The following is a 72,089-nucleotide window of genomic DNA, read 5'->3' as shown; positions in this document are numbered from 1 at the left end:
CTAGGTTATCTCCATGCATGGGCCTAGGTTGGAGTATCTCAGAAAAGACCCCTGTGCTCAGATTTTTTGGTTCTGTTGCTCTCCTTGTGGATCTCCTGTCCCCTCCAGGTCTTTCTCTCTCCCAATTCTCTCAAAAAATTCCCTGCACTCACCCCAAAGTTTGGCTATGATTCTCAGCATCTGCTTTGATACCTTGCTGAGTAGAATCTTTCAGAGGTCCTCTGTTGTAGGCTCCTGCCCTGTTCCCTGTTTTCTCCCTCATCTAATGTCCATCCTGTTTGCTTTTCTGAGTGAGGATTGATCATCTTACTCAGGATCCTCCTTCTTGCTTAGCTTCTTTAGGTGTACAGATTTTAGTATGTTTATCCTATATTATATGTCTAATATCCACTTATAAATAAAGATATATCATGTGTGTGTCTCTGCTTCTGGGATACCTCACTCAGGATGATCTTTTCTTGTTTGCCTGCAAATTTCATGATTTTCTTGTTTTTAATTGCTGAGTAGTATTCCAGAGGGTAAATGTTCCACAACTTCTGTATCCATTCCTCAACCATTCTGATGCGTGTAAGGTGAAACCTCAGCGATGTTTTGATTTGCATCTCCCTGATGACTAAGGATGTTGAGCATTTCTTTAAGTGTTTCTCTGCCATTTGATATTACTCTATTGTGAATCCTCTGTTTAGCTCTGTACCCCATTTGGATTGGTAGGATTAACATAGTGAAAATGGCCATCCTGCCAAAAGCAGTCTACAGATCCAGTGTAATTCCCATCAAAATACCAACACAATTCTTTACAGACCTTGAAAGAACAATCTCAATTTCATATGGATAAACAAAAAAAGCCAGAATTGCTTAAATAATCCTGTATAATAACAGATTATCTGGAGGTATCTTCATCCCTGATCTCAAGCTGTACTACAGAGCAATAGTAATAAAAACTTCATGGTACTGGCATAGAAACAGAATGATAGGTCAATGGAGTCTACTAGAAGATCCAGGAATAAACCCACACACCTATGGATATTTGAACGTTGACAAAGAAGCCAAAACCATACAATGGACAGCATCTTCAACAAATGGTTCTGGTCTAACTGGATGTCTACATGTAGAAAAATGCAAATAAATCCATACTTATCACCCTGCACAAAACTCAAATACAAGGACCACACAAGGAGAGGACCTAAAACCCCTGTTCAGATGTAACCCTTGACTCAATCTCCAAGTGGGTTCCCTAATAAGGGGAGCAAGAGCTTTTTCTGGCATGTACTCAGTGACAGGCTCTCTGATCATCTCCCCCTTGGGGGTGCAGACTGGCCAGGCCACAGAGGAAGACAATGCAACCAGTCCTGATGAGACCTGATAGGTTAGGGTCAAATGAAAGAGGGGGAAAACCTCACCTATCAGTGGACTAGGGGAGGGGCATGGAAGAAGAAGAGGAAGGGAGGGTGGTTTTGGGAAAGGATGAGGGAGGGGGCCACAGCCATGATTCAAAGTGAATAAATTGTAATAAATGATAATAATAAAAATAATTTTAAAAACCTATATGTTCTCATACATTTCATAGAATTTAGGGTTTTTTTATTGTGTGTGCATGAGTGCGTGAGTGAGTGAGTGTGTGTGTGTGTGTGTGTGTGTGTGTGTGTGTGTGTGTGTGCATTATGCTCTGGAAAACATTATGAGCTGGAGAAAAACTCTTACAAATGGAGTAAAGCCATCTAAGGTCCCATCTAAGCCCCCATCACAGCCAGCATCCACAGCTAGTCTTCTTAGTCACCCTTCTAGAGTATGGTAGCCCTAGTGAAGCCTCCACTTCAACACATCCCAGACAATATCGCATGACAAATAAGATTATGCAGATGCACCAAAGTCCCATATAAGCCTTAAGAAACCACAAAACAGTATCTTGGTTTTATACCTGTAAGCATTGGCTTGATTTGTCATACCAGAGTACACAACAAAGAAGTGTTGTATTTTCTGAGTTTGCGCTATCTCTTTAGTATAAGGCATCTCTTTAGTGATGCTTTGTCTTGTGCTCTTCGGGTTGCTGCTGTACTGTGATGACTGGATAGCATCTTTTCCCACTGGTTGATAGATGTGTGTATGCATATGTGCACATGTGCCTTCAGATTAATGTTTAATTCAGATAAATTATCCCTGGGAACTACATAATTTAGGGTACATTGTCTCTTTGGTAGGTTTAATGTCTGTGTTTTTATACTAATTTTTAACTCACAATATGTAATACAATTCAAGTGTTATATTGAGGAAATAGTGAGAAGAGAAGTGTCTACACTCAGTACTAATGCCACCCCTCACTTCTACATTTCCCCCCCAGCCTTCCTTTTCCTTTTGGTATCTCTCCTCCTTCCATTATCCCTTTGCCTTTTTCATGTCAGCTGTGTTCTGATGCCTTCTCTGTGCTTCCTCCCTTAAAGTCTTTCTTATTCTGTTTTATGGGGCTCTTTCTGGTCTCTTGGTCTCACCACACATTTTTTTCCATTTCACTACATACATTTAACCTTCACACACATTTACTATTGAATCTTACCAGATTTTCAAGGAAAATATAACCACAATACTCCTCAAAGCCACCTCAAATTATATTACAAATTAGGGGAAAAAAAAAACTAATAATACTGCCAAACTCATTCTTTAAAACAAGTGCAACACTGATACTAAAGAGCTTAAAGACACAACAAAACCCAGAACAACTACAGACATTTTCCCCTTATGAACATAGATGCATAAATCCTCAACTGAATACTTACCAAATTATAAAATGCATTAATAAGAAAATGGAATCACGAACAAGTTAGTTTCATGTCAGGAAAAAAAAGGTTGGTTTATCATACACAAATTAGCAACTATAATGCACCATTTAGCAGACTTAAAAAGAGAAATCATGTCTTCATTGCCATAAATTCAGAAAAGGCATTTGACAAAGTTTAATGTATCTTGTGATAATAATATTCAGAAACTGTGGATAGAAGAGCTATACCTGAACATGAAGACTATGCTTATCAAACTTAAATCCACTGTACTAAGTGGAGGAGAACTGCAACCATTTCTTCTAAAATCTGAAATGAAACAAGGGTGCCTACTCTCCAGGCCTATTCACTGTATCACTCAAAGTCTTAGAGTATTAAGATAAAAACTCTGTAAAAAATAATAAAAAACTGTAAAACAAGAAGAAATAAAATAATATCCCTATTTGCAAATGACATGAATCTAAATTTAAAGGAGCCTGCAGGTTTTATTGGAATACTTTTGTGTCTGGTAAGTAGCTTTAGTTAAATCCAAGAATTCAAAAGCACTCTACAAAGTTAATGGTTTTATATGCACCAATAACAAATTCACTTAGAAAGAAATTGAAAAAAAAAACATTTATAATTTTTTCAAAAGATAATAATAAAACTTATAAGAAGAAATTTAACCAAAGAGTTAAACAATCTGTTTATAGAAAATTGTAAAAAATTGCAAAAAGAAATGTTAGGTGCTAGAAAAATCTAGCATAGAAAAATCTAGCTAGAAAAATCTAGCATATGTACTTTGTGAAGATGGTCATACAACCAGAAATAACCAGCAAAGCCACTACAATCCAAATATGCATCTTCACAGAATTATGAAAAACAACCCCAACATTCACATTGAAGTCCAATAGACCATATATAGCCAAAGCAATTCTAAGCATGAAAACGCAGCAGCCAAAGACTTTAAATTATCCTCCAAAGCCACCATTCTAAGCACGGACCTGGAACTAAAACAGATATGCAGACTATGAGTAGAGTACATAGAGTGATACTGGCAAAACAGGATATCTACCTGCAGAAGAATGAAATTAGATCCATATCTCTTACCCTGCGTATACACATACACAGACACATACACACACACAATCAAGCTGTGTCAGACTCTAGCTTAAAAGTATAAATGATGAAAGTACTGAAAGAAAACGCAGGCAAAATTTTATGAATAGAATCTCTACTATTTCTAATGCTTGAAATTAAAATGTGTCTATAATGATGTCACTGTCTTGAAGATGTGGTTGATATAAAAGAGCCTATTTTTAAATTGCATGCTTTAAAATGTGGCCATAATTATATACCATTTTCAGAACATAAAGACAGAAATTGTGTTCTTATAGGTATTTTGGTGATAAGTTTATAAATATAGAGCATTTTTAAAGGTTATGGTTTACAACAAAAATTCTATAAATGCAGTCATTGTCAAAGATGATTCCCCTCCACTAGGTAAAAACTATTTAAGATTGCAATAAGCCCGTGTCTCCATCAGCAGATTCGCTGATAGTATTCATTCAGTGCTAACACTGATGCCAATACACGTTAAGCAGAACTAATAGAAATGCCAATATTCTTTTCACTGAATTGATACAGAATCATAAAAATAAAATAATTTGAGGCAACATTAATGACACGTAGTTAGGCGACCTTTTACAGCTACAGAAAAAATAACATCGTCAGTGCAGACATGTGTCAAACAAGTCTTAATGCTGCTGTTTGAGTAAAGGTTAATGAGCTTCATGATTTGAATATTACCCAGACATCTTCGGAATCTGAAGATGTAATACATGCACTTTAATTAGTTATATCATTCTTACACTGATTTTGCAAGTCACCTAGTATTTGCTTCTGTGCATGCTTATGAATATAATGAAATAAGTATGTAAAAGGCCAGCATACCATACGGAAACATTTAATAAATTTCACTATGGAAAAAAAAAAAGATGTGGTGCAGATCTTGCCTTTATAGTGACAGAATTTTATTTTCAAAATACTCTCAGATTTGTAATATATTACAACAGAAATTACAGAATTATAGATTATTTTCAGCTAATGGTTTTGCTAGAAATGTTTTTACTCAAAATTTTTCTCTACTAATCAACTGTTGAACTTCTCTAACTTAAACCTCTCTTAACAGGTTTAAATTTAGAGTTGAAGTGGACCATGTTGAAAGGTGCCAGAAAAGATTTTTCAAGGATCTAACACTCAGGTACCTGATCCTGTAACTGTTCTGTCTCTTATAGAAAGAGAAGATGCTCTCTTTCGACAGCATGAAACAGTTGCTGCACGGCCAATGGGGACTGAGTCCGTGCTATGGGTGCTCCTCCTGTTCTGTCTCCACTCCGTGTTTGGGGAATATCACCTCCCCCTGATACCATGTCAATTGTTGTTTTCTTATCAGAGGGTACCTAATGCACAGTTCAGCGTCTGTCATAGTTTGCTGTAACACTGGTGTGGAGGATCATTAAGAAACTTTATTCATTGAGCAGAGAGAAGGAATCTCAGCAGTTACACCCTGCACAGACCAGATGAGGCTATCTAAGTATTTACACCATTAACAGGCTTTTTTTTTTTCATTCCTAATTACTAACTTGAATTTTCCCTAGAATTTCTCACTACATTAACCTTTGTCTTCTTGTGTAAATACAGGTATGTTTATATATTAATCATGATTTATACATACCCAATAAAAGGAGTAATTTTACCCAATTATAGACATGTTTTAGAAAGATGCATTTGCCTATATTATCATAAAATTTACTCATGGTATAAACATATATATTACAGCATAGTATCCCTTAATGCAAAACACAGTAAGTAAAATTCCATGGATATTTATTCATACAATGAAGGAAGTATCTCTTAACAAATGTAATGAATAATTTGACCTTCATTGATCACATGTAGCCTTATTGGCTTTTCTGTCACTTGGCATGAAAAGTCATTGCAAGCTTGAATTGTGTCATCTACTTACTGGATTTATTCTTTACTCTGCATATTTTTACCTTGAAACTGTGTAAATGTTCTTTTTACTTCTACAGATGAGGGGCTGAGAATGAGAGCAATACCCATGCTTTATGAATGCATGCCATGGGCTGGGCTGAGAACGTTTCTATCTAAATATCCTAGGCCTTTGGCCTGGTAGCTTCTAGCCTCCATGCAATACAATCTCCTGAAACCCCAGACCTTGAAGGCTTCAGCTTCCAGACTATGTCTACTCACCTGGGGCTGGAATTGTTTTCAGCCTCCGAGACTTACTGCTGAATAGACTCACCCTTTTCCAGTTTTTTGTTTTGTTTTGTTTTTCTGAATTCTGGCTGACTGGTTCAATCCAGCTGTCTCTCCCAAAACTCCTCTTCAAGCTCACTGACTCAAACTTGCTTCTCTATGGTTCTCACCATAGAGAATTGCTCTGCTTAGAAAAACTGTCTCTGAACTGCACCAACTTAACCAAACTGTATCTGGCTGTGTGGCTCCATATCTCCTGTTGCCAGGCTGGGACACGGTGGCACCAAGCCAAAAGTGCACATTTCTTCTGAGGAAAGGTCTGAATACTGTTGACTTCTAGGCAGAAACTGATGAATCTCAGAATACCAGGTTCTGCTTCCCTCAGGAACAGCTGGCTTTCAAAGAATGAGATCCGTGTCCAGACCCAGAAAGATATACATGGTATGTACTCACTTTTAAGCAGATATTAGCCATATAGTTCCAGATAACCATACCACAATTCACAGGTCCAAAGAAGATAAATAACAAGGAGGAACAAAGGGAGGATGCTTAAATCTCACTTAGAAGGGGAAATAGAATGGACAGTAGTAGTGATTGAAGAGAGGTAGAAGAGGGAGCTAAATAACATAGAAGATTAATAAGAGGGAGATAAATAAGGGTTGAAACCAGACCTGGGGAGAGTGGGGACAAGAGGATAGAGGGTCTACAGAGAGAAGAGAAATTGTGATCAGGGGCAGGTCAGTGACAAGTTGGAGACCTAAGACAGGGCAGGCTTCTGGGAGGACAGGGGGATACCTCTTGCTGAAACACCTAGAAGCAGGGGACATATTTACTGAAGAGAACACCCTCTAACTAAACAAGACTAGTGGAGGAAGGGGAACGCCAATCCGACCACACAAAAACTTCAACTCAAAATTTACCCTGCCTACAAGAGGTGTATGGAGAAAGAGCAAAGATTGAGGAAATGTCCAAACAATGCCAGTTTCAACCTGAGACCCACCCCATGGAGATTGTTAGTCTCTGACACTGTTAAGGATACTCTTATGTGCTCGCAGACAGGAGCCTAGCATAGCTGTCCTCTGAGGGGCTCCACCTAGCAGCAGATTGAAACAGATGCTGAGACTCACAGCCAAACTTTGGGTGAAGCATAGGGAGTCTTATGGGAAAGTGGGGAGAGGGGTATGAAAGAACCTGGAGGTGACAGGAGTTCCAAAGAAAGAGCAACAGAGCCAACTAACCAGAGGCCAAAGGGGTTTGTGGAGACTGAAGCACCAACCAAGGACCATATATGGATTGGATCTAGGCTGCCTACACAGGTGTAGCCAATGGGCACCTCAGTCTTCATGTGGGTTCCTTAGTAAAGGGAGCAGGGTATGTCTCTGACATGGACTCTGTTCCCTGCTTTCTGATCGCTTCAGCCTCGTGGGGCTGCCTTGTTAGGCCACAGGGGAAAAGAACTCACTCAATCCTGATTTGATGTGATGAGCTTGGGTGAGTTGTTTGGGGAGGGAGGCTTCTTCTCTGAGGTATATGGGAGGGAAGAGGGGGAAGATGGAGGGAGGGTGGGACAGGGAGAAGAGGAGGGAGGAGCTATGATACGGATGTAAAGTGAATAAATAAATTAGTTAATTTTAGAAAAAGACTTCTGATATCACCAGGGATGTGGACTAGAGTTGTTCCTCCATATTACAGTAAGCTCATTTAATGAGATTGCTGGTACGCGATGGCAGTGGAAACTTGGAGACTCAAAGCACTGGTGATACCTCAATGTTACAGCCCTTCGGTTAAACTCCCATCTTTTTTTTTTTTTTTAAATCTTTATTTTTTTTATTAATTACACTTTATTCATTTTGTATTCCCCCATGAGCCCCTCCCTCCTCCCCTGCCGATCCCACCCTCCCTCCCCTTTCTGCATGCATGCCACTCCCCAAGTCCACTGATAGGGGAGGTCCTCCTCTCCTTCTTTCTGATCTTAGTCTATCAGTTCTCATCAAAAGTGGCTGCATTGTCCTCTACTGTGGCCTGGTAAGGCTGCTCCCCCCTCAGGGGGAAGTGATCAAGGAGCAGGCCAATCAGATTATGTCAGAGGCAGTCCCTCTTCCCATTACTATGGAACCCACTTGGGCACTGAACTCCCATCTTAACGGCAGCGGGTGCTGGTGAACATCTGTGCCTGATCTGGTCACAGCTAGCAGGTTCTGGGGCTGATCCAAGCAGCAGGAGCTCAGGGTTCTGAGAGGAAGGACCTGATTCAGGTGCATTCATCAGCTGTTTTGCAGCTGCCAGCATCTCACTCTTTCAGATGTGCACTGAGCTCACAGCTGCTGGGTGAGCTCCAGCAGCGACCAAGGTGGTTCCACTGTGGCTGCATGGCCGGAAGTCTAACTCAGAGGTCCAGCAACGAATTCTTCGGGGGAAAAGAAAGCCCTTCTTTTCCTACAATAACTGACGATCTTTAGACGATATTTGAGCAACTAGATGGTGTCCTTTCATGCACGAACAGGGGGGACATTATAAACCTTCAAGAGGGAGGGGATCAGGACTGAATGTGTTTGACTGGCGAGGCTAGCACGCTGGAAATGCTATGTTTCCATGGGGAAAGATAACTGGTGACAGATTACATGACTGAGCGCCTGTAACCACCTGAGAGCTGTGTCACGTGCTCCTGATGCAGGGGTGGAAACAAGGAGAAAGCTTTGGCTCACACCTTCCGTTCTCGGGATGAGATTTCAGTCTCAAATTTGAGATTGCTGGGATTTGAACATGCTCCATCTCTGTCTCATGCCAATTCCTCTGAAGGCACGATCCAGGAGCCCAACATTATTGAATGAATCCTACTATATTCCTGTATTTTACTCTCATCCACTCTCTTGCTCCCTTTGTGTGCTGCTCTTAAGTAGCTTCTCTTTCCTATCCTAGTGAGAATTGGGTGTATCCTATCGCTGACTCATTTTGTCACATCTTTCTTTGGTTGGTCACTTTGTCTGTCTCTCAATTAGACATCACCGTTTAAGATTAAAGGTGTGTATTAAACTCCAGCCCAAGGGATTAAAAGATATACTAAGGGTGTGTCTCTATTCCAGCTTTACCACAAGACCTAGGTCTTTGGTTGTGATCCCTTGCCAGAGCAGCCATGTTTCCGGATTAAAATTCCTTTACATTACTGTGGATATAGTTTATGATGTTACTTTGTGAATAATGTGCTGTCTCTTTGCCTAATAGTTTCTCAAGGAAAGTTCACAGCAGGCTTTCTCAGGATACAAGTAGAATATTGTTGCTAAAGGACTTTTGTTTTCTTGCTTTTTGTTTTTATTATTGTTTTACATTTTTGAAGACAGGTAATTTTTATTTTTCATTCAGCAACAAATAACTATAAATATTTTTGACATTAAGAATTGAATTACTTACTCTTAATTACAGGCTTGATTAATAGGCAAATTACTTCAGATAATCATCATAGCAATGCAGTTATTAGTAATTGAGTAGGAAAGGGTCTACTTTCTTTTTATAAACTTAATTTTAATTCCAAAATTTTACATAATTTATTTTAATCATATTCCTTTTCCTCCCCTATTTTCTCCCATATTATCTCCTCTCTGCTCACCTACTTTATGTTCTTTCCCCTTTTTAAAAAAACAAAAACCTGACAAATAAGCATACTCCACCACCAGCAAAAACATAAAGTCTATTTTGTATTGGCTAACTATCCTGGGGTATAGGACCTACAGCGGAGTATGGCTAATGTACCCCTGTGACATTCCTTTGAAGAAAATTGGATTTCCATTCCCCAGGTATCAATTGTGTAGTGGTTTGAATGAGAATATCCACCAACTGCTTGCAAAGTACTGAAAGGATTAGGAGTCTTAAGAGCATAGCACATGCCTTTAATCTCAGCACTTGGGAGGCAGAGGTAAGCAGATCTCTGTGAGTTTGAGGCCAGCCTGGCCTACAGAACAAGTCCAGAACAGCTAGGGCTACCCAGAGAAACCTGTCTCAAAAAATGAACCAAACATTCAAAAGTGTGATGAGCATTCTTCTGCAATGAAATGAGCCAATTCAAACTAAGCTATGATCCATAAAAGCAGGGTTTTTTTGGGAGCAGCTCTCAGTGGGTTATTAAGAAAAGGGAGGTTGAGAGAAGAAAAGTAGAGAGTGCAGGAACCAACATGTCTGGGTTCTATAGTGAAGATCTTCTGGGTTAGGGGAGGCTTCCACTCCTGGGCTGGGAAGTTCAGGGTAGAGGGCAGGGTGTCCAACCACGCCCTGTACAAGTAAGGACTGAGGGATGCTGGGAGGAGCTGGATGCCAGGTCTGCTTTGGTTAAAGAGACTCCTCAGCCACTTGTACCCTGTATGAAGCCCACCATCGAGGTGGAACTTTGTGTTGATTTTCTCTTCTCCACGCTGAGATTTTGTATGATGTGAATTTGTGCGAATCTTGTGCATACTGTGATAGCTTCTGGGAATTTATATGTACCTCAGCACTGTTGTGTTTGGATAACAGTTTCTGCAGTCGCCCACAGCCCCTTGCTCTTAAAATGTTTCCCACCTCCAATTCTGCATAAATCTCTGAGATGCGGAGGGAGGAGTGTGATGAAGACATGCTATTCAGGGCTGAAAGAAGTTTCTCACACTCTGCATATGTTGTCATATTTATGTCTTTATGTTCATTACTGTGTTCTATAAAAGGGAGCATAAAGATGTCTCTCTAATTTTTAAGCCTAGAAGATATCAAGACAGTCCCTCTAAGTTGATAACCAGTAGTACAGTTAGGAGTCACAGCACACAAAGCTAAGAGGACTTTCTTTACAAGTCAAACGAATACTACCCACTTAAAATTCTACTTTTACTTTGCCACGGATTATTTGAAATGTTTCTAAGTATAAATTAGGGTTAGGAGAACTTCCCTTTAACCTTCTGCGTTAAAAAAAAATAAAGGAGCTTTAGCAATAAGTAGGTCTGTTTGTTTGTTAGGTATAAATTGAAACAATATAAAAATACAACAGCATTGATATTTCTATTAGCCAAGAAAAATAGCCTTTCCTTTCTAAAACTATTTATCTGTAAGTTTCAGATATTTTCATTTTCAAAATAAAATACCCTGTAAACTTGTTGGAAAGTCTATATATTTTCTCTTTACCTCCATTTATGGAGGGCACCATGCCATCAGTTGCACTGCTTTCATTTTTTTTTATAATTTCACAATACAAAACTTTAAATATTTCCTCATATAGCACTCACGTCCAAAAAGTAGTCTTCTGCATTCATGCAAGAGATCAAAAAGAACAAAGGGGCAGAACAAATACAGCAATCTATGCTTTGTCAGTCAACCGCTAGAAGATCTGCCTGTAGTTGAGAGGCGAACACTGAGACGGTTAGTGATAAAAGTGGAGACAGATGGATATCAGTTATTTCTCTCAGTACTGCAACTGGATACAAGTCAGAAACAGCTGGAAGGAAAGAAGTATTTATGAAGCTCATAGGCTCGGGGAGTTCCGTACATGGTCACTAGGTCTCTCATGCCTTGAGAGGACATCACAATCTGCGGCAGAGGCCCTGTTGATGGACACTAATGAAGACAGAGGGCAAGGAAAGCTTTAAAGACAAGATACCACCAAGAGCCCACCAAGGAGATTTACTTTCTCCAGCTTTGTCCTACTCCCTCAAGTTTCCATAATCTCCCAATACAGCATAACTTAGATTTAAGATGTGTGCTTGTGCGATAGATTAAGTGAGTCACAAATACGAATAATTTAAAATTCAATAACATGAATCGCTGTAAGTGTAGTAGAAATTATGTACTACTATATAAAAACTGAACGATAATTAAATGAACATTGAAGGGTTCTTGGAATTTATTACTTCCTGTAGAAATCTCTTCGAAAGTTTTTTCAATAATGATTCCGTAGCCTCTGCTTGACAGTATTTTTTATTAAATACTTAAATATTTAAAGCCAATATTTTGTCATGTTTGACTCATACTAATGAGAATAGTCCAGTTCTTAAAATAGTATTTTTATAAAATATGGTAGTAACCAAACTCCAGTACAACTAAATTTACAGAGCAAATCAAGTATCACATCTAGTTTGCTTTACCTGATAAGTCACTCTCTTTCTTTATTCTGTGTGTGTGCTGTGCGATACATGTGTGTGTGAGCGTGTGTGTGCATATACTTACACACATGCACAGAGAGGAGCAGAGAAACGATGTCGTGCTAGACCACTGTCTACCTAGTCCCTTGAAATTATCCTTTAACTGAACCTGGACTAGGCTGGTGGCCAGAAAGTGCTCTCTCTCTCTCTCTCTTTCTCTCTCTCAGAGCTTAAGTTACAGGCACATGTGCAATCATGCCTGGATGTTTATGTGGGTTCTAGGGATTTGAACGCAGATCTCTTGCTTGTGTAGCAAGTGCTTTTAACCACTGAGTCATCTCTCCAGTCCTTATAAAGCAAATTTTCAAGACAGAGATACCTTTACTTGGTTTATTTTTTTTATCTTTTGTTAGCATAAAAAATGAGGCATTTTTTTAACTTTTATTAATTACACTTTATTCACTTTGTATCCCCCCATAAGCCCCCCCTCCTCCCCTCCCGATTCCACCCTCCCTCCCCTTTCTTCACGAATGCCCCTCCCCAAGTCCACTGATAGGGGAGGTCCTCCTCTCCTTCCTTCTGATCTTAGTCTATCAGATCTCATCAGGAGTGGCTGCATTGTCTTCTTCTGTGGCCTGGTAAGACTGCACCCCCCCCAGGGGGAGGTGATCAAAGAGCAGGGCAATCAGATTATGTCAGAGGCTATCCCTCTTCCCATTACTATGTAACCCACTTGGACACTAAACTGCCATGGGCTACATCTGTGCAGGGGTTCTAGTACCATCTCCATGCATGGTACTTGGTTTGAGTATGAGTCTTAAAAAGCCATTCCACCAACCTAAAATTGTTTTATTTATGTTCCTACATATTTCTTTGGTTTCCAAACATTTAACAGAAACAAAGGAAAGGAGAATATGCACTAACAGTTATTAAAGAATTCTAACATTTAAAAATATATTTATTTCTATGTGTATGGATGTTTGTGTGTCTGTGTGTGTGTGCACACTCGTGCATGTGGCGTGTGTGTTCCAGAAGAAGAGGTTAGATTCCTGAACTACAGTTAAAGACAGTTATGAACCACCATCTGGGTGCTGGAAATCGAACCCAAGTCCTCTGGAAGAATAGTAAATGCTTTTTACTTCCAAATGACTCTTGCCCCTCACATTCCAAAATGTTTATTCATTTTATCCTTAGTTATTTTGATGTAGACACAGACAATGCACATAACTCTAATTTTGTATGTATGAAGCTTTCAAGGATTGAAATAGAAATGATATTCCATGTTTGAACTTCCCATAGCACTTTGAAAAATTACATTGTTCAAATATGGCAGTAACAGAACCCTGCATCTTCCGTTTAATTTCTTCTCTGTGTGCTTTGGCTACTGACCAGTGAAAATATTACTCAGTATTTATTAATGTATTTCTTTTCTTTTTTGTTGCAGCTTGAATTTGCTTTCTGTTGTTGTTATCCTTCTGTGGTTGTCGTTGTAGTTTTTCTGCTAATTTTATGCAAGCTTAATCTAGACATATTCTAGTATCGATAGGGAAGGAAGTTCCAGCCCTAGCTGAATTGCTGTTGGCAACTAGAAGGTGTTGGGGGACAAAAAAATCAGTTTTCTTTAAGGATATGGTCATTTGTAGCTCAGGTAGACCATTTTCCAGTGAAATATCAGACATCAAAAATATATGGCTAACATGAATTCGATTTCATAGGTTTAAAACACACAAAAAGCAAAAGGACACAAATTTGAGTGGATTTGTATTTTTTTATTTTGATATTCAACCCTTCACTTCACTTAAGAATTCAGACGAGCATGGCTTATTTTCATGTTGACACTTATCAATCCATTTTCCATCTCTCTTTGATATAACAACCAGTTTGACATGTAGACTGAATTTCGGAGCTGTACATTTCTCACTCTTTTTTAAGATCATACCTTTGAGCCAACGTACTATGTAAATTTTTGTCACCCAACTCTAGCTAAAATTTCTAAATTTGTAACTTTATAATTTTAAGCATGTCATTCAAAATGTTAAATATTTTCTGAGATATAGTTAAGGCACATCAAAGAACAATGCTTGCTTTTATTGAATGGCCATAAACTGCATTAATGAAGAGAATTTTTATATGGTCCCTCATATATGCCAACATCAACTGACAGTCTAAATTGTACTTTGTGTAACACTCAGAAATATAATAAAAATAACAGAATTAAAAGCATTTGAATCATCATTCTCTAGATCAAATCTGTCAGTAATATTTACTATTTAAAAAGCACTTTAGAATATCCTGCAAATTAATGGATTTTAGGATCCAGAGCACTGATATACTGTCGTTCTAATGTCACTATTATAACATAGCTGAAATCACAGAGCACTTTCAGTTTCTTGCTCCCTCTCTTTTCCATCACTTTGCCCTTACAGTATTAGAAATCTGATAATTATTTGCATGTATTTTTTACATTCCACTTTAGAAATACAATAATTGCAAAATTATCTCACCTACCCTCAAAATTCTAGGAAACTATTTTTATTCATGTATAGCTTAGAAAAATTGAAATATATATATTTAAATATATAATAAATATATATATTTAATATTTGTATGACATGCTGTGTGAGAGTCAGACAGACAGGCAGAGGGTGGGGAGAAAGAATTTTTTAATTTTAATTTTATTTTATTTTTAATTACACTTTATTTACTTTCTATCCCCCCTCTAATTCCCTCCCTCTTCCCCTCCCAACCCCTCCTTTCTCCACCTTCTCCACGCATGCCCCTCCTCAAGTCCACTGGTAGGGGAGGGTTTCTTTTTCTTTCTTCTGATCCTATTCTGTTAGGTCTCATCAGGAGTGGCTGCATTGTCTTCCTCTGTGGCCTGGTAAGGCTGCCCCCCCCCCTCAGCGGGAGGTGATCAAAGAACAGGCCAATCAATTTATGTCAGAAGCAGTCCTTGTTCCCATTACTATGGAACCCACTTGGACACTGAACTGCCATGGGCTACATCTGTGCAGGGGTTCTAGTTTATCGCCACACATGGTACTTGGTTGGAGTATGAGACTCAGGAAGGACCCTGTGCTCAAATTTTTTGGTTCTGTAATAGTCGGAAGCTGGAAACAACCCAGATGCCCCTCAACTGAAGAATGGATATAGAAATTGTGGTACATCTATCCAATGGAATATTACTCAGCAATGAAAAACAAGGAAATCATGAAATTTACAGGTAAATGGTGAGAACTGGAAAGGATCATCTTGAGTGAGCTGTCCCAAAAGCAGAAAGACACATGGTATATTCTCACTCATATAGACATATAATATAGGATAAACCTACTAAAATCTGTACACCCAAAGAAACTAACATAGAGGGAGGACTCTGGCTAAAATGCTCAATCCCCATCCCAAAAGGCAAAGAGGATGGACATCAGAAGAAGAAGAGAACAGGAAACAAGTTAGGAGCCTCCCATAGATGGCTTCTGAAAGGCTCTGCCCTGCAGTCTATCAAAGCAGATGTTGAGATTTATGGCCAAACTTTGGGCAGATTGCAGGGAATCTTATGAAAGAAGAGGGGAATAGTAAGATCTGGAAAGAAAGAATTTTGAGACCGGGTCTTATGGAGCTTAGGAGGCTATTATTCAATCACTATCAATAGAAAAGGAGTATTTTATACAAAGGTGGGCAATCATTCTACCAACTGAAGAACATTCCTAGCCCATAGATTCACTTTAAATGAAATTTTATAATTTATTCAGTATCTTAAAGCTTTCAACATACTTATAAATTTTATTTTAAAGCACTTTGAAGAAAAGCCATTCCTGTAAGCAATTGATTAAGTAATATTGGAGCATCAAACATTTATTTATTTGTACTTTGAGACTAAATTGATCAAATAATGTCATCTCCATATATCATGGTGTCTTTAGGAGAGAGTAAAAATTTCCATCATGCATTTTACCAATGAAGAAATGTTCTCGAGGAAGACTAAAGAAAGAACAAAACCCTCACAAATGCCATGTGGAAAATGCAAATCATTATTTACAACCCACTAAGAAAAAAAAAAAAAAAACAGAAGCAATGAGCAAAGCATGAAAACTGGGTGACCTATGCAGCACATGCTATTTGAGCGACTATGAGGAATTTTAAAAGAATATAGGTCCTCTAAAACAAATTTAATGTAGGTGGCGTTTTACAGAACATTGCAGGCAGCCATCGCTATGCAACATAGTACACACAAGGCTCGTTTATTAGGTAATGGAAACAATACATTTTTTTCAATGGGTATATGAAAAATAAATGAACAAAAAGAAAAGAGTAAAGAGAGTAAAAATTTTCAAAATAATAAAATCTAGTTCTTAAGGATTTTTTTGTTTTGTTTTGTTTTCTGCTTTTGTTGTTGTTTTGCCAGTACATTAAAGTTGTAAAATAATTTGGAGACTTAAAACTCCTCTAGAATTTCAACAAATTCTTATTGAACTCTACATCCTGGTTGACACATTTTTCCAGTTTGCTTAAAGTTTACTTATTCAGCATTAGAATCATTCATAATCTGTCTATCTAGTATTAAAGTAGAAAACTATATAATTCTGAGTTTCTTCATGTGAGTTCCTCATATCCAGATTAACAACTTTTCATTCAAAGGATAAAGCTCTGCTCCTGGAAAGAAGATAGCAAAGATACAACAAGCCAAAATGAAAACTAAAATGTAGAAATGTAGATCGCACAATCATTGAAAGCTGCTTGTATTGAAGGGTTTGGTTTTGTTTATTTGTTTTTGTACTCGGTAACCCCCTATAGTACAATGTCATTGCAGAGAAGCGTGTAACTGTTTACACCTAACATTAGTTCTAAAGCAATGGTATAAGTACATTGCCCAGAAAGACACTGATCATGATAATAAGACTGCTGACGGTCTCATCATGGAAACTGGCTTCATTTTGGATAGAATACACATTCAATCCATGACTATGTTTAAAAACAACAGAGATTTTGATACTGACAACAGAAAGAAGGCTGATATCTTCATGAAAACATCGAGAATAATAAAGTAGGGAAAATATATTTAAGGTCATCAACAAGGTAGTCTTGGGGTCTGAATAACCCTCAAAGTCCTGTTCAAGATCATCATTGTATTAAGTGTAGAATTTAATGGAATACAACTGTGTGTTGACTGATGTCCTGCTTCAGAATTAAAAACAAAATTATAATGATCAACTCCTTACCAGTGGAGGCTCATGACCACTGGGTATGACATTAATAGAAAGAGTTGGATAATTCATTAGAACCCTATCAAGAAAATACAACCGTCTTTCTAGAGTTTATTTCCAAGACAACAATCTATGCTGTATAGACTTTAAAGTTCAGAGGAAATAGACTTCACTTAAATACTGCAGCTAGGTCAACAAAAACCTTAAAGAAAAAAATCTGTCCTAATGGTTGCTATTATAAAATGTGTAAGCTGTCCAAATGTCCAATCAAAACTATAAGAAATGACAATACAAAGACTAGTGTGACAGATGGGGAAGGGCAGGAACTGCCTCTAAATACTTATTAAATAGCCAAAGGAAGACATGGTGTCAATTCTATCAAACAAATACTATAAAATGGCAGAAACTATGAACATTAATTAAATTTAAATTCAGTAAGTGGAAACTCTGCAATTCTCCAGAAAGATTGGAATGTAGATTTAAGGTTGTAGAAGAAAGAATTCATAAACATGAAAATGTGTTGAGAGATTGTATATGTAGAAAAAAAAAAAACGCTGAGAGAAAAATAATGAATGAAAACAATCAGAGCCAACACAACCTGTGGGAATGTGGAACACCATTATACACAGGCATGTGTGCTATCAAAACTAGGAAGATGAGAAAGTATTTAGTAAGACTACACGGACTGAAAGTAGTGTGTGTTTCCATGTAGAAAGAGCAGCAGCAAATGCCGATGCCACTTCTGCCAAGCATCCTGCCATGGTGATAATGGACTGGCACTCTGAAACTACGAGCCAGTACCAAATAAATGTTTTCCTTTATAAGAGTTGACATGGTCATGGTGTCTCTTTCCACAACGATACCCTAACTAGGAAAGACCATGAACAACCTTTAAAAAAAAAAACAAACTGTTCCAAAAGTTGCTACAATATAATGCCCCAAACTGCCCAAATTTCCAATCAAAGCTTTAAGAAACGATAATACAAAGAATAGTAGACAGAGAGAGAGGGAGAAGGAACTGCCTATAAACACTTCTTAAATAACCAAAGGAGACGTGGTGTCAATTTAACAAGCAAATAATATAAAATGCCAGAGACTACAGACAGAGAGATACTTTAGTTGATTACTGGGATTCTTGCATAAGTAATCCCACTTTATTATCCTCTTAGGATGGGTGATATTGACAAAGCTACATTTAAAAAATATAGAGAAACACGGTAAAGTAATTAATAAAAACTCAACAAGTGTAGGTTGTACATTTTTACATTTTTACTTTTTCTTCAGATAGAACTTGAAAGTACCTGAGTATTTTCATTTGTTAAAAAAAAAATCTTCCAAAATATGTAGTTGGTAGGTAGATGATTATTAGATTGGCATGCAATATAATGTGACATTGTTTTCCTTTGCACAGAAAAATTAAACTTTATTTCAAGAAGTGTTGTAAATCACATCTTATATAAAAATAATGCTTTGGGCGGATTAACATAGGTCTTCAATATATTAACCAGACAATTCCTTCCCTTCACAAGATATGTTTGCTGCATTTCTTATATATGTGATCTACAGACCAAAAGACTATGTATTCATTGCATGGCCTCACTGATACTTATGCTATGCTATATTTAATTACACATTTTATGGATGTCTCTTACTTCTGGCTTTTCTGTTTTATATTTATCTCCCTTACTCAACTATACAGTGATCTTGGTCCTTCTCTTGGGGTTTCATTGCTGTGAAGAGATACCATGACCATAACGACTCTTATAAAGAAAAAACAGTTAATCGGGACTAGCTTACAGTGTCAGAGGTTCAGTCCTTTGTCATCATGGCAGAAAACATGGTGGTGTGCTGGCAGACATGGTGCTGGAGGAGCTGTGAGTTCTATATCTTGAACGCCGGAAAGACAAACAAACTGTGTTTCACACTGGGCAGAGCTTGAGCATAGGAGACCTCAAAACTGGCCGCCACGGTGCAATGACACACTTCCTCCAACAAAACCACACCTATTCCCACAAGGCCATACCTCCTAATCCTAATAATGCAAATCCTTATGGGCCAATCATTAAAACCTATTTTAGTCTATGGGGGTCATATCTATTCAAACCTTCACATTCCTTTCCCTGCCCCACATAGGCTTGTGGCCATAACATAATGCAAAATGCACTTAGTACACCTTCAAAGTCCCCGCAGTCTATCACAATATCAACACTGTTTAAAAGTGCAGTCTTTTTCTGAGATTCAGACAACCTCTTAACAGTAATCCCGTATAAAATTAAAACAAAACAAAACAAAACCAAAAGAGAAAAAAAAAAAAGAGCATATATTTCCAACACATAATGGCACATTAGCATTACAAAACATAGTGAAGAAACACTGGACCAAAGCAAGAATGAAAGCCACCTGGTCAAAGTCCAGCCTCTGCATCTCTTCTGCATCTCCATGTCTGATGTCAAAGGGCTCTTCAGATCTCCATCTCCCTTCAGCTTTGTTGTTACAATGCATTTCTTTACAGTGGGCTCTTCCCATGCCCTGTTAGCAGCTCTCCTTGGCAAACATCCCAGGGCTCTGGCAACTCCAACATCTTGGGGGCTCCAAGGCAATCCAGGCTTCACCATCACAGCTTCACACAATGGCCTCTCTGGACATCCATGGAGGGACACCATACCACTTACCTTGTCCCAATAGCTTTCCCTCGTTGAGGAGAGATATCCCAAAACCACTTTTACACAATGGCTTCTCTGGGCTTTCATGCAGGATCACCCCAGCCACATGGCTGCTATAATCAGCTTGGCTTCCCTTACATTGGAGGGGCTGGGGAGATTCCATAACCCCTTTCTTATATCCTTGGTTCTAAAGCCTCAACCACATTGCTGAAGCTACCAAGTTCTGAGGTTTGCTAGGATTGGAACATGGCATTCTTGTTCAATTATGTTTTTACTGGCTTTTTGTTTTCATTGATTTCCTTCTCTGCTTATGCTTGGCTGTCCTAGAACTTGTTCTGTAGATTGACCTTGAACTCAGAGATCTGCCTGGCTCTGTTTCCTGGGTGCTGGGATTAAAGGCCTATATCTCTATGCTTAAATCTAAAATTTTCTTTAATTCCTTTTTACAAGATGGAAGCTTAGCTGGATGGAATCCTCCTCATAATTCCACTTAATATCTTCTTGAACACAAGATTTATCTCCATTCTACTTTCTGGTGCCCCATTAACCCTCGAACCATTCATTTTATATTTTTTCCTTGTGCAGGTTTCTCTGTTTCATCAAAATATTCTTTATACGAGTGAGCCACAGGACAAAGTCTATAAAAGACTGTTTTGAAATTTCTTTTGCCAATGCAATTAATCTAAATCTCTCCACATTAACCTCAATCAAACTCTTCAGACAGGGCAGAAAGCAGCTGAATTCTTCACAAATACATCAGAAGAATGGTCTCTAGGCAACATACCAAAATTCCCTTCCTCTGAAACCGCTTGAGCCAGGCCCCAACATTCAAATCACCCTCAGCACTACTGTCTTCCATGTTCCTAATATTATGGCCCATTAAGGCACATTTAAAGCATTTCACTTCTTTCCTAATTCAAAGTCCCCAAATCTACATTCTTCCAAACAAAATCATGGTCAGGCCTATCACAGCAATATCCCAGTCCTGGGTACCAACTTCGGTCTTAGTTATGGTTTCATTACTGTGAAGAGATAACATGACCAAGGCAACTCTTATAAAGAAAAACATTTAATTGAGGCTGGTTTACAATTTCAGAGGTTCAGTCCATTATCATCACAGTGGGAAGCATAGCACTGTGCAGGCAGACATGGTGCTGGAGGACCTGAGAGTTCCACATCTAGATCCACAGGCAGTGAGGAAAGACTGACAGTATTCCACACTGAGCATAGCTTGAGGTTAAGAAAACTCAGAGCTCACTCCCATAGTGGCATGCTTTCTGTAACAAGATCACACAGATTCCAACAAGGCCATACCTCCTAATAGGGCCACTGCCTGTGATCCAAGCATTCAGACACTTTATTCAAACCACCACAGTCCTGTATCTGCAACAGAAGGATGTTTAACAATTTCTGATTAATGCATCCCTTTCTCTACTGATTTGCCTGGTGTATGTTTCTGCTAGCCACCTTTGAACACCTTAGAGCCCTTGCCTATATATCAGCTAAAAAAAATACAAAAACAAAAAACAACAACAACAACAACAAAAAAAACTGTGACTCACATGCCCTCTACTACAAAGTACAAATGCCTTCCTATTAGAAATAAAATTGGAATAGGGCAAGACATTTGGCACATAAAGAGCCGAGGTTTTTGCCCTTCAATTCTTTTAATATGACCTCTAGAACTACAAGAAAATAAACTTCCTCTAAGAAAGTGTAGGAAAAAAAATACAGGAGGAAACGATGTTGGCTAGAGAATAAAGAGTTCTAGAAGAGGAAAAAAGAAAGGCAAACAAGAAAGCACACTAGGAGGAAGGAGAGAATAGCTCTTGGGTTTCACATATACATAATTATCATATAGTATTCTTATTTATTTTCTTATTAATGCACAACTTAAAATATGTCCTTTCATAGAACAGTAATATTTACATAATCATATTCCATTATGTTTTTTTCTTTTAATGTTCATTTTTATTATTTTTAATTATGAATATATAGAGGGTTATGTGTCTATGAGTATAGGTGCTAGCAAAGCACAAGGTTTGGATCCCCTGGTGCTGGAATTAACAGGCTGGTGTGAGCCATCCAACCTCATTGTGGGTACTGCGAATAAAACTCAGGTCTTATGCAAGAGCATTATATGCTCTTAACTACGAACCATCTCTCTACCTGACCCCTATCATTATCATTTTTATTCCCAAGAACACAATTCTGGTTTAACTGGGTGTCCTTCAGAGATGGCACACTCAATAAAATACATTTTTTTCTGACAATTTCAGTCAGGAAAAGTTAAGAAAACATTAACTTTTTGTAATTATGTTAAGATTTATTTGAAATGTTTCTAAGGGAAGAATTTAGTCAAGAAACATACTTAATTTAAGGGGGGCTTTAAGCAAAATATATTGTAGCCCAATAGAGATAGTGGGGCTGACTGACCTTAGAGTGGGTTGTAACAACCACTTCTACAGGATGAGGTTTAAAGACATCTACATAAATATTTATGAGGAGGATTAAAATTCATGAGGGCAAAATTACCCCTCTTTTCCTCCTGCGTCATGGATACTTGCAACCTCCTTTTAGGGTAATTCTTTCCACAGTCCTCCAGAAAAGCTCACAACAGGGATCAGATCCACAATGCAGATGATATTATAATGAATGCAGGATCTTTTGTGGATGGAGAACCGTGGTTATTGTGCATACTGGGCAAATGAGGAAGTTGTTAGAACCTCAGTTTCTGATAGAATAAGAAAAACTTTACTTCAGCTTCAGGGCAAAAACACAAACCATCAACCATCAGAACACACAGCTACCAATTCACAGTTGTGTTTTTCTCACATGTAACTCCCTGCCTAACCAGCATAGGCAGCTACCAAGTTCTGGTTGTAATTTTCCTTGATGACCTCATATCTGAGCCCTTGCCTACCCATTACAAAACCACAGAGTGCCCCAAATTGTTAGGAAGTTTCCATGTAATTATTTGATGATCCATAGAGGTCTTTCTGTAGGCCAAACAGTTTTCTAAATACTTTATAAAGAGTAACTTTTCAGCAGACATTAAAATATGCCTATTTTTATAACTTGCAATACTGATAATTAAAATAGGTGATTTTTCAAGATGAAACTGGGGAGATTAGACTCCTGTGGGAGTCTATATTTTTTCTTACTATTGTGGACACAATCACTGGAACATTTTTGGCTCGGAGGAAGTTTGTTTTCTCACAGCTCTAGAGCTCATATTTCAAAAGTTTGAGAGCAAAAGCCTCAGCCCCATGAGGTTCAATTGAATAGCCCTGGTAACCTATCCTAATCTGCTCATTAAATTGTGACAGCATTTGAAAGACAAATATAGACATTTTTAACCAATATGAAGCACTGGGAAGAACATGGAAAGGGGAAATGACTTCAAGAGTGCTTTGGGACACTAACATTCCAACCACCCTGTCAAAAGTAGAGATATTCTAAAGAGAAACATTTCTATCCTTCCCTTTAGCGTTATGAACCTTTTAATAATGGTCTCCAAGAAATTGGAACTTTCCCAAGGATCCCATATTTAGGAAAGGGAAAGGCTACATCACAAGTTGCCATTTAATTTAACAATGACATCCAAATGGTTCTTATTTTTCAGGCATGAAAAACATAAGATTAAGATGGTCATTGGGGTCTTATACCATGTTTCCAGAGGGGTTCTGAGGCCAGAGTGTGGCAGAATTAAAATCTATGAAAGGAGGCCCTGAGAGACCTTAGGCTGAAGCTGTGAAATTAAAGCCTACATTGAAATAGAAACTCCAGGATACTAAAGAACCACAGCACATCTGCCGAGCAAAACTGAACTCACAAAGCTGTGCTGGTCCTAGAAAGAGGCTATGTGTGATACAGATGGCAGATCTGGAATAGTGAAGCCCTTAGTGTTCCAGATAACTCAATCAAGAGTTCCAGATGCGGAGAGTGGATCTGTAGTATTTGTAGTATTTATTTCATTTTCCTGCTCTTCGTTTTCGTTCCGAACTTTCCTTGCTGTATCCACATTGTTCCATTTTGAATGGAAGCGCTTTTTCTGTGCCATTTTTTTTTTAAATTAGAAGCTCATAGTTGAATAATTATCTTGAGTCAAAAGAAGTTTGGATCTTGGAACTTTTAATATCATTGTGATTGGAAGATCCACCCAAAATATGGCCAGCACAAATCCCAAAGAGTCGGGTTCTAGACTAAATAAAAATGTAGAAGTGAGCTAAACACCACTGTTCATCACCCTTTGCTCCCTGATGCAGACACACGGTGACAGGCCACCTCGCACTCATGCTGCCTTTCTGTCTCCACCATTACAGACTGTATTCTTGAACTCTAAGCCCAAATAAACCCTTCTGTACTTACGCTTTGTGTCAGATTCACTGCCAGGTGAAGACATTCTTAACAACATATGAGTGCACAGCCGTGAATGACCAGACAATAAAAAGCAAAGCAAACCACAAAGGCCATAAAAGTTCCAATACTGACCTCTTCCTGCTGGTAATGTACAGAAAATGTAATTTTCATGTGCTCTCTGGTGGGATACAGAAGAAACTACCATTAACGGGGAAAATAATTTCCAGTTTCTTAAAACCCTACATGGCACTTTAATTCTATTATAGATTATGCTCCTTAGAGAAGTGAAACCTACTATCAGACAAATTCTCCATGATTTGTTGCTAGATCTGAGCATAACTACTGTCAGATTCTACTTATAAAAGATCATGGAAATATAAACTTCATATGGACCAAATGTGAGGAATAAACATTAAAGACAAACATGTGAAATGTGAAAAGTAAGTTGAGGTAACTCTTTTCATGGTGGTTTCAGACACATGATTGTAGCTACAGATAAGAGTCTAGATTATAAAAAATATATATATTTTCTAAAGTTATTTAAAATTAAATCTTTTGGAATTAAAAAAACATTATGATGAGAAGTCTTCAATCTGGAATAATAGAATAAAAAGAAATCTGTTTTTGCATTCTTTTCTAAGATGATATATGGTAACTTATAAGAAAAGTCACCATCTGTGCCAATGAGTTCAAGGGTATTCCCCACTTTTTCTTTTAAGCAGTTTAGTGTGTCTGGTTTTATATTGAGGTCTTTGATCCACTTGGACTTTAGTTTTGTGCAAGGGTGATAAGTATGGATCTATTTTCATTTTTCTGCATGTGGACATCCAGTTGGACCAGCACCATTTGTTGAAGATGCTGTCTTTTTTCCATTGAATGGATTTGGCATCTTTGTCAAAAATCAAGTGTCCATAAGTATGTGGATTTATGTCAGGGTCTTCTATTCGATTCCCTTGATCCAGTCTGTTTCTATGCCAGTACCATGCAGTTTTTAGTATTGTTGCTCTATAGTACAGCTTGAGATCAGGGATGGAGATACCTCCTGAAGATCTTTTATTGTAGAGAATTGTTTTAGCAATTCTGTGTTTCTTGTTGTTCCATATGAAGGTGAGAATTTTTCTTTCAAGGTCTGTAAAGAATTGTGTTGGTAATTTGATGGGAATTGCATTGAATCTGTAGATTGCTTTTGGTAAGGTGGCCATTTTTATTATATTAATCCTGCCAAGCTATGAGCACAGGAGACAACTTCCTGAACAGAACACCAACAGCACAGGCTCTAAGAGCAACAATCAATAAATGGGACCTCATGAAACTGAAAAGCTTCTATAAAGCAAAGGATACTGTCCTCAGAACAAAATGACAGCCTACAGATTGGGAAAAGATCCTCACCAACCCTATATCTGACAGAGGGCTAATATCCAGTATATATAAAGAACTAAAGAAGTTAAACAGCAAAAAATCAAGTAATCCAATTAAAAAATGGGGTACAGAGCTAAACAGAGAATTCTCTGCAGAGGAATATCGAATGGCATAGAAACACTTAAAGAAATGCTCAACCTCATTAGCCATCAGGGAAATGCAAATCAAAACGACCCTAAGATTTCACCTTACACCCATCAGAATGGCTAAGATCAAAAACTCAAGAGACAACACATGCTGGAGAGGTTGTGGAGAAAGGGGAACCCTCCTCCACTGCTGGTGGGAATGTAAACTTGTACAACCACTCTGGAAAGCAATCTGGCACTTTCTCAGACAACTAGGAATAGCACTTCCTCAAGGTCCAGGTATACCACTCCTAGGCATATATCCAAAAGATTCACAAGTACACAAAAAGGACATTTGCTCAACCATGTTTGCAGCAGCCTTATTTGTAATACCCAGAAGCTGGAAACAGCTCAGATGCCCCTCAGTGGAGGAATGGATGCACAAATTGTGGTACATCTCCACAATGGAATACTACTCAGCAATAAAAAACAAGGAAATCATGAAATTTTCAGGTAAATAGTGGGATCTGGAAAAGATCATCCTGAATGAGCTATCCCAGAAGCAGAAAGATGCACACGGTATATACTCACTCATATAGACATATAATATAGGATAAACTTACTAAAATCTGTACACCTAAAGAAATTAATCAAGGAGGAGGATTCTTGCTAAAATGCTCAATTTCTATCCAGAAAGGCAAAGAGGCTGGACATCAGAAGAAGGAGAAAAGAGGGAACAAGTCAGGAGCCTGACACAGAGGACCTCTGAAAAGCTCTGCCCTGCAGACTATCAATGTAGATACTGAGACTTATGGTCAACCTTTGGGCAGAGTGCAGGAAATCTTAGGAAAGAAGTGGGAAACAGTAAGATCTGGAGAGGACAGGAACTCTACAAGGAGAGCAACAGAACCAAAAAAAAAAAAAAAAAAAAAAAAGTCTGAGCACACGGGTCTTTCCTGAGACTACTATTCCAACCAAGAACTATGCATGGAGATAACCTAAGAACCCTGCACAGATGTAGCCCATGGCAGCTCAGTATCCAAGTGGGTTCCATTGTGATAGGAACAGGGACTGTCTCTGACATGAACTGATTGGCCTGCTCTTTAATTACCTCCCCCTGAGGGGGAAGCAGCATTACCAGGCCACAGAAGAAGACAAGGCAGCCATTCCTGATGAAACCTAATTGACTAGGATCAGAAGGAAGGAAAATAAGTCCTCCCCTATCAGTGGACTTGGGGAAGGGCATGCAGGCAGAGGGTGGAGGAAGGGAGGGATTGGGACGGAGGAAGGAGGGAACCACGGGGGGGGGGGAGATACAAAGTGAGTAAAGTGTAATTAATAAAGAAAAATAAAATTAAAAAAAGTCACCATCATTGAAATTTTTTAAATGAGGCTCATTAGAAGGTCTAAAATGGAAAAGAATGAACATGACATTGGGTGGTAAAGATGTGGAGAAGTTGAACTTGCAAAGCAGTTTTTGTGCTGTCATGTTAGGCAGCACTTATCTGACTGGGGGACTACTCAGTCCTCTCAGATGTTTACTGAGGAGAAATGGAAGCTGATGATATAAAGCAATAACTAAAAGTATCAAGAATCCAAGCATGGGTGACAGATAAAAATATGTGAATTGTTGTTATTATGTAATAGATTTCACTAAAAGATTGAGAAATTCTTTATATGTTCAACAAACTACACGGACTTCAAAATACTTATTTTGTATGAATACAGAGTCTACACTGTATAGTTTTATTCATATAAAAAATTCTGTGGACTTGGAGAGAGGCATGGGAGTAGATGAAGGAGGCAGGATGGGAATGGAAGGGAATGAGGGAAGGCGCTACAGAGGGATACAAAGTGAATAAACTGTAATTAATATAAAAATTTAATTAAAATACTAGACACCAAATGTAAATAATATATTATAAAATATAATATATAAATATCAAAAATAATAAAAACCTAAATTAGTAAAGTTGAAAAAAGAAAGAACACAGAACAACGTAATAGTAAAACATTGGAAGAAAGAGGTAATGGTTATGAAAATAAAGATATATAGCTGATCTTACCTTGTATATAAGGGAGAAAATAATTGTTGCATTAAAAATCTAAAGATAAATGCTATATATTTGTATAAAGAGAGAAATGATAAACAGTACTTACCTCTGAAAATCGCACAGTGTAGAATTTTTATGTTCCAGTTCAGGGTCATTTTCAGGAAGTCAAATTAAAAACAATAAAGTTCCCTGTCACTACAACTAAATTGACAATAAAAGGCTATCATCATTCCTTTGCTGTAAAAAGTCTCTTCACCTCCAAGACTGTTACATAGGATGTTCTGTTGCCATGGAAGTCACCCATGTGGGCATGCCCTCCAGGATGCGGATGCTGTTCTTAGAGGTTTGCCATCTTCTCGCTGAGTAAAATTCCTGAGTGTCACTGCCAAAGGTGCTCTGTGGGGGATCCTTCCTGAACCTCAGCATGCGCTTTTTCACATACTTCCAATTCCTGTGCAGATGCACTGAAGCCGTAGAGTCACATCATGAAGAATATGTTTGATTGTGGGAAGAATTCAAGGTTTCTCCTGCACAACCAAAATACTGAAAAGCTATTGAGAGAGACATCCTGTATGTTAGCAATCACTTCGCTTCTTCCATAACTTTGTGGTTTGAACTAGAAAAGAATGTTGAATCTCTTCGCATTTTACCCTTTAAGAAATCATCTTACTAATAAACACCTTTATTTTCCATCATGTCTGACAAACAAATAATGGGTTAGCACAATAAATAAGTATTACATTTCAATATTTTAGAGCAAGCAAAAATGTAGTAAGAAATGCAGCATGATAGTTTGTTTAAAATGAACCAAAATCAAGTTGATTTAAAGATGGTGGAATAACTATTTCGACATGGAATGGGAGATATGCTATAATAAATACTCTAAAGCTTACAATAACAATTAGCAAAATATAAAGAACATATTTATTAGTATAATAAAATAGACTGATAATTTTGGTAAATTTTATTATTATCTATGTTATTCGTATATAGTTAATAATAATGGATAACACAATACATTGCAATATAAAAATAATTATGTGTAGCATAATAGGCTAACTAATATTCTAAGTAAATTCAGATGAAACAGCAAATATATTGTGACCATACTGTATTTTTACAACTGCACACAGAGCAAGCTCAAATCACATAGTATCTTCCTTCTTTTAGAAAAAGTTTAATTGAATTCCTCCAGTGCAAGCGTGGTGAACTAAAAAGTAAGAGTATTCTTTTTCTACACTGTATATAGTAATATGTAGAATCATACTCTCACCAGCTGCTCATTTTGTGTTAAAATGCTTACTGTGTGGTATATGTATTCTAATACCTAATGTCTGTAGCAATTATCTCTATATATCATAGATTCTTCTATTTTCATTTTGACATATTTTATTTAAACTTTATTGATTTTTATTTCATACATCATCATCTTTTCCTGTATTGTGATTTAGAGAGGTGTTTTGATTCCAAATATTTATTATGGAACAAACCATTAACAAAGGGATCAATAGTGTCTGTGATAGATGGTCATTCAAATGGAGAGCATTGTACTTTGCAAGGACAACTTCAAAATAAATCATAATAACTGGAGTCTTGGTATTTGGATTTCAAAGATCAATTGGAAACAGTAAATTTATAGCATTCTTTTTAATACACAGCTCACCTTACTGTTATAAAGCTTGTGTAGAAACTTATGTAAAAACTGTTGAATTAATACCATCCTTTTATTTATTTATATACATATTTGTTTGTTTTTCCAAGACAGGTTTTCTCTGTGTAGCCTTGGCTGTCCTGGAATGCACCTTGTAGACAGGCTGTCCTTGAGCTCCAATATCTGCCTACCTACCTCTGCCTCTTGAGTGATGGGATTAAAGGTGTGAGCCACCATGCCTAACTTTAGCATACATGCTTTTAAAAATACATTTATTATTTGAAATTATAATTGCATAATTTTACTGTTTCCCCTTTCATTCACCAAATTCATATAACTCATCTCACTTCTTTTTAAAATTCATGGTGTTTTTATGAATAGTTGCTACAGATGTATATGTACAATATAAACCTAAATATATAAGTACAAGCTACTTAGTCTGTACAGTATTATTTGTGTGTATGTGTTTCCAGGGCTGATAATGTATTATTCAGTAAGCAATCAATATGCTCTTCCTTGGAGAAAATTATTTCTCCCACTCTCAGCATTCCCTATTTGCCTCTAGTATACAAAGTTGTTGTGTCTATTATTGTTGTCTTTGTTCATCTCATGTTTAGACAGTGATGTTGGCTGGTGAGACTATGGATGTTTCTTCTGACATTCCTAGGAGACATAATCTTAAAGAAACTCCCCCCTGGTTCTTTTGTTCATATAATTTTCCTGCCCCTTTACCTCATTAATCCCTGGGCTTCATATGCAGAAATTGTACTGTAGATGTATCTGTTGTGGCTAGGTTTCACATCTTTGCATTTTTATACCCAGACTGAATATAAGGTTGTCTGGATTGGAAGGGAGTAGCCTCCAACACTTACAACTATACCCACACTGACTATGAAGATGACACAAGTTTTAAATGAAAAAAAAATTAATTATGTTAATTCAAACTATGTTTCTTATCAGTGTAGAGATTTTTGAAAGGTTATTCACTGGAGAAGAAAATCCTACTAAAAAACACATCATATGGTCTATTTTCATCACTAGGTAAATTTAGAGTTCATCAGAGTTATGGACCCATCAGGTCTCTTCCTTCCTAGCTGACAGCAGGACTTGTTTACCACCGGAAAGCCCATAATGAGAAAAGGGGAGAGGCATTCTCAAGACACAGATGCATTGGAGGAGGTTTTGTGTCCCATGCCAATGAAATAGGGAGTTTGGGTCTAAGTTCTAGCCTGTAGAAGAGGACAGAAATTTCTCTGGATCAAAAGATTTTAAAAATCACTTGTTCCAAATCGGCGCATCAGGGGCCCATTTTTGTCTTTTGTCTATAAAGGCACCCATCTTGTAGAACTGTTCATTAAAGAATGTTTTTTGGGTGGGGTTGTGAGCCTAATCTTTAAGGAGTTCCTATCTGATGATTACGGCAAGGGGTGAGGGGTAAGGGGTGAGGGAAGAGGGAGGAACGGTGGGAGATAAAATCAGGATGAAAAGTGTGTGTGAGACAGAGAGAAAGAGAGAGAGAGAGAGGAGAAAGAAAACTTTGGTTGCACGTGCCTTTAACCACAGCACTAGGGAAGCAGAGACAGGTGAAGTGAGAAGCAGCCTGGTCTTCAAAACTGAGTCCAGGACTCACTGTGCAATTATACTATTGCACAGAGAAACCATGTTTGGGGGAGAAAGAATGTTTATTTCACTAGTCTCTTATTTTTTTTTCTAACAATCAGACTTTGGTAATACAACCGAACATTCAGTAGATATAGTTTTGAACTACAACATAATTTTAGATTACATAGCTCTCTTAATAAATTACCTACAATAACAAAGAGAAATGTACGTTAGAATGCCCATGATAAAGACACAATTTACAACTGGGATCAAACATGCTGTATTATTCTGCAAGCAGAATGAAATGTAGACTTTTGAAAGAGACCTTTTTGCACAGAGTGAAATGAAACTGAAAGCTTTTCACCAGCACAATACTTAATAAAAATAATTCCAGTTATCAGCATGAGCTTTCTTTTCTTTGTTCTTCACCAGAATTTTGAGGTATTCAAAACTTTTTACAACAACTTTATCAACTTCTTAACACAGCTTTTTGAAGCAATCACTCATTATAAACCATTTAAAGGAGTTTTTCATATTTTTACTATTATGTTCTTAAGATCTGTTGGAATTCTCTAATGACTGTATTGTGCATGTTGATTACAACCACATTTCGGTTCCTGAAGTTTTCAGAAAATTGCTGTTCCTGAAAGCAGCAAGCACGGGAAGCCATTAGCATTATCCATTCAACAGCAAAGGAGGACACTTGAAAAATCATCCACATCTTGCTCTTGTCAGCACGTCCTTCTTTTTTTGCCATTGTGAGATTTCCCCAGCTCATGTGTCAAGCTTTCACTCTCAAAGGCAGAATGAACCATTTTAAAAGGAATCTTGGTCCCTCTTTTTGGAGGATAGTATTAGATACCAAGGTGAATAGGAAGTGAATGTACTATTCTGCTATTGTCAGTAAGAATTCTTGGAAAGATGCTGTTTATACAAAAATTCACTGATTAGAAATGTGGTGACATGGAGAGGTTGGAATATTGCTGGCCTAGAGGCTAAATACTGGTATCTGTCTAACATTGACCTCCTGAATAAACATCACCTGCTTACCTCTGTGGAATTAACATCCAGTGACCAAGAGATTAAAAAAAAAAATAATAACGATGAAAAGAAAAAAAGAACAAAGAAAGGAAAAATAACAAAAGAAAGAAAAAAAATCTATTAACAAGTTCTTAGCTTTTACCAACCCCAAACTAAAGAAAATCTCATCAGATAGTAACCGAGGCCTATAGAAAAATTCTGCCCCCGTCTTCCTGCCTCTCTGATGTACCTACAAATATACATGCCTTGATCTATGATACTTTTGTTTGGTAAAACAATAAAATTGCTACAGCCTTAGAATATGAAATTTAGGCTAACCTAAATTTTGTTCCTAGGCCATTGTCACTCAAATGTGGATCTAAAATAAATAACTCTTATTCCTTTTAAGGTACAGATTAAATTTGTTTGTTTGCTTGTTTTGTTGTTGTTATTGTTTTGGGGTATCAACACCATCATGATTTCCTTTTTTCTGAAAGGTCTCAAATGATAGAAAGTATATGTGTACACAAGAATCCATGTGTAAGTGTGTATTGGAATGCATCCATCTGCATCTACATTAAGATCAGCATGGGTCCGTATGGATGCCTTCAACTCTAATGTATTATCATATGGATCATTTAAGGCTTCCTCCATGCTTGGCCTTAGTTCCCTACTTTAACAGCTAGAAGCCTAGTTACTGCCATCTGTCAACTATTTACTTAATTGCTCAGTTTCAGTTCTCTGATAGATTCAAGGAAAGTTAATTTTCCCATTCAGTTTTCAAGTGTTTTTTGGTTTTTGTTTTTAATAAAAAGAAAGACTAACTTGCATGAACTTACACGTTGAAATCAGAATTACAGTGAAAATATTTACATATTTTCAGGCCTATAAGTACACATGAAGACTTCGGGAAAGAGGCAACTGAGACTATTAAGGTCTCCAACGTTTCCATTCGGGCATTCTTAACCATAGCCTTTGTTGTACTTAGTATTTCCCTTCCCACCCGGTTCACTTGTAGCATATACTACCTCTTTTTTTTTTGAATGTTTTTACTATTTATTTACTGAAATATAAATTAAATTTATCTTTTAAATAACACATAAAACAAAATTTATACAAATTAATGGTGAATCATTGTATCACATTTGCATTAATGCATGCATACACATTATATACCACATTATATATATATATACTACCTCTTAAGAATTATCTTATAAGTTGATTCTAGGAGAGGGGTATGAAAAGTCAGTGACCCCAAACCCTCAGGTGCACTGAGAAGCTCCAGAATGGAAAGCTGCCGTGCTGATAACATTTGTAGGCAGCTGAGATCCAGAAGGCTTCTGACAAGAAGGCCAGCATAACAACACACCAACCTCCAGTCTTCATAACTTGGAGACTGAGGAGCACATCACCAGATGGGAATTTCCACCCCAAAAGTTCCCCCTTCTGCACTAGAAAATTCTCAAGGACCCTGAGCCTTACAGTGTCTGCTCCCAGAGAGAGAGACCTTTGTCTTTCATTGTTCAAATAAAGGACAATCTGCTCCTGTAAAGGCCAGCATCCTTTCTTTTTTATTTTTGCATTCCTACCATCAATACTCATCTAACTGTGGACTCTGACACTGTCTTTCCACCTAGACAATGATTGTGATGACAAAATCTGTACAAATGTAACCATTTGGGAACTCTCCGTGCACAGATTTGATGGTTTTATACCTAAAAATCATTAAAGCTTCACAGACTCACACAAACACATACCCACACATACACGCATACATACACACACTGTTATACACACACTCATTTACCCACACATACACACATACATACACACACTGTTATACACACACTCATTTACACACACATCCACACATACATACACACACTGTTATACACACACTCATTTACACACACATCCACACACATATGCGTACTAGCATTCACACACACAAAGTTATTGAACTAGTGAATAAATTCAAAGAAATGAAGATATGAAGTCAATGTACAAAAATCAGCTATATTTCTATTAACTCAATCACAATAACCTGAACAGGAAATTAAGAACATAGTTATAGGAGCATGAAAAGACCAAATTGGGAATTAAGCCAGTGGGTACGATATTAGACAGGGAAAACCTAAAAAATATTCCTGATAATGAAGACCTGAAGCATCACAATATCCTACTACCATAGGCTGGAATCTGAATGATTTGATAATATAAATACAAAGCTTTGACAGCTTTGATGCATTTTGTTAAAAACACTCGCTCTGAATTGAAACATTTGCTCCATGAGGGAGAGAAAGGCTCAGGAGGCAAAGAAAAGGCCACATGTCCAGGACACAAACTTGGAAAATTCTTGACAACCTCTCCCTTGGAGTAAACACTTAGTGAGGGAGGAGACGCTGCTCAGCAGAACTTCAAACCATGAGGTATTCCAACTGTCCAGCCGCCCACAGGCTACACACAGAGCTCCAGCTGCCGCTTTTGCAAGTCGTCATTCATGTGGTGTGAGCTGCCTGGTGATACAGCTGTCCTTGGTTCGTCCTTGCTCCTGGGATCCTTTGCGTCATCCCTCACTCCAGTAACAATTCAACAGTTCACCAAGTTGGACTTTGATGTAACCACTTTATTGTTCTGTCATGGTTTCCTTGGCTGAGGACAATAGGTATGTGCCTACATTGTGTCTCCCTCAGAAAATTTCTGATACTGAGATATAAAATTATGATATTAACTTATGGATACTTGACAAAAATTAATGTTTAGATTATGCTAAGGATCCCTAAGACCCAGCAATAAATATTTAAACAAGCCAATTTTTTAAAATAGTCAAATTACTTAAACAGATACATCTCCAATCTTCTTTGGTCAAAAACACACAAAAAAGGAAAGATGACTCAACTTACTAATATTTGGAGAAATGTACCTTAAAAAACATATAGAGCTATGCTTCATACCTGTTATGATTGGTATTAACAAAAAAAAAAATGGAAAACCAGATAATGACCTGGATATGGAATAATTGGAACCTCCAGGCACTGCCGGCATGAATATGAAATGGTATAGCCAATCAGGAAATGAAAATTCTTCAAAATACAAATATTATCTATTACCATATGATCCAATAACTGCATTGTGTGTATATGTATTCAATATAGCTGAAGGAAAACCTGAAAAATATTTGTCCACCTGTGTTAACAGTGGCATTGTTCACCACAGCCAAAATGCAGTACCAGTTAAAAAGTACCCGTTAAAAGATGTCTGGTTATACTAAATGTGGCCTACACATAAAATGGAATATTGTCCACTTTTGAAATAAAGGACATTTTATGATAGTATTATAGGGGAATGAAGGCATGATGCTAAATGGATGAAAGGCACAGGTAAAAATATTTTGTATGATTCCATTTTTGTAAAAGTACCGTTTTAAGGTTCTTAGGTTATTAAAATTAGAAACTTGGGGGAAAAAACAAATAAATGTTTGTAGGGAGTGGGAAGAGGAAAACACACAATCTCAAACCTAAACAATAAATGAGCTAGGGATAGATGGTTAGTAAAGATGAGGCTTACATATGTGTTTAACACCACAGATGTATAAATCTAAAATTAAACTTTATTATTTATATTTAGCCATAACAGGAATCTCAAAAAATATTTTATATGCTAAAATAAATGTTGAAAATAAACGTAAGATCACTAAAGTCAAAACAAACAACAAACAAAAAGTACAGTAGCTGTGGTGGAAAAAGCACAAGGGGCCTCCTTTATTTATTTTATGAGTATTTTATAACTCATATTCCTTGCCAAGAATTTGATGTATAAATATCTTAGAAGCATCATAAGAATAAACATATTTGATTTTCACATTAAAAATGAGGCAAAAATAACTACCTCACAGTTTCTTTTTAATCATTAAATTTGTTTCCATCCAACTTTATCTCTCTTTCTCCACTGTAGGCAGGTTCAAGCCAACATCAACTGTCTTCCAGCCTGCAGGACACTCTTCCTATCTTCATCCACAGCAGCATTCCTCTCTTACCATCTGCTTCTTAGAGGAGTCGATCTACCAAGATAGTGTCTGAAGTCTGTTCACAAGACACAGAGTGAGAATCACTACTTATAAAGAGAATATATTAAGCTAACACAGGAGCATTCCAAACTTGTCAGGTATGATGCCAGTTGGTAATAGGACAATTGGAAGCAGAAAGCCTAAGTGTGTTCTGAAAATACCAGGTTTGTGCTGTAGCTGTTAATCTCTCAGCCCCGCCGATCTGATGCCAACACTCCTTGAGGCCAGAAAAGGGCATTTCCTCTTTCTTACGAAACCTTTACTTAATTAGTGATTTTTTAAAAAGAAAGTGATATGACACAACCTGAACTTTTATTTATAAAAATTACATGATCTGAGTTCACAAACCTATTTGCCTAGTCAGCGGAGAAAGTACAAGCCGGTATTGGCAAAACTTCAGAAGTTAAGTTGAGTCCTTTAACGATTGTACAGTTGCATTTTATTATACAGTACATTAAGCAGACTCTTCTTGAATATTTTAAAATATTTTTTCTTCCTAATAATCATTTTGCATTTATGGGCTGGAGCGATGGCCCAGAGGTTAAGCATGCCTACTGCTCTTGCAGATACTCTAACTTATCCAGATCCAGTGCAGACACCCAAACGCATGTGGCACACGTACATACAAGTGAAAAAAATAATAATAAATGGATCTCTAAAGTATAAAAGGAAAAAAAGTCATAGTTGTCCAAATCTCTACTTTATTTATCACTATCCAAAAACAATGCTTAGGTATTAAGAAATATGCAAACTGTTTTTTAGTTTTTTGGTTTTTGTTGTTTTTTTTTTTTTGTAATCATGGTTCATCTAACGTTCACTGTGATTACAGAACATGAGCTTTGCACCTAACGTGTGGCAAACGAAGAAGAATTGTTGGGAAGGGCTCTGTTGAGAGCCGTGACACTCTGAGGCATCTCTGGCCTCTCATGACAGCAGATAACATGGTTTTACCGTGGTTCCTATTGCACAGCACAATGCTCGCGGTCAACACAAGGGAGCACAGGAAGGAACCTGCTCTGCTTTCTTTTGGGATTTCCCGAAGCGATGAATAGAATCCCGTAATAAATCAGATGCGATGTGCTGAAACCACAGTCCTACGGCCAAGCTGCACAGCTGAGCTGCTTCAAGCCTTCCTAGTACCATGCTACATCGTAAATGTCTGATCAATGGTGAAATTACACAAATTGCAGGCGTGACTGAGAAAGTGGATGATCCCTAGAAGCAGCTTGGAGTTCTTCAAGAAGAAATATTATGGATTTATTAAAGAACATTTTAACTTCTAGTTTATTCCAGGTTCTGTGAAGTTGTTTAAAGTTCAACATTTTGCTATTATAGGCATATGTTTTTCATGCACACTGTGTACTAGTCAATAATTTCACATGCTGTGCTCTTAGAGTAGAGTGTTCATTGTGAATTCTTGTCTCACTCTAGGAGCATTCTTCTGTTTTCCTTCAGATACTCTGTAAGAATAATATTTTTTCCTTCTATGAAAGCTTGCAATGTACAGATTGCATTCAATTTTGACATATGCTATTACTATCAAGAGCTTTACTAGGGTACAACTGGTACACAATAAACTGCAATATAGAAATAATACAATCTCATATAATTTAGTACCCATCTACACCTACGGGTCTCTCACCGTACCAAAGCAGGTATGCTCTTCACGTCCCCAGAATTTTTCTTAGCCCTTCTACTTCCCCACTTTACTGTTTATTTTTAAGATTATAAAATTGCATTTATATGTGTGTGTGTGTGTGTGTATGTGTGTGTGTGTGTGTGTGTGTGTGTGTGTGTGTGTGTGTCCATGCATGCACCTGCATTCCTTTGGTTATAACCCATATAATATAGGATAAACATAGTGAAATCTATACTCCTAGAGAAGCTAAACAACAAGGAGGACCCTAGGGAAGATGGTTAATCCCCATTCAGAAGGCCAAACAGGATAGACATTGGAAGTAGGAGACAAGAAACAGGTCAGGAGCCTTCCATATGGAGCCTCTGAAAGACTCTACCCACGAGGGTATCAAGTGAGATACTGAGACTCATAGCCAAACTTTGGGCAGAGTATAGGGATCATTATAGAAGAATAAGGAGACAGAATGATCTGAAGGGGACATGAAGTCCACAAGGAGAACAACAGAGAAAAAAAACTGGGCCCAGGGGGCCCTGCAGAGACCCATACTCTAACCCAATGACCATACACTGAGAGGACCTAGAACTCCTGTCCAGAGGAAGCCCATAGGCTGCTCAGTTTACAAGTGGATACAGTATCCTAGTAAGGAGTACAGGGGCTGTCTCTGACGTGAGTTCAGTGGCTGGTTCTTTGATTATCTTCCCCTCTGGGGTGCAGCCTTGCCAAGGCACAGAGGAAGATGATGCATCCAGTCTTGATGAGACCTGATATGCTAGGGTCAGATAGAAAGGCAGGAAGTCCTCCCATTTCAGGAGACTAGGGAAAGGGCATAAGGGGATAAGTGGAACTGTGGGTGGGAGTGGGAGGAGATGAGGGAGGGGCCTGCAGCAGGGATACAAAGGGAATAAATTGAAATAAATAAATAAAACAAAAAGCAAACAAAAGACTTATATTCTTTTTGGAATTAAACAGTAACTTTAATTTTCTTTAATTTTGAAAAATGGAGTGACATCACATCTATCTTCCTTGGTGTTTTATTGCTGTTTAGAACTAGCGAGTTTAAAGCACAGGCTAGTCATTTCTTTCTGGAATAAAGTAATTAATTTCATTTTGTTTGCTAGATCATTGTAATCCATTATCATATGGGTGCTCATCTGGGCTGACTTCAGTTTGGGCATTAACATACCTTTCTATGATATATACTCATATTTATTTTCATTGATAAAAATCCACTATACATGGAAGGACGGAGGGAAAGGTATATGCAAACATGTTGAGAAGCCAAGTTTCTCCAAAGAACAAAGCAACAGAAATGCTTGAAAAGACTGATTAAAAATGTGGAGTAACTTTCTGTTCCTTCATCAGGAATGACATTATCAGAAGGGAAGAGAGATTTTTCATCATCCAAAGGTAGATATCACAGTCTTTGCAATCAGGAAACAGTTACAATCAGTTCACAAACTACTTTCTCACTTCTCAATTACTTAACAAAACACTAGGTACTATCAAAATTTCTCGGGGCAAAAACTTTTGATGAAGTGTTTTGTTCCACAAATCCCTTCACAGAATAGGCTGGTAGGTGTGGTGACAAGAGAGCATGCAAGTCCGTGGATCCGTCAGTGCAGAAACACACAGCAACACACAGCTTCCTACAAGCTCTTGAAGCACATTTGCCTTGAAGCGGCTGGTGCTGCTTCTCTTCCTCATCTTTGAGCTCTCACCGTAATTCTGTTAAACTGCAACTGAAGAAAAGCCCAAGGAAAGTCAATGTATAATGAGTATTTATTGCCTGTGATTCAGATATTTATCACAAAACTTCTTTTTTTTCTTTTTTCTTTTCTTTTTTTTTTGCACAGAAATACAATTGAAGGATCCTTAAGATAATTTCAAGAAATATTCAGCACACACACACTTACACCAGTAAATAGTGAAGTAACATCAAACTCTTAGCAACATATAAATTAGTCTTCAATGACTAACTGGAAAATGTTTGACACATTCCAAAATACATTATTAATATATTCAGTTTATTGCTGTTCTTTATTTCACAGAGTACAGATTCTCAAGAATTGGTAGGGATACTTACTCAATGAGGTAACTTCAGTGTTTATGAGATAATTTCAGTGTTTAAGGTCCTGTGGTGTATAGAGGCAACTATTTTGAAAAGAGAGGTGGAGAATGGTCATAAGGTAGCAATTGTGTCAGAAAAGAATTTCTCTCCCACATCAAACATAGTAGAGGGTCCTTGGAAGAACAAATATCTGTATTGGAGAAGATGGTTGGAGCACATGAATTCACACAGAACAATCAAAACTATGTGAATAAAACAGCATCCTAATCTATGGCTTCATTAATGAACTTATTGTCATTAATGCAGCTCTTTATGTTGAAATGGTAAATAGGGCAACAAAGAACCAAACAAAACACAGAAACCTGGAGATGTTGGGCTTAGTTTACACTAGGGGATGGGCACTGAGCGACCACTCTGCAAAGACCAGCAGCTGTCCTCACTTTCAGTTTTATAGACTGAACTATGACTAATCTTTCCCCCATGCAGCCATCTGCAGATGGTCTCTGAGCTTCATGGCCACCAAGGGGACCTTCCGTCTTGGTTAGGCATGTCTACAGAAGCAGGATTGATAAAGGCAGTTCCTGCAGTTTGCATCTGTTTTAGGAGGCAGCTTTCCCAAGCGTTAGCCCTCCCATGACAGAGGGTTTCAGCTGAAGCAAGCGAGAGTGCAAGATCAGAATTCAGGATACTTTATCGTAACTGTGTTAGATGTAAAACTTTTAACTCTTTTTAGCTTTAATAGGGCAAGGCTGTAGCTTGAATCTGGTAGGTGCACATTAAGGTAACAATCTACAACATATTTCTCTTTTAAGAGTTCTTCTTTCCTCCGTTGATGGACATCTGGGTTGTTTCCAGGTTCTGGCTATTACAAATAATGCTGCTATAAACATGGTTGAGCAAATATCCCTTTTGTGTACTTGAGAAAACTTTGGGTATATACCTAGCAGTGGTATAGCTGGGTCTTGAGGAAGCACTACTCCTAATTGTCTTAGAAAGCGCCAGATAGTTTTCCAGAGTGGTTGTATCAGTTTACATTCCCACCAGCAGTGGAGGAGGGTTCCCCTTTCTCCACAACCTCTCCAGCATGTGTTGTCCCTTGAGTTTTTCATCTTGGTCATTCTGATGGGTGTCAGGTGATATCTCAGGGTCGTTTTGATTTGCATTTCCCTGATGGCTAATGAGGATGAGCATTTCTTTAAGTGTTTCTCTGCCATTCAATATTCCTCTGTCGAGAATTCCGTTTAGCTCTGTTCCCCATTTTTTAATTGGATTACTTGGTTTGCTGCTTTTCAGCTTCTTTAGTTCTTTGTTTATACTCAATATTAGTCCTCTGTTCGATAAAGGGTTAGTGAAGATTCTTTCCCAATCTGTAGGCAGAAATTGTGGTATTTTTACACAATGGATTACTACTCAGCAACCAAAAAGGAGGAAATCATGAAATTTGCAGGCAAATGGTGGGATCTAGAAAAGATCATCCTGAGTGAAATATCCCAGAAGGAGAAAGACAAACATGGTATATACTCACTTATATAGACCTATAAGATATGATAAACATAATGAAATCTACACACCTAAAAAAGATAATCAAGAGAGCGGTCATGGGGTAAGATTATCATTCTTCGTTTAGAAAGACAGATGGGATGCGCATTGAACATATGACAGGAGTCTACTGAGCGCATTTGAAAGACTCTAACTAGCAGTGTTTTCAAAGCAAAGACTCATGACCAAACCTTTGGCAGAGTACAGGGAATCATAAGAAAGAAGGGGAGTTAGTCTGTTGAGGAAAGGATAGGAGCTCCACAAGGACCAAATATATCTGGGCACAGGGTCTTTTCTGAGACTGACATGCAACCAAGGACCATGTGTGAATGTAACCTAGAACCTCTGCTCAGATGTAGCCTGTGGTAACTCAGTAACCAATTGGTTTCCCATAGTGAGGGGAACAAGAACTATTTTTAACAGGAACTCAATGACTGGCTCTTTGGCCTCCCCACTCCCCAAGGGAGGAGCAGTCCTGTTAGGCCACAGAGGAGAGCTTTGCAGCCAGTCCTGAAGATACCTGATAAAACAGGATCAGATGAATGGGGCAGAGGTCCCCCCTATTAGTGGACTTGGCAAGGGGCACGGTGGAGATGAAGGAGGGAGGGAGGGACTGGGAGGGAATGAGGGATCGGGACACAGCTGGGATACAGAGTTAATAAAATGTAACTGATAAGAAAAAAATAAAATTAAAAAAAAAAGAGTTCTTCTTTGTTGTGAATACCATGATTAAAAAAAGTGTTTCTGTTTTCAAGAATAACACAAATAATTTCATGAGATAGTTTTCAAATTAAAACTTAGTTGTCATAACTATAATATAAAGTGTGCCTTTAAGATCCTGACATAAGTGGAATCTATCAAGAAAATTGTCCATTTCATTTAGATTTTCAAATTTTATGGTATATAGACTTTTAAAGTAAGTCCTAATGATTGTTTGGATTTCCTCAGTGTCTGTAGTTATGTCCCTCGTTTCATTTCTGATTTTGTTGATTTGGATGATGTCTCTCTCTTCCTTCAAGCGGCTGGTTTCTGAGAATAAGTTCTAACCAGGTTCTGAAGATTGGGAGCCACTTATGACACACTTCAAAGCAAGCAGTCAGATTTCTCTATTAATGTTGAGAGAACTAATAAAGAGATGAGAGAGAAACAAAATAAAAATCATGCATGACAAGCTTGGAGAGAAGATGAGTTACCCCATGGTCTCACATGTGTCACCCAAACACATGTTCATGTCACACGGGCTCCTATCTGGAGACTGAAGAGTTGATTCTTAGAATGTTTTCACCACTTAAATCATATTTACTAAAGTTGGACTCCCTAGGATCCATAACCATCCATTATGTGACAGATTTTTCTTGGAGACACACAACATGCTTGTCCACTCACCGCAGAAAGGCAGCCCACAGCACACTGAGGCAACCCCTGCATCCTTGTCCAGTTTGGTGAACCAGTGACTTTTTATTGCGGTAACTAGGAGGACTATGGGTAAACGGTTACTTACAAGAAGCAGGAATAACTCAAAAGCAGCTGCATCCTCAGAAAGCCCACCCAAACGTGGGTGATGACTCCCCCAAACTGCAAGACAAGAGCTCTCCATGAAGCAGCTTGCAGCCAGTCCCTCGGTGGTGTCTTTCTCTATCTCTGAAGTATTAGCATCTCCACCCCCAACAACTGCTGAGTAGGGGCCCAAGAATCTTCCAGATTTCTACTTTCCCCAGATGTGTGAGCTTTTGTTTGCCTCCTGAGTCTAATCGGCTCCTTTGTGGAGAAAATGTAGAATACAAAGGAGTTTTACCTTATAACAGCACTCACAGGGATCATTGCTAAATGCTGTGCTCACTAGTGAAGGCCATTAAGAATGTCTGCACTTTACTTACAAAATTTGAGAACAAATGGCTACTTAAGTACATATTCATGAAATAATCATTTCCTGTATAAACTCTATTTACCTTGACACCCCTGCTTCTGGGAAGCCACCCAATACACCCTAGTGCAGATGTCATGCTCTGTGATTTCTGTCATTCTCCTTGAGCAACCTGGGTTCTAGTCTTATAACTGTTTAGGTTGCAGCACAGGACAATAAATTGTATTAGCTTTGGGGGTGGGGGGGATGAACATTTAAACATTATTCTACAAAACAAATAAAAATAACCATTTAAGCCATTACAGCATACAGTTCAACCATGCTGAGTACATTTATAGTGTTGTGCTGTTCCCAACACAAATTGTAGACATTCCCGAGGGAGCCTCATCCATATTTTTCAATGATTCTCTTGCTCACCCGAGGTCCTAGTGGACTGAATGTTTGGCTCTTACGGGTTCATCTAGTAAATTCCATAGCATACTGCTCTTTACCCAGGACCTGTCACAACTTTTAGGAGCAGTGTTTGTCTGTGTATAATATGAAAATTTCGTGCAGGTTAATGCAGGCCTAGTGCATGGCTCTCCCAAAGTTTTGCTCCAGACTCCAGTAGCTTCTTTTCTCCTCTGTTACACACCAGCCTCCATGACTGAACTTTTCACTTTCATCATGTAGTTCAGGATGGAGGTGCAGTTCTTCAGACGGTCATCTGAATAACTCTTCCTTCCATGTTGGTCACCAGGACAGAGCAACACCAGGACAGAGCATAGCATAGATGAGAGATTAATTATAAACACACTGTGAACTATGTGTCAGCAAATTGTGATACAATGAGGTATACGCTAATAAATAAAAAAAAGTTTAAAATTTTTGATGTGATATTAATTGACACTAGCAACTTTGTACATTTGCAGAATATTTCTGTAATTAAATATGCAGCTGTTACGTGGAACACAATTTTATAACAGACATTTTCATTTACGCTTGAGAATCTGAGGCTCCAAAACACATAGAACTTGAATAGAACTATTTAATAATGTAGCATATGATCAAACATGGGTGTGAAATTTACTCACAGCTGCTTTTGATGCTGACACCTCCCCATGCTTCTCCAGGAGTTTTTTTGCTTTTTCTCTCAGTTTATTGTTCCCTCCCTGCCTGCCTCCCTAGTACCCGAAATAGAGCCCATGACCTTCTGCATGCCATGCAAATGCTCTATCCTCAGACCCCTTTTCTCTTACTTCTTCAAATAAAATCTAAAACAGCATCTCACTAAGATACCCAAGCAAGTTATGAACCCATCATCTTCCTGTCACAGCCTTTGGAATAGCTGCATCGTGTGTGTGTGTGTGGGGGGGGGTGCATCCTGTGTATGTGTGTGTGCACGTGTGTGTTTGTATGTGGGTGAGAGTGTGTGTATTTATGTATGTTAGTGTGTGTGTATGTGTGTGTATTGTGTGTGTAAATGTGTGTATGTGTATGTGTACCTATATCCCCACAGCATCACACAGAATGCTTTTTCTACTTTAAAAATATTCTATGCTTCACAAATTTATTTCATACACTTAGGATGTTATCCTATTTATGAACTTTTACCTTTGTCACCATATTATATGCTACAGTTATAGCAATAAACTTCTCAGACTGTCTTTCTATATACACTGAAAGTTTTCTTTTTTGTTTGGTAATTTGTTTCATTTTTATTTTAAAAAATATAAATATAATTTTAATTTAATGATTCCAGTAAAAATTTTTAAAATAAAACTGTAATATAATTAAATAATTTAAAAATACATAAAAATAATTTTTAAAATGTTTTACTCCAAATTTATTTTCTTAAGTTTTTAAAAACTTGGTTAAAATCTTTCTTGTCATGATAACTCTCATGACCACTTCTCTTTGAATCTTGAAAAGTATAGTAAAGACTGGAAAAATCACATGGTACATTCTTTGGTTGATCAGATCTTTGGTGAGAGTGGCCATGTTCAAAAACCTTTTGTGGTTTTCTTTTTGTAACTAGACATTTAAAAATAAAATTATACGGGCAAGTCTTTATAAGTTGTTTAGTGGTGTTTTAATACTAAGCTAGATCATGCTACATTAAGAAATCAATTTAAGAAAAATCTTGTTGATTATGCACTCTTTAATCTCCTACAATTGAAGTTGCCCCTTGCTCTCTCCTCAAGCTGATTCTTTCTCAATGACTAATTGTCACTCTGGGTGTTTTCTGAGTGTTTATGCAGTGATACGGCTCAGTAGGAATTCCTAAACAGAACATTAAATTGAGCAGCAATGTGGAAGATCGAAGATTAAAAGCTGTAGTCAATTTTCTAATCACTGGGAGGGCAGCGTTCCCTGGGATGTTGCCTTTAGCAAGTTGGAACCCCAAGAGCTGTGTATTTTAGGCCTTCTTTGGTTTGACTGGAACCTGAACTTTTGACTTAAGATAGATTTTAATGATAATCATGGGTCTGAATTATATTGATCTGGCGTGGAATTTTATATCTTAAACAGAAGGACTATTGAAGAAATAAATTAGAAAGAGTTCATAAAAGTAGTTTAGAGTGCTGCATATGGAATATTTTGTCTCCTTAGCTTTGCCTGTTGTGAACATTCTCATCATACAAAGACCCTCCACCATCATCTCCCTAAAGTGTCACTGCATGTTGTGAGAGAGGTGGGTGCACACTTAGAGATCCCGTTCTCACACCTCTTGTGGCACGTTGAGACCTGTTTACAGTGCACATTTTATTCCACTTTAAAGAGCCTTCTGTTTCTCTCTGAACATCTCAGGTACCTATAAGATAATTGTTGCGTGATTAAGAACTGTGAAAAGAGTTGAGATAATATTTTCCAAATTTTCCTGTGGTTGGAAGTTTGCAAGTATATTTCTAACTTCATGGCAACCTTTTAGAACTTTAGAAATTTTAAGCTTTTTTTCCAAAAATATTAAAATGAGATTTCACCTTACACCCATCAGCATGGCTAAGATCAAAAACTCAAACGACAACACATGAAGTTGTGGAGAAAGGGGAATCCTTCTCCATTGCAGGTGGGAATGTAAACTTGTATAACCACTATGGAAATCAATCTGGCACTTTCTCAGACAATTAGGAAGAGTGCTTCCTCAACATCCAGGTATACCACTCCTAGGCATATATCCAAAAGGTGCTCAAGTACACAACCAACAAGGACATTTGCTCAGCCATGTTTGTAGCAGCTTTATTCGTAATAGCCAGAACCTGGAAACAACCCAGATGTCCATCGATGGAGGAATGGATACAGAAATTGTGGTACTTTTACACAATGGAATAGTACTCAGCAATTAAAAACAAGGAAATCATGAAATTTGCAGGCAAATGGTGGGATCTAGAAAAGAGGTGAGGTATCCCAGGAGCAGAAAGACCCACACGGTATATACTCACTTATAAGTGGGTACTAGACCCATAAGATATGATAAACATACTAAAATCATTACCAGTAATGACTCAGTGGTAGAACAAAATAAAAATGTATCTCATTCAGAAGTTGATTTAGGAGTTGGGTGTCCTGAGGTAGGGCCAGATGTTCCCCCCACCATAGCTTAAATGAAAACACAAACTAGTATTTTTAAAAACAGCAGAAGTACAGAATTTTTAGCCTATTTTACACAGTCTGAATAGGTAGAATAAAGAAAACTAAACAAATTCTGAAATAAATAAACTGTCCATATGTGATATGGCTGCTGTAATAAACAACTTCCATTTTTTTGGCTCTATTATGGGCATTATTTCTCATTCACATAAATACTCCAAATATCTAAAATATTTTTGGAGATTAAGGGGCAGATAAGTAGTCTACTCACTTTCCTCAGAATCTCCAAGTGGTAGAATTTGGTCCTCTTTCGATATCATGCAACTGCTCATTTTTTCTGCACACCAACATGCTAGCTTGCAGACAAGATGGAAACTGGAAAGTCATACAAAGAAATAACTTATGTATGAGATCAATAAGAAGAAAACATACTGCCCTTAGCAAGAACTCAGGAAAATAAACATAGTTAACTGCACGGAAGGCTGCAAAATATAATTTCTACCCTAGTGATTAAAAAATGTTACATTGATGAAGACCTAGACAGACTTCACAATACACTGATCTGTTTGAAATTCTTCTTTCTAAGTCTCTCTAAAGGAACAACCTGTATGCATTTTTTCCTGCACCATCTCATTCACAGTTCTACTTTGTTTTACACTAAACACATTCTCTTTGTTCACTTCTAACTTAAAAAGTGTCTAAAGCACTAATGAACAAATCTATATTAAGAAATTCATGCTAATAACCCTTGAAATTACCTATCATTGCTCATGAAAAAGAACTATGTTTTCTGTTAACATTTGTTTTACATACCTTTCTAATAAGCTTTTATAAGGGGCTCATAGTTCATACTTTCCTGTCAGAAAGTTCAAATTTCATTTTACAGATATTCAACAAAAACAAACTATTCCTGACATATAGATGAGTCTGTTAGTCCAAAATCAATATTTCATGTTTCTTTTGATGCTGTTTTATGCTGTCAGCCTTCTCACAGCACCATATTTTGTGACCAGATGCCCATAATGTTTGAAAATTCTCTAAAGAATAGCCTGCGTTGATTTTGTAATGAGAATGTCTCCCCACAGGCTCATGTTTAAGCATTTTTTTCTCCAGTAGGTGGCACTATTTGAAGTGGTTGTGACAATATTAAGAAACAGAATCTTGCCAGAGGAAATGCATCAGTGGTGAGGACTTTGTCTTTCCACAACCTTGTCCTCCACCAATCCTGTGTGGGATGAAATAAGATCACAGGACTTCCTGACCACTAGGCTGGTCTCTATACTGGACTGTTTCTTTCTGGAACTGTAACCTTCTTCTGAATTACTTTTATCAGGGTATTCTGTCCCAGCAACAGAAAAGTAATTACTACAGTCCAGTTTCAAAGCTAGGGACTCTACCCAATCAAAGCTATTATGTGAATTCTAGAATCTGATCAGTAAGCCACCCATGGGTTAATCAGTAAGATTAACCCGTGACCTAACTGAGTTTGAGTTGAAAGGCAAACCATAACAATTCTTCCCTACAGTTAGGGACAGAAAATAAGTTATCTCTCAGAACCCGCTGGCATTTGATATCATTTGCATCATTCAAAATTTGGAATTTTGTAACAAATGTGTTTCTAGATTCAAGTGAAGGATTGATTTGAGCACCCTTGAGTTCCTGGGCATTGGAATATGACCTGGAAATGTGAGCTTCAGTGACGTTAGAATCTATTGCTGAATTATGAGGTGTCCTTATGAAAAGCAGAGTCTCTGAAGTTAGGATGGTAGATATTGTCATGGGAGTTTTAAAGGAGAGAACTGATGCCACCAGTGAAGCTACCTAGACAAGGTGAGTCAGATTAGACATAAATGGAAAATGAAAAGTGGAGAGAACAATTTGTGCTCTCAGAGGCTCAAAGAGAAGTTCAGAAGGAAGACAGACACAGGATGGTGCAAAGGAGAGAAACCTGCCCAAGGGATGAAAGATCTATACCAAAAATAAAAACATAAAACCCAGGAAGAAATTATGAAATGATACATGTTTGTTTGTATGCTGGCTTGAAGTTTTTTGTTTTGTTTTTTTTTTTTTTTTTTTTTGGTTTTTTGTTTGTTTGTTTTTGAAGACTGGGTCTTAGTCAATAGTTTCCGATTCGTTTTTAACGTTGATTGGAATAAGCATTATACTTGGTTGGAAAAAAATAACTACTATATTTACAAGGAAGTAATCAAGTAAAAGGAAAAATCTTTGGAAAGTAAACAACTAGATAGACAAAAAAAATGCACTTGAAATTGTAATATTCAGCTCTTCTTTCCCCAGGGTGCAGATTAAAAAGGCAGAGACACTGTCTCAATTTAACACATGGATGATGGAAACACACAGAGTTTGAATTAAAATGAAGACACATTGCAAGAATAGCATAATTTACTTTTTCTGTCCAGCAATGCATGTAAGAACTATCATCATGATTCTGGTTTGGAAGCATTGGAGTTGCTGAGCACACCCTTTTGTGCTTTTGAAGCCTGTGTATCAGATGCAAAAGACTGCAAAGCACCTGAAAGTTTATGAGTGTTATTTGTTATATCACACCACAGTTCATGTATAGCATACTTAAAGACCAGCAGAACATTGCATAAACAAAATGAAAAACATATTTGGAAGACAATTTACAATTGACAAGAGGGTAATATCAACAGAGAGCTAGCTTTGAAAATGCCTGCCAAGATTCTCAGGACCAGGATAAAGGATCGTTGCAGAATATTTTGAACAAAGACCTCCTTGAAGAATACTTTAATGAAACAACCCTCTCTGTAAAAGTCTGAAAATTAATAAATATGTATATATTTAACTTTTACTAGGTGGCTGGAGAAATTGCATTTATATAATTTATCACAATCTTTGAATGGGATTTTGTAAGTGATGAGTAACAGATTACCTGAAAATGACAAGGCTTCTGTTATGTATTACTTTTATGTTCTATGCTATAGCTTTATCGTGTCTTTCATGTAAATTCTAAGAATGAACAAAATTGTGACATTTAATGACTTTATTTAATTTCTAAACTGTGATTGATTTTATGCAATTTGTATGGCCACATATTTTGTGATTATTTTTCATTACATTTCTGGAAGCATCCTAAGTAAACAGGAAGCTTTGAAGCTGACACACCAACAGCCAGCAGTAAATCTCTGTGATAGCTGAAGAAACAGTTTTTGAAGAGTTAAGTGACTTTCCTGACATCTGCTAGTAAGGCTAATGCCCAGCAATTGCTTTCCTGTATCTGCAGCCTATAATCTTTCAGTACAGTGTAGAGATTAAAACAGTGACAAAAGTACGGAATGTACTTTATTTCTGGCCGGTGAGGGGGCAGTGCCCATTTTACTATCTTTTTGATAACTAGACTTGAGAAACCCTCAAAGATCCAGCAGAAACACAGCCTCTCTACTCTTAGAGAAGTCGGTACATAATAGTCAGTTAGTAATCATTTCTGTACCACACCCTCACCTCACCTGAACTGAGAGTTCACCTACAAAGCTACTACACTTTTAAAATCTGCCTCTGGAGTTGAGATCAATGCTTAAATCAGCAGCTTACTATGTGTAAAGTGCTGTAATAAATAAACTTTTTATTAGATTCAATAAATGAGTTTCCATGAGTTAAAATCTCTAAAACGTATGGAGACCTGAGCCCAAAGATGTCCTGATTAGTACATTTGTCTATTCTATGACTGTTATTGAAGTTTTCCAATAATGTGTGAATAGTTACAATTTTTTTTCTCAAAAATCTTATATGAGGGCTGTGACAAGACAACAAGAATTTGGACACCAGTGAAGATCTTACTATAAGGGGGAAAAAAAAAGTGACATCTCGTCATTGAGTTGTTTTTTTTTTTCACTTATTATTTTTTTTAATTTTATTTTTTTCTTATCAGTTACATTTTATTAACTCTGTATCCCAGCCGTGTCCCCATCCCTCATTCCCTCCCAGTCCCTCCCTCCCTCCCTCATCTCCACCGTGCCCCTTGCCAAAGTCCACTGATAGGGGGAACCTCCTCCCAATTCATCTGATCCTGTTTTATCAAGTATCTTCAGGACTGGCTGCAAAGCTCTCCTCTGTGGCCTAACAGGACTGCTCCTCCCGTGGGGGTGGGGAGGCCAAAGAGCCAGTCATTGAGTTCCTGTTAGAAATAGTCCTTGTTCCCCTCACTATGGGAAACCAATTGGTTACTGAGTTACCACAGGCTACATCTGAGCAGAGGTTCTAGGTTACATTCATACATGGTCCTTGGTTGCATGTCAGTCTCAGAAAAGACCCTGTGTCCAGATATGTTTGGTCCTTGTGGAGCTTCTATTTTTTCCTCAACAGACTAACTCCCCTTCTTTCTTATGATTCCCTGTACTCTGCCAAAGGTTTGATCATGAGTCTTTGCTTTGAAAACACTGCTAGTTAGAGTTTTTCAAATGCGCTCAGTAGACTCCTGTCAATGTTTAATGTTCATCCCATCTGTCTTTCAAAACGAGGATTGATAATCTTACCCCATGTCCGCTCTCTTGATTATCTTTTTTAGGTGTATAGATTTCATTATGTTTATCATATCTTATAGGTCTATATAAGTGAGTATATACCGTGTTTGTATTTCTCCTTCTGGGATATTTCACTCAGGATGATCTTTTCTAGGTCTCACCATTTGCCTGCAAATTTCATGATTTCCTCCTTTTTGATTGATTTTTACATTGTGTAAAAAATACCACAATTTCTGTACCCATTCCTCCGTTGATGGACATCTGGGTTGTTTCCAGGTTCTGGCTATTACAAATAAAGCTGCTATAAACATGGTTGAGCAAATATCTCTTTTGTGTACTTGAGCAAACTTTGGGTATATACCTAGCAGTGGTATAGCTGGGTCTTGAGGAAGCACTATTCTTAATTGTCTTAGAAAGTGCCAGATAGATTTCCAGAGTGGTTGAAGCAATTTACATTCCCACCAGCAGTGGAGGAGGGTTCCCCTATCTCCACAACCTCTCCAGCATGTGTTGTCCCTTGAGTTTTTCATTTTGGCCATTCTGATGGGTGTAAGGTGATATCTCAGGGTCGTTTTGATTTGCATTTCCCTGATGGCTAATGAGGATGAGCATTTCTTTAACTGTTTCTCTGCCATTCGATATTCCTCTGTTGAGAATTCTCTGTTTAGCTCTGTTCCCCATTTTTTAATTGGATTATTTGTTTGCTGCTTTTCAGCTTCTTTAGTTCTTTATATATACTCGATATTAGTCCTCTGTCAGATAAAGGGTTAGTGAAGATTCTTTCCCAATCTGTAGGCAGGCGTTTTGTTTTGATGACAGTGTCCTTTGCTTTACAGAAGTTTTTCAGTTTCATGAGGTCCCATTTATTGATTGTTGCTCTTAGAGCCTGTGCTGTTGGTGTTCTGTTCAGGAAGTTGTTTCCTGTGCCAATGAGTTCTAGGCTGTTCCCCACTTTTTTTCCAACTGATTTAGAGTATCTAGTTTTATGTTGAGGTCCTTGATCCACTTGGACTTTAGTTTTGTGCAGGGTGATAAATATGGATCTATTTTCATTTTTCTGCATGTAGACATCCAGTTGGTCCAGCACCATTTGTTGAAGATGCTGTCTTTTTTCCATTGAATGGATTTGGTTTCTTTGTCAAATATTGAGTATTCATAGGTGTGTGGGTTTATTTCTGGGTCTTCTATGCGGTTCCATTGATCCTCCTTTCTGTTTCTATGCCAATACCATGCAGTTTTTATTACTGTTGTTCTGTAGTACAACTTGAGATCGGGAATGGAGATACCTCCAGATGATCTGTTGTTGTACAGTATCGTTTTGGAGATTCTGGGTGTTTTGTTTCTCCATATGAAGCTGAGAATCTTTTTTTCAAGGTCTGTAAAGAATTGAGTTGGTATTTTGATGGGAATTGCATTGAATCTGTAGATTGCTTTTGGCAGGATGGCCATTTTCACAATGTTAATCCTACCAATCCATGAGCACGGGAGATCTTTCCATCTTCTGAGATCTTCTTCAATTTCTTTCTTCAAAGACTTGAAGTTTTTCTCAAACAGGTCTTTCACTTGATTGGTTAGAGTCACACCAAGGTACTTTATGTTATTAGTGGCTATTGTGAAGGGTGTTGATTTCCTAATTTCTTTCTCAGCCTTTTTGTCTTTGGTATACAGGAGGGCTTCTGATTTTTTTGAGTTGATTTTGTATCCTGCCACTTTGCTGAAGGTGTTTATCAGCTGAAGAAGTTCTCTGGTTGAATCTTTGGGGTCGCTCATGTATACTATCATATCATCTGCAAATAGTGACACTTTGACCTCTTCCTTTCCAATTTGTATCCCCTTGATCTCCTTTAGTTGTCTTATTGCTCTGGCTATGTCGAAGAGATATGGAGAGAGTAGGCAGCCTTGTCTTGTCCCTGATTTCAGTGGGATTGATTTAAGTTTCTCTCCATTGAGTTTGATGTTGGCTATAGGCTTGCTGTATATTGCCTTTACTATCTTTAGGTATGTGCCTTGTATCCCTGATCTCTCCAAGACTTTAAACATGAATGGGTGTTGGACTTTGTCAAATGCTTTTTCAGCATCTAAGGAGATGATCATGTGGTTTTTCTCCTTCATTTTGTTTATGTGGTGGATTACATTGATGGATTTCCGTATGTTGAACCACCCTTGCATTCCTGGGACGAAGCTTACTTGGTCATGGTGGATGATATCTTTGATGTGTTCTTGGATTCGGTTTGCAAGTATTTTATTGAGTATTTTTGCATCAATGTTCATAAGAGAGATAGGTCTGAAGTTCTCTTTTTTTGTTGATCTTTGTGTGGTTTAGGTATCAAGGTGACTATGGCTTCATAGAATGAGTTTGGTAGTGTTCCTTCTATTTCTATTTTGTGGAATAGTTTGAGGAGAATTGGTGTTAGTACTTCTTTGAAGGTCTTGTAGAATTCTGCGCTGAAGCCATCTGGTCCAGGGCTTTTTTTGGAGGGGAGACTGTTAATGACTGCTTCAATTTCCTTGGGAGATATAGGGCTATTCAGTCTTTCTACCTGATCTTGACTTAATTTTGGTAGATGGAATCTGTCAAGAAAGTTATCCATTTCATTTAGATTTTCAAATTTTGTGCCATATAGGCTTTTGTAGTATGACCTAATAATCGTTTGGATTTCCTCAGTGTCTGTAGTTATGTCCCCATTTTCCTTTCTGATTTTGCTGATTTGGATAGTTTCTTTCTGCTTTTTAGTTAGTTTGGCTAAGGGTTTGTCTATCTTGTTGATTTTCTCAAAGAACCAGCTTTTTGTTTCATTGATTCTTTGGATAATTTTATTTGTTTCTAATTGATTGATTTCTGCCCTTAGTTTGATTATTTCCAGCCATCTGCTCTTCTTGGGTGTATCTGCTTCTTTTTTTCTAGGTTTTTCAGTTGGGCCATTAAGTTGTTTGTATGTGATGTTACGGATTTCTTCTTGTAGGCACTTAGTGCTATAAATTTTCCTCTGAGCACTGCTTTCAATGTGTCCCATAAATTTGGGTTTGTTGTGCCTTCATTTTCATTGAATTCTAGAAAGTCTTTAATTTCTTTCTTTATTTCTTCCTTGACCCAGCTGTCATTGAGAAACAAGTTGTTCAGTTTCCATGTGCGTGTCGGCTTTTTGTTGTTTCTGTTGTTGTTGATGTCCAGCTTTAGTCCATGGTGGTCAGATAGTATACAAGGGATCATTTCAATCCTTTTGTATCTGTTGAGGCTTGCTTTGTGACCAACTATATGGTCTATTTTGGAGAAGGTTCCATGTGGTGCTGAAAAGAAGGTGTACTCTTTTGAGTTTGGGTGAAAAGATCTGTAGACGTCTATTAGGTCCATTTGATTTAGGGATTCTGTGAGTGCTTTTATTTCCCTATTTGGTGTCTGTCTGGTTGATCTGTCCCTTGATGAGAGTGGGTTGTTGAAGTCTCCCACTATTAAGGTATTAGGATCAATGTATGATTTAAGCTTTAATATTGTTTCATTTACGAATGTAGGTGCTCTTGTATTAGGGGCATAGATATTCAAAATTGTGATGTCCTCTTGTTGGATTTTTCCTTTGATGAGAATATAGTGGCCCTCCTTATCTTTTTTGATTAACTTCGGATGAAAGTCTATTTTATTAGATATTAGGATGGCTACTCCAGCTTTTTTTCTGGAACCATTTGCTTGAAAAACATTTTTCCAGCCCTTTACTCTGAGGTAGTGTTTATCTTTGTTGCATAGGTGTGTTTCTTGGATGCAACAGAATGTTGGGTCCTGTTTCCGTAACCATTCTGTTAGCCTGTGTCTTTTTATTGGTGAGTTGAGTCCATTAATATTGATAGATAATATTGACCAATGCATGTTAGTTCCTTTTGTAATGGAGTCGATGATCTTACCCTGTTTCATTGCTTGTTTTCTTTTCATTTTTGTTGGGATATTATCTGTATGCCCTGTTTTCTTGGGTGAATTCGTTTTCGTTGGGTTGGAGTTTTCCTTCTAGTATCTTCTGTAGGGTTGGTTTGCTGTATAGATATTGCGTAAATTTAGTTTTGTCATGGAATATTTTGTTTTCTCCATCTATGTTGATTGAAAGCTTTGCAGGGTATAGTAGTCTGGGTTGACATTTGTGATCTCTTTGAGTCTCCATGATGCTTGCCCAGGCCCTTCTGGCTTTCATAGTTTCTGATGAGAAGTCTGGTATGATTCTGATAGGTCTACCTTCATATGTTACTTGGCCTTTTTTCCTTGCTGCTTTTAATATTTTTTCTTTGTTTTGTAGATTTAGTGTTTTGACTATGATGTGACGTGATGTGTTTCTTTTCTGGTCTAGTCTATTTGGTATTCTGTAGGCCTCTTGTATATTTATGGACATCTCTTTCTTTAAGTTGGGAAAATTTTCTTCTATGATTTTCTTGAAAATATTTTCTGGACCTTGGAGCCTGGAGTCTTCTTTTTCATCAATTCCTATTATTCTTAGATTTTGTCTTTTCATAGCATCCTTGATTTCTTGGATATTTTGTGATTGGAACTTTTCTGATTTTACTTTTTCTTTGAGGAAGTATCTATTTCTGCAAGTGTGTCTTCAGCTCCAGAGATTCTCTCTTCCATCTCTTGTATTCTGTTGGTGATGCTTACTTTTGTGGTTCCTGATCTTTTCTCCAAGTTCTCCAGCTCAAGAGTTTTCTCATTTTGTGTTTTCTTTATTGATTCTAATTCTGTTTTCATGCCTTGCACCATTTCTTTCATGTGTTTGAATTTGGTTTCCTGTCTCTCTATGATGGACTCTATTTCTTTGTTCATTTCCTTTTTATATGCCACTAATTTTTTCTCTACTTGTGCCTCTATTTGTTTGGCTATGTTTGCCTGTGTTTCTTTAAGGGTTTTGTCTATTTCTTCTTTCTTTACCTCCAATTGACTGGCCAACTCTTTGAAAGATTTGTTCATTTCCTCCTTATGAGCCTCAAATAATTGAGCAAGCATAGCTTTAAGGTCATTTTCCTGTGCTTCTGATAAATTGGAGTACCCATCGATTTTGGGGTTTGCTGGTGAAGTCATGATGTCCTGATTTATGTTGGAAGTGTTCTTTCACCTACCCCTGGCCATTGGCTTATCTGAGACCTTCCCTGTTTGTTTTTGGATTCTGCCGATCAGACTGGTACTGACTCTCTCTCGAGTCTAGAGAATTCTTCAGGAAGTTGAGAGAGGTCCCATGTCCTTAGCGTGTGCTGAGGACTAGCTGTACAAGCAGGTCACTTGGCAGAGATCGGGGTATCTGGGCTCTCTGCTCTCTGGTTTGGCCCTGCTTCTTTGATGTGCTCCGCCAGTTCCGTGCTGCTGTCACTGCCAGGTTATGAGGTCTTGCTGCAGCTGGAGATTTCAGGGTGGTCACATCAGTAGGAATCGGGGTAACCAGCCTTTCTGTTCTCTGGTTTGGCCCTGGTTAGTCTTAAACTGGAGGGCTGATGTGCCCTGCCAGCTCAGTGCTGCTCCGCCGCCAGGTTAGAAAGTCCCGCCGTAACTGGAGACTGGGTTGCTAGTCCAGATGCTTTCTAGGAAGTCCTGGGGTCTCTTCACTGTGCTCTCCAAGCTTCGGAGGCCCAGCGCCTGGTGTGTCTAGCTTGTATGGCGTTTCTGTCTGGTTTTGGTGAGTATATAGTGTATTCTCTGTCACTGTGGGATTGGGCGGGCCGTACCGTCAGTGATGGCGCTCCTGCGGAGCTAATATGGCATCTAGCAGACTCGCGCCCTGAGGGGATGGTGCAGCCGCCGCACGAATCTGGGGCTCTGAGACACAGTACTGCTGGCCTTTGCCGAATAAAGGGCTTGGGGCTCAGCCTCAGTGGCTGCAGGCCCCAGGCAGTTAGGTCTGAGCTGAGAAAGGCGAGGCCCCTGTGCCGAGGAGGAGGGAGGTCTGGGGGAGGGGAGTGCCGAGAGATCAAAGGATTGTTTCTCACCTTCCCCAAACAAGTCCTTGGGTGACCCGAGACCAAGGTTTTCACCTCCTGCGATGTTCCCTGTTGTTTAGAAAGTCTCTCCGTTGTTTCCCTGACTTCAGAAGTCCTTCCACTCATCAACTCAGAACTTTATCTCTTCCACAGCTCCGTCATTGAGTTTTGTACATGCCACAAAACATATTTGTAATGTCCGTAACTATAGAAACATGTTAATAGTACCATAAAATACTACTAAAAAGGAGCAAAAGGCAAAAAAGTGGGGATATATGGCATCAAATTAAATACCCACTTTCAGCTCTTTTAGTTACCATTTGTAATCTTCTGTTAACAAACGTTAGAGCTTCACTACAAAAATGTTTCAGTGAGAGAGAATAGCTCTACAGCAACTGCATCTGAAGATAAAGAGTTCAAACTTTATCTTCCCTCTCCCAGCTTACCTTTGATTTTCCCACATTATCTTCATGTCCTCAGTCACACCGCAGCTGTGAGCAAGTGAGGCTACCCTCTCCTGCATTCTATAGCCCCAAATTTTCCACTTGTAGGCACCTTCCATCTACATGACCGTAGGTCTGTGCCTGAGGCCAGTAACTAGAAATGTAGGTGTGTATAGTCTGGAAATTCAATGTATATCTGTCATGATGACAGCTTTCTATTAGTGTTATGCTGAATATCTTGTTTATTTGTTTGTTTCTGGTTTGGTTTTTCCAGATGGACATGATTTCTCTGTGTAGTTCTGGCTGTCCTGGGACTCTCTCTGTGTAAACCAAGCTGGCCTCGAACTCATGGAGATACATTTATCTCTGTCTCCTAAGCACTGGGATGAAAGGTGTGCGCCACCACAGCCTAGCCTGTTGCTGAATATCTTAAAGCCCGTTTCTCTGATAATAAACTGTACCACAGATTTATATCTTCTAGAAACAAATTGTTCTCATTTGTTTCCTATCGCTATGATAAAACACACTGAACCAAAGCAATCTGGGAGAGAGAGGTCTTATTTGGCTTATACGTCCAGGTCACAGTCCATGATTTAGGGAAGTCTGGGCAGGAATTCTGCTAGGAGCATGTAGAAGAAACTATGGAGAAACAACAGTAGATTGGGCTCTCCTAATGCAACTAACAATTGAGGCAATCCCCGTGGAAACACCCACAGACCAATTGATCTAGGCAGTTCCACAGCTGAGGTCTCCCTTCTCACATGACTCTGGGTTGCATCACGCTAACAAAGCTCAAGTAGATAACATTAAAATGAGTCATTATTTTATGGGACCCATCTCAGTTACACTGTAAAATTAAAGTTAAAATGCAGATAGTAACTCTTGGTAGCTTTTCTTAATTAGATTTAAATCTGAAAATACCTTGAGGTAAGTGTTGAGTATGCTTCTCTGCATTCAATTTGTTATATGTTAATATTCAACTAAATTAAAATTAATTAACTAACTAATTAATATATACAAATTTTAAAATTATTTTAATTTCAAAGAGCAAAATCTCTGAGGCACTGTTTTGAGAATCAGAAAATATTTTAAGTAGCAGATAGAAATATGTGATATAAGGGGTTTTCTTCTTAAAGTTTATCTGTGTGTAAATCAGGATCAGAGGATTACTGCTTGAAGGAAACTGTAGAACACCAGAATTCATCACATATCCATCCTAACACAATCATTGTCATTTACAAGCAGCAGCTCTTGGGTTTGAATACATCCTAGCTTAGCTATAAACATGCATTATAAACAGATTTCAATTAATACCTTAGAATATTCAATGTTTTAGACTATAAACTAATTAAGCAAGTTATGGTATGAAAGATATTACAAAGTGGGTTGGCTGTATCATTTCTATTATACAGTTAGCGCCATGGCACTAGGCTGAGACTCTTCCTCCTCTTCTGGAAGCAATTCCTTCTGAAGCAGATTTTTTTTAAGATTTATTGATTTATGTAATGTGTATGAGTGCTCTGCTTTCATGCACACCTGAAAAGGGAATCACATTCCATTACATGGTGGTTGTGAGCCACCATGTGGTCGCTGGGAATTGAACTCAGGACCTCTGGAAGAGTAGCCAGTGCTCTACACCATGGAGCCATCTCTCCAAGCCCCCCTATTAAATTTATTAATAGAGTTTAAAGAACTAAGCTGGGCAGATATTCATGTGTTTTAACCTGTCTGTGCTGGTGTGAACTATTTTTCAGCCATGTGCCCTGTTACTTGCCATCTAGTCTTGCCCTGGCTGTACCTGCTCCTTCCTTGTCCACATGGAGGCACTCTCACGACAACTTCCTCTTCATGGCTTTCTTCTCCTCTGAAACAGAATTTTTAAAGGGAAAGCTTTATTTCTCTCTCATTTATCATAAAATCCATTGCTTCTACTGAGAAATCAGCTGTTATTCTAATGAATTTTTCTTTATGACTTAGAACTTTTTCTCTTAAAGATCTTAACACACAACTCAACATACAACTCTGTAGACCAGGCTGGCCCACAACTCAGAGAGTCACCTGCCTCTGCCTCCTCAGTGCTGGGATTAAAGGCATGTACCACCAACACCCAGAAAGTACTTTTTATTGTTGTTTTTGTTCTTTGAGACAGGATTTCTCTGTGTAACAGCCCAGGATATCCTAGAACTCACTCTATTCGCCAGGTTGGCCTCGAACTCACAGAGATCCACCTGCCTTTGCCTTCCAAGTGCTGTAATTAAAGGTGTGTACCACCACACATAATTTCTTGTGGGTATTTATTTTTTCTGGTCTTGTTTATTTTGTATTATGTGTGCTTCTTTTAGCTACATGGGCGTGTCTTTCCTTAGTGCGGTTGAGTTTCTTCCCATTATCATGTTGAAGATTTATTTAATTTCATGACCTAGTTTTAAGATGGATTCTTTTCTTGATGTTTAGTTTACTATTTTTTGATATAAACATTCTATCACTGACACAGCTCCTAAAGAATTTTCCCCTTCTGTGGGTAGACTCTTCACTTGAATGATGTGTCCTTTGTTCTATTGTTTAGTTTCATGAGGTTCATTTTTTTTTAAATTATCATTCTTACTGCCTGCACTACCAGTGTTCTGTTAAAAAAAAGGGGGAGGGGAGGGATTTCCTGTGCCTATGAATTCAAGTGTATTCCTTGCTTTTTCTTCTGTCAGGTTCAGGGTATCAGGCCTTAGGCTGAGATCCATGTTGGGCTGAATTTTGTGTAGCAGGGGTGTTAGTGGTAACTCATAGCTGCGCAGAAAGGGAGTCTCAGTTCCCTTTAAAGGGCGGCTCCTGGTAGGTCTACATGCTCTGCTGGATGGCCACACACCCAAGAACAAGGGCAACACGACTTGATGAGCTTAATGAAATAACTGAGGGCACAGAGCCTTACAAATATAAGATCAGGTACGGACGAACCTGGAGAGCGAGAGAGAGGTGATTATGGTCAAAATCAAATGAATGAAACTCTCCAAGACTTAAGGAAACATTTTTAAAGGTGTTATTTTTAGGTGTACTAGTATTTTGGGTGCACATATGTCTGTGTACCACATGCATGCCTGGTACCCCACAGGGGTCAAAGGTAGCATCATCAGATGCCCTGGAACTGGGTGATAAGATCTTAGTCCAGGCTTCTAAAAGAGCCATAAGTGCTTCTACCCACTGAGCTGCCTCTCTGACCATTCAATAATTTTTTTTAAACTTCCTACTGTTATTGGTCTTGCTTATATGTGAGATATAACAACAGACAAGAATGGAAGGGTTCCTTGTGTACCCAGAAACAAAAACTTTAGTTCTGAATATTTAAATTGCCTTTATAGTGCTGTAAAACAACATTGTACACATTATCAAATAGCTAATGAAGTGTAGTCAAGGTCAACTCAAAAATCCAGAAAATATGAATGAAAGAGATAGAAGACTAAGAACAAAGAAGCATAATATCTGACAGCGTGTATGATTCAACGTGCAAATGAGTTTGCATTTCCAAACATGTTGTACAGTTCAACTGACATTCTATCCAGAAATATAAGAACCATGTTTTGTAGAAATTGTCAATTACATATTAAAATTCACATAACAGTAGGATGAATTAGAATAATTAAGTAATAAGTAGGATACAACTAAGATATAATAAGACAAAACTGTTAGTAGAAATAAAATAATTCTGGTATAAAGAAACATAACAGTAGCATCGCTCACAAGTGTAAAGCAGATTCTTACGTTCAACAACCTGTTTTAGAAAGAAAAATCATCGTAAAATCAAATATACATGGAAACTATGAACTAGAACTATGGTTTTTAACATATTATCCAAGCAAACATAATTCAAAATCCACCTTACTGTGGAAAATAAAAGTGCTTCTAGAAGAAATATGCAATCATATTATTGAAATTGGGGTGAATAAAGATTCCCTTTAAAACCATTATGCATATAAGATTGATTCTGTGGATTTAATTAATATTAAGGTCTTCTCTTTTTTTGGAAAAATACTTATAAAGTTAAAAAATCATAGATAGGGAAAAGATATGTACAATAAATTTATCTTACTATATATTTATATTTAAAATGCCTTATAAATTAAGGAGATTATAAAAAGTCTCTTTTAAAAATGAAGCAGAATGCTTGAATAGACACTAAGAGGATTGATAAATGGACAATGAGGCACTGAGAAAAATTAACATCATTCATCAGGAAAATAAAAAGCATAACTACACTGACATCGCCATAAATATCTATAAAAGGAACAACAAGAAAGTACTAGAAACTGAAGATAATGAAAAATGGAATTTTTATGCATTGTTAATTCATGTATAAATCATAGACTCTGTGAAAACCATTTGGTATTACAGCAGCTAAACATACTGTCCTAGTCTGGTTTTCTGATGCTGTGATCTAAACCAATGACCAAAGGCAACTTGGGGAGGGAAGGGATTATTTGCCTTACACATCCTAATAACAATCCATCAGTGGAGGAAGCCAAGGTAAGAACTCAAGCAAGGCGGGGATCTAGATGCAAGAACTAAGGATACAGTGGAGGAGTGCTGCTTACTGGCTTGTTTTCCTATGGTTTTCTTGGCCTGGTTTTTTATAAAACTAGGAACACCAGTCAGAGAGACATCCATCCAGGAGGTTGGAACTCTTTCTTTCTTTCTTTCTTTCTTTCTTTCTTTCTTTCTTTCTTTCTTTCTTTCTCTCTCTCTCTCTCTCTTTATTTTTTCTTTCTTTCAATTATTATTAATTAATTCAATTTACATATCAGTGATAGGCCCCTCCCTCTTGTCCTCCCTCCCTCATCCCCTCTCCCCTATTCTTCAGAATAGGGGAACATCTCTACCCAGAAAACCCAGCTCATCTGTTCACATGAAGACTGAGTTTATCTTCCTCCCCTGTGGCCTGGTAGGGCAGTCCCATAAGGGGGAATGATCAAAAAAGCAGGCAGCATAATCCATGCCAGAGATATCCCCAACACCCCAAACTAGAGGGTCGACAAGAAACCTAATCTTCTTGGGATCTGTGCCTTGTAGTGTGTCTATCTTGTACTATATGACTAAAATCTGCTTATAAGTGAGTCTATACCATATGAGTCTTTCTGGGTCTGTATTACATGACTCAGGAGGATCTTTTCTAGTTCCCACCATTTGCCTGCAAATTTCGTGATTTCCTTGTTTTTAATGGCTGAGCAATATTCCATTGTGTAAATGTACCACAGTTTCTTTATCCATTCTTCAGTTGAGGGACATCTAGGCTGCTTCCAGGTTCTGGCTATTATGAAAAAAGCTGCTATGAACATTGTTGAGAAAATGTCCATGTTGTATGGTTGTGCATCATTACAGTATATGCCCAGGAGTGCTACAGCTGGGTCTTGAGGCATGGCTATTCTCAGTTTTCTGTGAAAGAGTCAGATTGATTTCCAAAGTAGTTGCAAAAGTTTGCACTCCCCCCAGCAATAGAGGAGTGTTCCCCTTTCTCTATACCCTTGCCAGCATGTGCTATCACTTGAATTTTTGATCTTAGCCATTCTGACAGGTGTAAGATGGAATCTCAGAGCTGTTTTGATTTCTTTACTAGATGCCTATGGATGTTGATGATTTCTTTTTCTTAATTTTTTCACAATTGATTCATTATATATCCTTATTGAAGCCCCATCCCTCAATTCCCTCAATCCCACTCTCCCTCCTTTTTTCCCCCATCCCATTTTTCTAGTCCACTGAAAGAAGGAATTCTCCACCATTGCCATCTGCCCATCACTTGTTAAGTCTCATCAGGACTACCTTGATACTCTGTTTCTGTGGTCTGTCAAGGCCAAATCATCAGGGGCAAGTGATCAAAGAGCAGTCAACCAAGTTCATCATAGAGGCAGCCCCTTCTCCCATCACTTGGAGATCCACATGGAGACTGAGCTGCCCACTGGACACATCTAAGCATAGGGTCTAGGTCCTCTCCAGGCATGGTCTTCTGTTGGTGCATCAGTCTTTGCAGGATCCCTTAGGCTCAGATCCTTTAGCTTTTTTGGTCTCCTTGTGGGGCTCCTGTCTTCTCCATGTCCCTCTCTCCTCACCCCTCTCTTTTTTTTCATAAGACTCCCTACGCTCTGCCCAAAGTTTGGCTACGAGTCTCAACATCTGCTTCATCTACTGTTGGGTAGATACTTTCAGAGGATCCTCTATAGTAGGCTCCCATCCTGTTTCCTGTCTTCCACTGTTTCTGGCACAACTTATATCCTATAGAGGGCTAATATCCAGAATGCATAAAGAACTCAAAAAATTAAACACCAACAAACCAAATAATCCAATTAAAAATGGGACACAGAGCTAAACATAGAATTCTGAACAGAGGAATCTCAAATGGTGGAGAAGCACTTAAAGAAATGTTCAACATTTCCCTGATGATTAAGGATGTTGAACATTTCTTTAAGTGTTTTTCTGCCATTCAGTATTCCTCTGTTGAGAATTCTCTGCTTAGCTCTGTACCCTATTTTTTAATTGGGTTATTTGATTTGTTGGTGTCTATTTTCTTGAGTTATTTATATATTCTGAATATTAGTAATTTGTCGGATATAGGATTAGTTAAGATCTTTTTCCAATCTGTAGACTGACAATTGATAGTGTCATTTGCTTTATAAAAGCTTCTCAGTTTCAAAAAATCCAACATCCCTTCATGATGAAAGCCTTGGAGAGATCAGTGATACAAGGCCCATAACTAAACACAACAAAGTCTATAATCAGCAAGCCAGTAGCCAACATCAAACTAAATGGAGAGATACTCAAAGCAATCCCATGAAAATCAGGGACAAGACAAGGTTGCTCACTTTCTCCGTATCTCTTCTATATAGTACTGGAAGTCCTAGCTAGAGCAAAAAGACAATTAAAGGAGATCAAATGGATACAAATTGGTATGGAGCTTTTTCTATCAATCATTAATCAAGAAACTTTTCCACCTACTTCACTTTTTTCACCTACTTCATACCTGACAGAGGCATGAAGTCAATTGAGCTTTCCTCTTTCCTTGTGACTGTAGCCTGTGCCAAGTTCACATGATGCTGACCAGCACACATACCAATCCTATACATCAGCAATAATGTTCCTAGACATGTAAGAAATAAGTGATTAGTATATATTCATATCCATCAGAAGATAAATAAGTACTTGTTTTAAGAAGATTGATACCAAATAGGCAGAAATGAGTCACCCTTGGAAACTCTCTTTTTTTTCTAAAACATATGTATTTATATGTTTAATTTGTTCTTTTTGGCATATTGAAATAGCAATAATAAGTTATTGTTCCTCAGTTTACTATAACTCTCCTCTTACTGTTTTTTTCTTGTGTTTATGTTGAAACAACTCTCTGTTGAATACATGTTATTATTTATCAGCAGTATTCTTCAATGATTTTTCTACAAGTTAATTTCTGATGGAGCAACTCACTGGACTTTTCTTCAGTCCTGTGTGCATACAAACTATCCAGACTTCCGGGATTAGTTTTGTTTGAGTGCCAGTGATGGCATAAAAGAAGATTGTGGTAAACTATGTTTGTTAGTGTCAGCATCTGAAATTACTGTCAGGGATAGCCTAGCCTACAGAGCAAAATAGGAATCCTAATTTGTTTCTTAGTTATACTACCTTACTGGTATTATTTTGATTTAGTTTTGTCATCCTTTGTTACTAAATAACTCCCCATATCTTCAAATTGCACCACATTTTACTTCTTCCTTTATTCAATCTCTGTTTTACACTCACCATCCTCCCTCTACAGCTCATTGTCATAGAAATATATTATGTGGTTATAAAGACGGCCACAAGATCAGCTTAAAAGTGTGTTTTATTAAAAATGGATATAAGAAGAATGGAGGTTGCTGGGAAATTGCTTCAGTGGTTAAGAGCAATGGCTGCTCTTCCAGAGCAAGAGGGTTTGATTCCCAGCACCCACCTGCCAGCTTACAAATATTTGTAACTCCAGTTAAATTGGAATTCAATGCCATCTTCTGGCTTCCTCAGGTACCAGACTCACACATTGTACACAGACACACATGCAAGCAAAACACCTACACACAAATAATGACATTTTTAAAAGAGCATTTAAGAAGCATGGGGACATGTATCATGTTGATTGATTACATATTATTCCATCAATTTTTATAAGTATATATATCTGCATCAACATTTGATTAAAACAGAAATATTTAGGGAAAGTACAAATACTTTGCCATATGTACAAATGCTCACCTAGTTAAACAATTATAAGCTAAACAATTGCATGTGCTAATTAGAATTGTAAATTGTGTTGTAAACTATTTTATTGTATTGAGAATATATGAGTAACAAAGATTTCAATATTTGCTATGACATAGTGTAAGATAAGTGATGAAGACTTCAAACTTCTACATTATGAGATTTGTTTAATGTATGTGTCTGTATGCGTGTGTATCCACTTCATGCTATGCTTTCATTTACATATACAACATATATTCAAATATATGATAAATCTTAAATAGAATCACCCTCAAAATAGACCTGTGAATATGCATAACCATTTATCATAATATTTTTATTTAGATAATTAAAGAAAATACTTCAAACTAGTTATTTATGCACAGTCAGAGATCTGTTCTGAAATCAATACTCTTAATTGATCTTTAACTCTAACTGTATTTTTGAGTAATTGTCATTTTGTTGTGATATTTTCACTATTCAAAAGACCTTAAATGTATAAGTTCAATAGACCACACTTTGTAATAGATTTAGGAAAGGGTGAATCCAGCCCTCCTATTTCTGGAGTTTTATCCAAAAGCAGCGAAAGCAGCCTATCAGAGATTCCTGCACATTCATTTCTCTTGTATTGCACTTCAGAAGAGACAAGATGTGAAATCAACCAAGGTGCTGTGCTGGTCACTTTGCTACCTGCTCTGACACGATACCTAGCAAAGCTGATTTAAGGATGGATTTATTTTGTCTCACAATTGGAGGGTAGAATACAAACAAACATGATAGGAAGAAAATTATAGCTGCTGGTCACATTTCACTCACACTCAGAAAGATAAGAGTGGTAAGTTTCTCTGCATTGGTGCAAATTTTTAAAATAATTATATCTGATTTCTCAGTTCCTCCCTTGAATGCAACTTCAAACTGCCCTGCTGGGTTTCAGTCTTGCTCTGGTATGATAAGTCTCCTCTGGAATGGAAATGTCTACCCCATGGCATCGTATGTTAGAAGTTTATAGCTTGTTTTTTAATTGTACTAGGGCTCACTGTTAACAGATTGTCATGAAACTCAGAGGAGACCTTAGACTTTTAAGAAGTATTGGTATTCTTTCTTTTAATTTTTTATTAATTACACTTTATTCATTTTGTATCCCCCCATAAGCCCCTCCCACCTCCCCTCCCAATCCCACCCTCCCTCTCCTTTCTGCATGCATGCCACTCCCTAAGTCCACTGATAGGGGAGGTTCTCCTCTCCTTTCTGATCTTAGTCTATCAGTTCTCATCAAAAGTGGCTGCATTGTCCCCTATCTTGGCCTGGTAAGGCTGCTCCCCCCTCAGGGAGAGGTGATCAACGAGCAGGCCAATCAGATTATGTCAGAGGCAGTCCCTCTTCCCATTACTAGGTAACCCACTTGGACACTGACCTGCCATGGGCTACATCTGTGCAGGGGTTCTAGGTTATCTCCAAGAATAGTCCTTGGTTGGAGTATGAGTCTTGGTATTCTTAAGGGATATTAAGACATTTGATTTTGGGCTGAATTATTTCACATCATGATCATATGGAAACAAGGAATCCCTTAAAAGAGATATGGCATATTGATAAACATTGAGTTTGCATTCAATTCGACAGTATCTAGAATTATCAAATAAACAAGCTTCTGGGTATGCCTGTGAGGGATTATCTTGATCAGGTTGAGCCCAAGGTATACTTATGAAGGATTATGTTGGCTAGGGTCTTCTCTGGCAATGCCTGTGAAAGATTATCTTGATTAGGTAAACTGAGGCAGGAAGAGTCTGCACAAACATTCCCTAACCCTAGACCACTTTAGAGAGAAATGCTAGTTGAGCTGTCTAATTTATCCCTGTCTTTTTCCTGACTCTAGATGCAATGTGAGAAGCCTCCTGAGGCTCCTGCCACCATTTTATCCCTGCCATAATGTATCTTCCAATTGTGAGCCATGATAAACTTCCTTAAGTTGCTCTTGTTATGCTATTCCATTAAGCAACGGAAAGACAGTGTGCTATCATTAGTATTGTGCAGGTGACCAGATGACAGTATGCAAAGTGAAATGAGCCGAGCACAGAAAGAGGAGTGGTGCACTCTCCATTTCATGAGGGTTGTTCAAGCAAAAAACTAAACTGAATAATCACTGGTCTGTAACAGTGGTAAGGTTTAGAAACCTGCTAAGAAAAGGGAGTTTGCATTTATCAATAGATTTTGAGGACATGTATGGAATTATTACATTGAATTCCAAAACTATGGACTATAAAACACCCACGAATCAAAATTTATATATATTTAGATTTATTTATAAGGGCCTTTATGAATAAAACTATAGCTCTCTCAAACAAGTGTTCGAATAATAGAAATAATTCAATAATTAAGAGGTTGAACTACATAAATGTATTGAACAATTAGGGACAAATTAATGACAAGTAAATTTCTAAACTTGTGGAACAAAGTAACTCGAATGTATTTATTTTTCATGGTATAATATAAGCAAGACATACAAAGTTAACACATCACAAGTAAGTAAAGCAATTATGTAGCTTTACTTTAAGCTCAGCTTTGAGGTGCATTTTAGTCTTTATGTGTGTGAGTGACAAATTATGGAAAAAATGTAGAGCACTGATGTCTTAGCAATAGTGACACCGCTGAATCCCAGGTCTACCACTTCATATCCTCTCTTGGGATATGAACTTTGGCAAGTCACAGTCTCCTCAACCATCCATTAGAATGTAAAATTGCACTAGATGATATGAACACTCCCCTCACTTTCTTATACTTGCCTTTCTAGTGATTGCCAATTAACCGACTAGTTATTTTAATGTGTGTAGATTCTGCTATTTTGACAATGTGTGGACTTCAGATGTTAATGAGCACTGCAGATTATTTAATTCAATTACAGCTATTTACATCTTATTTTAACTGTAATTATCCCTGGTAGAGACCATGCTCATTTCCATAACACATTTTAATGTTGTTAAAGAGTCAAGAACAGACCTGGCTGAGTAGTCACTGTCAGGCTGACAAATCTTTTGCAGCCTCCAGACATGGATGCTACATAAACAAGCCCTTCAAAACCACTTTAAATAGTGTTGGTTGGTGGTTGTAAAACTTTCTTTTATTGACAGAGCAATTATATCAAGATTCCTGTAATGTCTTTTGACTGGAGTGGAAGAGAATAACTTTTTGAAAAATCTTAACATCACAGGAAATGTAATTCAAGATAACAATTTTACATCCCAGCACATCAAGATAGAAATACACTGTAATAAACATCAAATAGTAAGTTAAGATGATAATAAAATGGACCCATTCATAAAACTGCTAATTATCAAAAGGCCATTCTTTGTATTTAGAACTTTTAGGCAGTGGGTCCTTATTGAGAACATTAAAATAAACGATTCATTGTAAACGGTGTTTATTATATAACTGCTAGAATTACCAAATATCAAGCCAACTGACAACTTTCGCTAAGTTCCTTTCTTACCCTTTCCAGACCTTAGCTATTTGTTTTCGTACAAGTTCTCAGTATTAAAATATTCTTTAAGAGTATATTTTATATGGTAAGCTTCAGCTGTCAACTTGACATGCCTGGGGGAAGGAATTGCCACAACCAGATTGACCCATGACCGTTGTCTCTGGGACATTTTCTTGATTACTAATTGAGGAGGGGAGGGGTGTCTCATTGTGGGTAGCACCATCACTACTTGGTTGGACAGGGGCTGTAGATAGCTAAGCAAAAAGCATCACTCCTTGATTGCATTCTGTTCCAATTCCTGTTTCTAGGTTGCTGCCCCGAGTTACTGTTCTGACTTCCTTTCATAGTGGACTGTGCACCTTGTAAGTCAAATCAACCCTTTCCTCCCACGGTTGTTTTTGGCCAGTGTTCTCACAACACTGACAGCAAAGTAGAGCATGTTTGGCCTCAAATCCTAAGGTAGAGGATAGTTTATAACTGCTGTTTTATAAGGCTGTTTGAATAATTCGTGTTTGAATAATTTCATTAGCCTTACCTTTGGAAAGCTTTTCTTCATTTGGCTGGCAGTGCCCTACTTAGCTGTTTCTCGGGATCCCTGCCATATTTTTACAGAAAGGGTTCATGCAAATCTTTTGCTTGAGGTATCCCTCAATATGACTGATTCCAGTTGTCTGTTCTTTTATTGCTCAACTGTCTTCTTCTGAGGCCTGTTGTTTTTATTTCATTCATTTGGTTTATGCAAATGCTATCAGGAGTCTCTTCTTTAAAACTGTATGGTCTTAATTTCTCCATGTTTGACTGATTGAAACATCATTCATTCAGGAGTCTATTGAAATTTTCTATTCATCATATAGTTGATACAAAACAGCAAAATTAAAACATTTCTCATTTCATGTCAGAGTTGACACAGCGACAGGCTATGTTATATGCCAAAGAAAGAATGAGATAGGGTGAAACTCTGTGTATTTTGTATATCCGTAGAGGAATGTATGTGTTCTTTCAGACAGGATAGGTAGCTCTTGACTAACAAGAGCCTCCAATGCTGATTTAAATGTCATAGGTTTGGCACACCACAGTTTTCATTCCAGATTTAGAAACACTCCTCCATTTCCACTTCTTACTATAAATGGCTGAGTCCTGCATCCACATTTCTCCTGATTGTAAAACCCAGTTCTGCAGGATTGATAGGCATTTCCACCAAAACTCAAGTTGAGAAATGACTACTACCTCGTGTGTATCACACTCACCCTCAAAAGCATCCATTGAATCTGTATTCCTGGAGAATTTCTTGACTGATTGAATGACAGATAGATTGGTAGGTATGACTCCTGGCCTTTCAGTGAAGATGACTTTTAAGACCTGAAACCCCTGCACAGATGTAGCCTATGGCAGTTCAGTGTCCAACTGGCCTCCATAGTAATGGAGACAGGGACTGTCTCTGACATGAACTGATTGGCCTGCTCATTGGTCACCTCACCCTGAGGGGGGAGCAGCCCTACCAGGCCACAGAAGAAGACAATGCAGCCACTCCTGATGAGACCTAATAGACTAGGATCAGAGGGAAGGGGAGGAGGACCTCCCCTATCAGTGGACTGGGAGAGGAACACGGGTGGGAAAGAGGGAGGGTGGGATTGGGAGGAGAGAAGGGAGGGAGGTACAGGGGAGATATAAAGTTAATAAACTGTAATTAATAAAAATAAAGATAATTAAAATAAAAAAGATTCTTTCACAAACTACAATTTTTAGTCTGAAACATTGTCAATTGACCTCTCCAGGTTCTCTTCACAAACAGTAATTTTTAATAAGATATATGAAAGTGATAAATAACTAGATTTATGGAGTACAAAATGTGATATTTTTATGTATATATACAATATGAAAGGTTAAATCCAGTTAATCAATATTTATCATTAGTATATTGTGCTCTTATGCTAAAAACCTATACTTTAGCAATCTAGAAGCTTGTGTTATTATTATGGGTGATAATCAGTCAGTGTGTTATTTACTTACCTCTCCATCCTTGCTAGAAGTTGCTACACTGGAATAGAAAGTGTCCATCCAGGCTATGTCATGGAGGTTTGGCATACAGCTGATAGGCTGTTAGGAAGCAGATTTCCCTTCAAGAATCCATTAATCCACTGATGGATTCTTTATTTGAATAGAACATTCAATGTTTTTGTTGTTGTTGTTTGTTTGTTTGTTTGTTTTTTAAGCAAAACAATGACTTCTGCTTTGGTAGGTGTAACTTGCCCTGGCCCCTCCTCTTTACTGTTTTCTTCACTTTCTGTCTGCCATGATGTAAGAAACCTCTGCCTCCATGTTCCCACTGCTATGATGCTCTCCTCACCAGAGACATAGAACCAACAGAGCAGAGGACAATACAAAAATTTCTATATTAAGTTGCTGTCCACAGATATTTTCTCACAGTAACATAAAACTTGCCATACTAACTTCAGTCAATACATTTCTCCCTTTTCCTTCTTATTTAAGTCAAGGAGACAAAGGAAAGAGAGCGGAAACACAGGGAATAGAATAGCACACACATAGTTGGTCCACAAAAGAAAAATATTCCTCTAAT

This window comes from Psammomys obesus, unplaced genomic scaffold, assembly GCF_907164565.1.
Source record: "Psammomys obesus unplaced genomic scaffold, mPsaObe1.curated_primary_1811, whole genome shotgun sequence".
Lineage (NCBI taxonomy): Eukaryota > Metazoa > Chordata > Mammalia > Rodentia > Muridae > Psammomys > Psammomys obesus.
Note: the sequence above shows the minus strand (reverse complement) of the source record.